Here is a 71,274-nt window from a genome sequence, read left to right on the forward strand (position 1 = left end):
TTGAATGACATAAAGTGAAGGTAGATTTGTATAATTGGCAAAACCAATAGACAAAACCAAATGCAAGAATTCTACTAAAGTTTGTGCCTTAGATAAGGACATTCTTGATTTTAGCTATAGCTAAAACCAACTTTAACGTGTAATGCTAGAAGTGTTGCAGTGGAGGAAGTTGTTGATACTGGAGTATGGCTTTCCCTTTTCTCCCTGACCAAGCAATTATAGATTTTTTGTACAGAGACAGTAAATTAATTTATATTTGTGTTGGCAGTAGTCACATCCACAATAATTCTAATTTATATTTTAATGTCAATCCTCGTCTTCTTTTGCAATATTCATGCTGGCTAGAAATTTAAATCGCTATAAAAAGACTGTTATTTGAACTTATTTTTGGCGTAGTGGATGCATGTAAAGATATTGCAAGGATTTCCTAAAACAATGGCATAGCTTTCAATGTGGCCAGGAGGGAAGAATTTGGTGTTATGCTCCAATCTGTTGCAAAACATTGCTTAGGATTGAAACCACCATCATGCCATTATATTAGGGTCAAGTATTTAAAGCAAGAAGTTCAGGCCACAAATGAGGCATTGGCAGAGTCCACAGAGCTACATGGAAGAAAACAGGCTGCACAATGACAGGTTGGTGGACTGGACCGACAAGAAGAGAAGCAGGACAATACTTAATTTCTTGGTGAATTGTCCAGGGGGGAATATTTCTGAAGTTCATGGATGAAGCAGTTGAAGAAGTTGGTGAAGAGAATGTTGTCTAAGTTGTGACTGATAATGAGGCAAACTACAAAGCTGCCAATGAGATGTTGACGGAAAAAAGGAAGGGGTTGTATTTGACGCCTTGTGCTGCACATTGAGTTTATTTATTAGGCCATGGATGGATCTAAGGAGAATATACAAAGAGTTCAATGGGGTCAAAAATCGGAACCTAAACCATCCATGTTTATAGCATCAATCAAATTTTAACTTTAGTTTTAAATTACACACTAATTCAATTATTCTATACTTAAGTTATTTGACTTTATGGAATAGCATTGATGAAAGGTGAGACAACCAGCTCCATAGGCCCTAATTTTACACAACTGAATCGCATTATGCTCCTAATTTGAAAGTAAAAAAAAATGGGGGTCTATAATGAGTTTATCCACAGCATTTGATATGATAGGATCTGAAGCTGACCTGTCTAGAGTCCGTGGTGATTTCTTGAATGTAGATTTTTCCAATCAATTTAAGACCCTGAAGTTGAGAAATAGTATCACTCAGCATACACTGGTTGTTAAAGTTCAAACTACTAATTAGGAAAGCAGGATTCCCTTAGCATAGAGACAAATGGTTGTTTAAACTTCATATTAAAATGAGATGACAGCCAAATTTGTTGCCGTTAAAAAAACAAAAATAAAGAAGAAAGTACGAGATAGAACAACACACACCTGACCTGGATTATTTGTATATTTAGACAAAAAAATCGATCTCTTAGGCTTGGGTCGCTCCTGCTGAACATTTATTAATTAACATTATACCATTGTCAAAGAAGGAAAATATAGATATAACATCAATAATAACACCACCAGAAGAAGAATGAGGAAAGGTACAGTAATTTTAAGAATCCAACATTTTGGAAACAAAAACATTGAGACATCTATAACCAGTGTGTTACCGTAGCAGAGTTGGCAGTCACTTCAGAAGATAGCAATTGTTTGTTGGACCTCCACTAAAACCAAAACAAAGATAATATAGTAGAAAATAACAGTTAGCTCAGAAAGAAAAATAAAATGGGGGTCTATAATGAGTTTATCCACAGCATTTGATATGATAGGATCTGAAGCTGACCTGTCTAGAGTCCGTGGTGATTTCTTGAATGTAGATTTTTCCAATCAATTTAAGACCCTGAAGTTGAGAAATAGTATCACTCAGCATACACTGGTTGTTAAAGTTCAAACTACTAATTAGGAAAGCAGGATTCCCTTAGCATAGAGACAAATGGTAGTTTAAACTTCATATTAAAATGAGATGACAGCCAAATTTGTTGCCGTTAAAAAACAAAAATAGAGAAGAAAGTACGAGATAGAACAACACACACCTGACCTGGATTATTTGTATATTTAGACAAAAAAATCGATCTCTTAGGCTTGGGTCGCTCCTGTTGAACATTTATTAATTAACATTATACCATTGTGAAAAAAGGAAAATATAGATATAACATCAATAATAACACCACCAGTAGAAGAATGAGGAAAGGTACAGTAATTTTAAGAATCCAACATTTTGGAAACAAAAACATTGAGACATCTATAACCAGTGTGTTACCGTAGCAGAGTTGGCAGTCACTTCAGAAGATAGCAATTGTTTGTTGGACCTCCACTAAAACCAAAACAAAGATAATATAGTAGAAAATAACAGTTAGCTCAGAAAGAAAAATAAAATAAAAATCCCAACATAAAATATAAGATTTGAGTTCAGTTGCTGCAAATTCTAAAAGCAGTTGCTTATAGTCTCTCTCTAACGTTAGAGACTAAAACCAACAAACCCTGTATTTGCAGAGACTAAAATCACATTAAACCAAAGATTTAAAACAGAATGTTGTGAAACCCTAATAATAATAGTAATAATACCTGGTAAATGTTGCGGCCACAACTTATGGAGATCATGCCAACAAAACCTAAAGGAAGAAAAAGTAACTGAATGAGCAACTGGAGTTAGAAAAGTAAGTGTGAGTGAAAATGAGATAGAGAAGTACTACGAACCACAAAGGAAAAAGGTGAAGATAGGAACTCCAACTTCGCGATATAATTGTTGGCCGAAAAGAGTGAAGGAGTCAGATAATCCGAAGAAGAAGGCTTCCGTCAAGCGACAAAACACGGGTTGAAGGAAGGGAACAAGGAGGCTATCTATCTGGGCCTTGGGGAGGCATGATAACGCGGTTTCGGCGAGGCTAGCTATCTTGATTTCGGTTAGGTTAGTGATCAGTTTTGCGATGTGGTTGGCCATATCGCCATCCATCGGTTGAGACAAGTCGTTGTTGTTGTCGTCGAGAGAGATGTCGTCGTAGTCAGGCATTCTGTAGTGTATACTATTGCTAGCTTGCCGGGTAGTAACTTATTCAATCAAATCAATATCCTAGTATTTGTTTCTTTTCAAATAACCTAACTAGTAAGGTACCCGTTTTGGTTGGGGATGATTTTACGTAGTTATATAACTTGTTTTTATAAGTTATCTTAGTGCATCTTCAATCGAGGTTCATTCTCTCTCTGATAAAGACCTCCTACGGGTCTCACGTGTACACATCACTCATTTAATAGTAATAAATAATAAGCACTCAATCACTCCAACTCAGATCTCACACAAAGTTCTTAAATGGGACACACTAATCAACTATCAATAACTTTATATCATTATACTCCCTCCGGTCCTTTATATAAGAAAAGAAACCAAAAATCATCAAAACCAAGACAATCATTAGTTGTTGCAATTTTTTAAATGCTTTTACAAATATGCCCTCATAAAAATTTGTGAAGTATTAAATATACCCATTATTGTTGAAAGGACCAACATTAAATGAGGGCTAGAAAAGTCTTTTAAACAATAAATGTATCTTAAAAGTTGTGACTTTTTCTTATAAATGGGACCAAAAATTTTTTTGAAAATTTTCTTATATATAGGACCGGAGGGAGTATTTCAATTTTTTAATATTAAAAAAGTGTGAGTCCCGCTTAAAAGTGGGGGTCTTAAGTAAGACCCGGGGTCTTAGAAGACCCTAAAAAAGATTCTCCCCATTTGGGGTACCTAATAGGTACCGGGTCTTAAATAGTTAAGACCCTCCCAATGGAGATGGTCCAAGGACTTTTTCTCCTGCACGCTCAATAGTAGTAATAAAATATGTACACCTTGGTCTGACTTTCAAATAAGTAATATTTCATGAAGTAATTTATAGGGTGGGTCTGTTTCAACTTTAAAAAAAATTTGATTTTGAATTAAAAGAATCTAGAGATTTTTTTTTAGTGATTTTTATAAAAAAAATCTAAAGTTGTTTGCTTTGTTTACTAACATAAAAATCATTTTTTTAAGATTTGAAACTCTTTAGAAGAAAAAAAATATTTAAAAAACTACTTTGAATAGCTTTTCATTTTGAGGCTAAAAATGATTTTTTTTTAACAAAATAGATTTTTTAAAAATCTAAAACAAACACTACAAAATAACATAAAAAAAGTGATTTTTAGTTAAAAAAATAGATTTTTTTTTCAAAAAAAAAAAAAAACCCAAACAAACGGGCCCATAATTTAATAAATAAATTACTTTTGTATATTGATGTAAAGTTAGTGAGATCTATTTAATTACTTTTCATTGGAGTCTCTATTATTGTATTGTTATTGGAGTCCTTACCTTGATAGATACTTTTATCAAAAAATTATAAATAAATGATGTGTATATATGAGATTCATTTAAGAAGTCTCTGCCTTGATAGATACTTTTATCAAAAAATTATAAATAAATGATGTGTATAAGTGAGATTCATTTAAGAAGTCTCTATTAGTGGACTACCATTGTGGATGCTTTTAGGCTTTTGTTTCGAATTTTGGGTGATGTGATTTGCAGTGGTTCATGTGTTCTCTCTTACGGTTGTATTGCCTTGGTGGTCACAAGAAAATATACGTGTGGCGTGGCGATCGTTAGGGGCAGCACTTCAGTGACTTAATGTCACCGTGCCATAGCTGCCCAACCCCATCCATACCATCCATTTTCTGACACATGTGCAAGATGCTTTGTTTGTGCGGACAGGATGCAATGTCACGGTGCCATTAATGGCACCGAAGTATTCTCCGATCGTTAGGGGGTTGCAAGGAAGAATGCATCTGGTTAAAAGACTGCGTCCAAATCTTCCTTGCTAAGCTACATTGCCTTTAACATCAAAGGCTTTTTTACGCCATCTATTGCAGAGTTTGCAATCTTTTTTACAATTATAACATGACCTTCAATTTCATTTTTGTCAAGGTTGAACTAGGTTAGCACAAATTTTATATACTAATTATTCGATGTTTTGTCTCCGTTGAATTAAATGCTTCACTAATAGTCCAAAATCAACACACGACAGGTTTGGATCTTAAGACCTAAGACCATGATCTAAAAAACTAATGTTAAAAAAGAGAGAAATGCTACGACACACTTTTCAACACACTCTCTTTGATTTTCAACACACTCTCTTTGATTGGTTAAAATTCACATGGGACCCACCAAAAAGATCATTGCAAAATAACTCGATCAATTTAAATGTTATTCAATGAGAGCAAAATGTGTCAAATTATTTAATCTGTTTTTCATTTTCGTTTCAATGGGATGAGATTATAAATGAGAGAAAGTGAAAAAGAAAAAAATATCCCATCTAAGATCAAGATTATTTGACAGGTTTTGCAATTCCCTTTCATGGGATGAGAATCATGTATGTGCACTTGATCTTCCTTCCAATATTAGTTTCTTACAAGCATCATAGGCTCAAATTCTAGTGTTCTCGTCCCGACAAATAAATAGCACATACTAAATGGTTTCTTAATTTCGATCAAACTGTTATAAGAAAATATGGATTTTTCAGATTAGAATACAAACCAAACAGGGACATAATTTCCAACGAAGGCTAAGCACAAATGTTCCAACAAAATATTGAATATCATAAAAAAAAAATGCAACATATTAACTTGAGTTGCTGCAGTAGCCCCTTGAAATTACAAAGTTGAAAATCTCAGGTCAAAAGTCACAGAAACATTGTTATATTAATGATTAACTTGAGTTGCTGCTGTAGCCCCTAGAATCTTAAGCACAAGAAATAAGATAACTTTGAATAATCATCTTCCCTTCACTAACCTGATGTGCTAAAACGCCTTGGCAATATTCCATGCTGTCATTATAGAACTACAAGTCGAACAAACACCAGTCATTAACAGATTATATATAAAATATAACCAACTACGGTTGGAAAAGATACGAATGTATTAACTAACTATGGTTGGAAAAGCTATGAAGCACTGAAACAAACACATACATCAAACCCGACATTGATATGTCGACACAAGTAAAAAAAATATATATATATATATACACACACACACACACTATCTTCAATCAGGCTAAACGCCACCAACACCAAGTACTACATAGTGTATTAATATAACTCATCCAATCAAACAGTTATGGAAATAACAACCTTAATGAATCTTTCATTTATCAACTTCAGAGCAAACTTCCTTCCACCTAATCTGTTTCTCTTAGCATGCATTATGGGAGGAAAACACTTGTATAATTACACATAATTTTCTATACTCATAAATACACATCTCATGCAAAAAATAGATATAGCTAATAATGTGAAAAATTTATTGTAGTAATGAACCACTTTCCATAACACAATTATAAGGAGCAAGATCAAAGTAGCGTACACAAAATTTCATGATTGACATTTTATGTGAGAATTAAAATATATTCCCATGATAAAAGGGTTTTTGCAAAATTCAAAACGGAAAGAATTATTCTAGCTTGAAATGTGACAAAAGTGTCGCAGTCCAACACTAGTTTCAGGTACCCAACAAAGAATGGCAAATATAGAGCAATGGTTTTTACTAAGTGCAAGAATATCATTTCAATTTCATCTAATAACAAAAGGCAAAAGTGATAAACCATGCACGCACAAGAGAATCAACAACAAATAATTGGTTATTTACTTGTCAATACAAATGAAACCTTTGAGATTAGGGTTTCTGCATCCATACACACTCGTTTAACAGAACGAGGTTTCTCATTGATGCTTCATCAGATTCCCAATCTCATTCGTTCCAAAAATAAAAAAATCAAATGAAACTTTTGCAATGTACTTTATATATGATCTATGATTTATATACATGTATGCTTAATGGACAGAATGTGAAAGACCGCGGGAATCATGCATCTCACAAGTAAATGGCACTAGTAGGAATTATAAAGCTGATGGGAAAGAAGATGAAATATATAAGTAAATAAGCAAAAATACCTCAAAAAAAATATTATAATAATAATAAGCAACAAGAAGAGCTTGATATTGAGGAACTTGTAGACGTAACTTACATGGACTATTAGCTAGCAAGGACAAAGACTCCCATTTATGACAGACTCTTGGGATCATCAACTACAATAGCCATTTTCAATATTAGCATAAATAAAATATATTGGCAGAAAAATTATTGGAGACAACATTATTGATAAACAAACTACATGTAAAAATAGGGCAAGTAAGTAAAAGACTATTCTTTATTAGCTCTTCATTATCTGTCATATGAGGAATATCACAAATAGACTGTTCTAACTTTTGCAAATGATTAGAAAGACCCTACTCTTAACCTTGTGGCAGGGTCATTCTCTGGTTTTTATTGAGCAGCCACCATATTTTCTATTACCTTCCAATTATCGTTGGCTATTTTAGTTCTTAAATCTTAATTCAACAAGCAATGACAAACAAGATAGAAACAAAATTACTTAGTATAGAAAACGGTTTGCTTGAACTGATTCAACATCAGAACATGCTTATGTTTGTATTGAAAGGAAAAATGCATTGGTGTTGATTCCAGAGGCCACAAGATACATTATTCAGCATAAGAAATGTTTTTAGATAATATAATTTAATCACAGTGTAACACTTGTTTAAATCACCATGGCATCAACACTTGTTTGAGTAGATACAATAAGCTAAAGAATGAAATAAATTCCAATTCAAAATGACATTCAATTCCACCGTCTAATCAAGACCTCGTGAATTCTCAAAGGCGTCAACCATATTCCTTCTTCTTTGTCTTGTTGCTGTCTCACATTTTCTCACAGCATATGATGACATTTTCTCTTCACCTCCCAATATACATACTTCCAAGTTATGAACCTCGTTTTCATTCATTCATTTCTATTATACACTCACTCTCTTCACACAACTACAACATAGTAACAACGAGGAGCAGGATACAAAAGATTCATGCTAGCTGACCAAGCAATTAATTTATATTTTAATGAATTGTCCATGAGGGGGATATTTCTGAAGTTCATGGATGAAGCAGTTGAAGAAGTTGGTGAAAAGAATGTTTTCCAAGTTGTGACTGATAATGAGGTAAACTACAAAGCTGTGGTGAGATGTTGACTGCAAAAAGGAAGGGGTTGTATTTGACACCTTGTGCTGCACATTGAGTTTATTTATGAGGCCATGGATGGATCTAATGGGGTCAAAAATAGGAACCTAACTATCCATGTTTATAGCATCAATCAAATTTTAACTTTGGTTTCAAATTACACACTAATTCAATTTATTATATACTTAAGAATAGCATTGATGAAAGGTGGGACAACCAGCTCCGTAGGCCCTAATTTTACGCAAATGAATCGCATTAAGCTCCTACTTTGAAAGTAAAAAAAAAAAAAAAAAAAAAAAAGGTCTAATGAGTTTAACCAAAGCATTTGATATGATAGGATTTGAAGCTGACCTGTCTATAGTCCCTCGCGGTTTGTTGAATGTGGATTTTTCCAATGCATTTAAGACCCTGAAGTTGAGAAATAGTATCATTCAGCATACACAGCTTGTTAAAACTTCATATTAACATGAGATGACAGCCAAAGTTGTTGCCGTTAGAAAAACAAAAATAGAGAACAAAGCACAAGATAGAACAACACACACCTCGCCTGGATTACTTGTATATTTAGACAAAAAAATCTGTCTCTTGGGCTTTGATCGCTCCTGCTGAACATTTATTAATTATCATTAGGCCGTTGTCAAAAAAGGAAAATACTTAAGAGATAACATTAATAATAACACCACCAGTTTGTTACCTTATCAGCATTGGATTGCAATCGTTTGTTGGACCACAGCTAGGAGCAAAACAAAGAAAATAACACACACCGTTAGTTCATATAATAATAATAATAATGATGAGAAAAAAGATTTAAACAATAATAATACCAGGTAAATGCGGATGCCACAAGAGATGGAGATGCCTAAAGAAGAAAAATTCATTGAAAAGTAGTAACTAAGTGTTGGTTGGGTGAAAGTGATTGAGATAGAGAAGTAGTACGAACCACAAGAGAAAAAGGTGAAGGCAGGAACTACGAGATCGCGAAATAGTTGTTGGCAGAGATCATCTATCCCGGTGCTGAGGAGGATGACACATAGAACGTCGGAGTCACGCATTCTGTACCCTAATATTTCAGGCGTCGCTCAACTTTGTTTATTTTCCTCCTTTAGCTCCACTCAGCATCACTAGTTTTTTTTTTATTTTTTGAAGAAATCATTTTGCTTGAGAGATAAATATATTCAATATCCACGTGATTTTTTTTTTTTTAAAAGAAGCTAACAAAAAGAAAATAAACAAAAAACAGCTAAAAACTAATCTATGTGATACATCTCGGGCATCAGCATGCAGCAGCGAAAGTAAACTCTCTGTCGTAAAATGTTTTAACTAGACGTTCCAGTTCCTCTGCAATAAATCCTGCACATTGCTAATAATTGCCGCATAATGATGTCAATGATTCAATATCCACGTGTTAATAAAATAGTATATGAATAATGTTAATTGTATTTATAAAGTGTAAATTTTTGTTGTGCCAAAAAAAGTATATATTTTTTTGAGTAAAAAAGTATATATTCTTGTTGTTTTAACTTAGGAGTTTTCAAAAAAAAAAAACATCCACATGATATTAAATATATCGTGTGAATAACCCACTCGTGTGTATAAGTTTGAAGTTTGGTGGTGTTGGTTTGAGACTTTGAAGTGTGCTCATCTACAAAGTCTCAGATTCAATTTTCCGATACAATTTGGGTGAATCGGGTGAACTAACTTAACTTCATTAAAAAAATATATTTATTTTTATGCACATTTAGTTTTTTATTTTTTATATTAAAGTTTGGTTGTGCAAAATATTTGACTTTCATATAAAGAAATATCTCACGTTCATGCATTGATAAAAGAAAAAAATCATGCATTATTCGGTTTAAAAAATTAAAGGTAAAAAATTTAAAATAAAAAAAAAAACTCATAGGGTTTAATTTTTTTTTTAACCGAAGAATACAGGAATTTTAATGTTGTTGCAAAACATAGACCGTAAATATGGTTTGTGTAATGGGACATAAATTATTATGTTGTGGTTTGTTTATAAATATGTTGGATGTGTAAATTCTATCAAGAAACCAACACAGGAAAAATAGCATTCTTCCTCATAATTAAATTTAAAACAATTGCTAGTTCATGATGTCCTTTTGTGCTTAGTAGTAAATAGTTTTCTGTTAGATTAAGTTTTGCTATTACCATAAATAATTTCTCAGGGAACCATTCCCAATGTTATAATCTATCTTCCACTACATGTTTTCAGTCATGGTCAATTAAATATAGTTTTATCAAGAGAAGTTTCTCAAAATTCAACAACAGTTCTCATTAAAATAAGAAAAAGACAAGGAGAAAAAGGTTTTACAAAAAATGTAGTTTTTAAAGATACTTTTATCGCAATCATATGATTTTTCCTTTACATAACAAGTCATTTATGTTATCATTTTACTAATTATTATTCGAATAAACAATAAATGATCGTTATTTTTTATTTATTTTATATACAGAAAAACCAAAATACGTTGAGTTGATAAATAATTTTGTTATATGCTTTAAAAATAATTTGTAGATAAATCGATGTAGGGATTATTTCCATTAATATTTAAAAATTTAAAAATTATAATCAAAATTATATAAATCCATCTTTTAGCTAGTTAATATATTGTTCTACTATATAGATAAGTGAACTATAGGTGGATGACTTTATCTTCGCAAGACAAGGAGGAAGCATATTTTTAGTTTATTATTTTTTTTTTTGTGGTGTTCGGGGTTCGAACCCCAGACCTTGCATATATTATGCATTGTCCTTACCAACTGAGTTAAGCTCACGGGAACTTTTTTTTTTTTGAAGTGATATATTGTAAGTTTTAAATATAACTAATTTTAACCACATTTAAAATTCTTAAAAAGCAAATTTATTTATGGGTTAATATATATTCTCCCCTTGTAATATTAGAGGTTTATGGTTTACTCCTATAAAGATTAAGTCAAACTTCTATATTTAGATTAAATTTGTTTATCCTCATGGTACGCGTTATAATTTGTTTGTTTTTAGTAAAATCAATCAATGTTAGTCCTTAACTCGGCTAGATATAAAATTATCATCACCAAGATAGGAGATTAAAAATTACAAAATTTAAAAGAAATAAAAGTTATATAAATTTCAATTCATTTGGCATAAGATTGAATTTTAGTTTTAACAATATATACTCCCAATTTGTCTTATATTATATGAAATACTTAACTACAAATTCTAATATTGTGTACACATAATTATTAACTAATTCTATATAACTACCAACATAATTCTAATATTATATGAAATACTAGTATGGACACCCGTGCCAAGCACGGGCTAGAATTTCGTCATACTTTGTGATGTATCAAATGTCATTTTAAGCTCAACATTGGATAAAAGAGTGCACATTGAACACCAAATAAGTGACCAAATACATACTTCTTAAAATTTTGGATGAAGATGTGATATCTCTCTTACTTGTGTGGTTGGTATTTCTCAAATGTGTCAATCCACACCAGTGTTGGCTCCTTATAAGGCCCAATAGTTGTATAATGTCCCGGTTTGATATCGTGGGAAAAAAGGAGTGGTTCTTGGTGATGGATCACGAACACGAAGACTCTGACACTTAGTGGAGAGATGTTAATGTGTCAAGTGAGTTAAAATTATAGTGTAAGAAAGAGTAAATGTTGAACAACATATAAGTGAGTTGACTCATATACTTAGTGTCTTAAGATTTTGGAGGAAGATGTGATGTTAATCTCACTTGTGTGGTTGCTCTTAGCTTAGTATGACTATACAACCCAATGTAGTCTCCCATGAATATCCAAACATTATGATATTTGTGTGGTTGCTCTTAGCCTAATATCACTATGCAACCCAATGTAGTCAGTCTCCCATGAAAATCCAAACATTATGATATTTGTGTGGTTGCTCTTAGCCTAATGTGATAATACAATTCATTGTAAGCTCCCTCGTAACTAAACGTTATGATGTATTATTTGGTTAGTTTTTAGATGTCATTTGTTTAATTTTTGTATTCAATTTAATCTTTTGGATTTGAATCATTTTCATGCAACATTTTTTTAATCAATCTCTATTAGTATAAATTCCTTCATTTTTGGTCTTTGTTAGAATTTGGCCAAATAAAAACGCTTAATGTATTGTGCCGAGTTGACAAAATTCGTGTTTATTAGACATTTTTAAATGTTGTAGCATTTTTTTTAATTGTATCTAACTTTTTTCTAAATTAATCATAAAAAAATATCCAACTCCTTCAATAAACCCATAAAATTACCGGCAACTCACTCAATCTCTCAATTTAAAGTTTCTTTTTCATTAGACATATATATTTCTCAATCTCGAGTTTCTTTTTCAACTTCTTTATTTTTCTAGTTTTCATTTTATTTTCTCATGAAAGAAAAGAACATAAACCTCCTATTTTAAATTACAATCAAATCACTATTTTGACCATGTTGTGCTTCGTTTGACCTTATTTGACTATGTCACATAATCACAGATACGGAGAGTCGCGTACTCGAGGGAGAGATGTTAATGTGTCAAATTTGAGTTAAATTTCTACAAAGGATGCAATAATAGATATTGAATATCTTATAAGTAAGATGATCATATACACAAACCTAAAGAATTTAAATGAAAATGTGGCGTCAATTTGAAATTTGACAAAATATGTGTTATGTTAAGTCAACAAAATGCGTGCTTATTAGACATTTGAAATTGATGTTGAATTTGTTTAATGAGTTTAATATTTTGGTATCATAATTACTTAACAATATCCAACTCTTTCAACAAACCCATAAAATTACCAGTAACTCGTTATTTTCCCTTATCATTTCTTTCATATTCAAATTATTTTTTCATCGTATTTCCTTTTCTAATTTACTTTCTCTTTTCTCATGAAAGAAAGTAGCAAAAACACCCCTATGTGAAACCACCACCAACCCACATTTTTTTACCATTTGTACCTATGACACCTTATTAAGCTATTTCACCAAATCATAGACATTGAGAGTCTCACATTTAAGGAAGAGGTGTTAATGTCTCATGTGTATTCAAATTTCTCTATTAGATGCAATAGTAGATATTGAGCAACATATAAGTTAAGTTTTCGGATGAAAATTTGGTGTTAGTCTCATTTGCGGGGTTTCTCTTAGCTATATAAAATGATCCGACCAATTGTAGACTTCCTCAGAACTCGGAACTTTATGATGGTAGGTTTGTTAGTTTTTGGATTCCATTTGCTTAATTTTTTTGGTCAAATAAGTAAATGGTCCCCCTAAATATACAAACATTTGATTTTAGTTCCCCTAAAAGATTCTTTAGGTTTTTGGTCCCTCCAAAATTTTCCATCCATAAAATTAGTCCCTACTTTTCAGTCAACTCATGTCTAACCTTCATATTTTGTAATAAATTTTTTCAGAAATTGGTAGAATATTATGACAAAAATAGGTACATAAACCTCCGTATTCTTTTTTATTTATAATTTTTTCTCTCTTCTCATGAAAGAAGAGTACATAAATCTTCCTTCATGAAACCACTACGTACCAACCCACCTTTTTTTACACATGTTGTGCCTCTCTTTGACCTTATTTGAATATGTCAAATAATTAAGGACCCAGATAATCGTACACTTAATTAAGAGATCTTAATGTATCAATTGTCGGTTAATATTCAACATTGAATGAAAGAGTAGATTTTGAACAACATATAAATGAGATGACTCATTTACCTAATGTCTTAAGATTTTGTGTGATGATTTGGCGTCAATCTCACTTGTATGGTACATTGCGATAAATTCATTTTTAATTTTTACATGTCATTTATTTAATTTATTTATCTTAAGCTTTTGTTATGCCTTTATCTTATCTTATTTGGTTACGTTATCAGATCACAGATACAAAGAGTCTCACATTTAAAGAGGGATATGTTAATATGTCATATGTCATATGTGAGTTAAAGTTTCACATTAGATGTAAGAGTAGACGATAAGAACCATATAAGTGAGACGATCCTTATACCTAACTAATATATATCTTAAAGATTTGAATACAAATGTGGTGTCAATATCACTTGTGTGGTTGCTCTTAGTCTAACGCGATTATCAAACTTAGTATAGACTCCCTTGAAAGTCCCAACATTGTGATGAATTGTTTTGTTCATTTTTGGATGTCATATGCTAAATCATTTTATCTTAAATTTTAGTTCTTGTATGTCATTCAATTTGATGCAATTTTTTTCTTGAACCCTTGTTATTTAAAATTCCTCCACTTTTGTTCTTTGGTGGGATCAGACAATAGAAAAATGTATATGATAAAGGTTCAACAAAATAGATGCTTATTGGACATTTGAAGCGAGAATGTGATATCAATCTCACTTATATGGTTACTTAGTCTAATATGATGATTCATCCTAGTGTAGATTCCCCGAAGTTCAAACATTATGATGAATTATTTTGTTTGTGTTTGAATGTCATTTTTATCCTAAAAATTAGTTTTGAGAAGTCATTTGATTGCATACTATTTTTTTTATTGAACCTTTATTATTAAAAATTCCTTCATATTTGCTCTTTGGTGGAGTTTTTTTTTTAATTAAGTCTAATTTCTTGGTAATATAATTACCAAAAAATCTTCAATTCTTTCAAAAAACTCATTAGATTACCAGCAAATCACTTTATTCCTTATACTCTCACAATTAAACCATACACCTTATTTTTTCCTTATCATTATTTTTATATCCTTTTGCTCTTCTCATGAATTTTTTATGGTGTTTGTTTTATTCCATAAAAACATCAAATGTTATACCTCAATAGTCATTAATTCATTATCATGCAATGATCATTAAAGAATTATCCAATATACCTTTTTCTTTATTAAATTAGTCATAAACTAGCTTGGAAACCCGTGCCAAGCACGGGCTAGAATTACGACTATTTTTTTTTTATAAAATCTAATTAAATAGCAAATTCATTATTTTATACACAATATATAAATAGAACGCATTGTTATCGGATTTTCGATTGCTTATATATGCAAATATCAACGTGTATATAGTTATTTGGATTTTCGTATCGTTAAACAGGAATGATTTAACGGATGTAACGTCGAAACATTAGTATTTAATGCCGGAATATTTTACATGGATGGCTAAGATGGCTAAAATTTATTACGGAGACGTGAGTCTTTTTATTTTTATTTTTTATGTTCTGCATATAACTGTGGGTGTTGGAGTCTCGAGGCCTACCGCTGCATATACAATTAATTGTCCCTACCTAACCAATCGTCTCTACCAGATGCCCTTATATATAGTTTCTTTCAAATTCCATGATTTCTATAGCGTATACCCTTATATATACAAAGTTAATATCGTGCATACACTTGATTCATCTTAACACCCAACACGAATTTGTAATTATTTAATCGTGTAACAAATAAGTATAACAAACAACGACAAAGACACCAACCATCTATCACATTTTTTAACTAAGCATGTTATAAAAACACAACAGAAAAGGCTTGAAAAAGGACTACAAAATTGTCCTGTGCATGCACATAGACATAGGCGCTCCAAAGAACAAAGAAAAAAAAAGACGGATATATAGCAAATTGTATAAAAATTGATCACTCGGCCTGTTCTTTGCACAACAATAAATGTCATTGGATTTTATACAATGAAATAAGAAGTGTGATCTTAATTGTTAGTTCCAGAATTGTAGTTTATCTACATGACCAATCCATTACTCTTTATTTATGCAACTATTAGAATGGTTGCAAGTAGAAACAACCAATTCATATCCAAATAAAATATATATATTACAACGAAGTTTAAAAGAGAAAAAAAAAACTCATACCCACCTGCGTCATCAGGAACGACCGGTTAAACAATCCAAAAAACATCACGGTACACAACATTAGTGGTCTCAGTACACACGCGATTTTCTTCATCCAGTATAAGCATTTTCAATCCCTTTTTGGAAGTGACCCTCAACACAGCGACATACAAATGTCCATGAGTAAAAACCGGTTTGGAAAGATAGATTTCAACATGAGACAACGACTAACCCTGACTTTTATTTATTGTCATTGCAAAACACACAGCCAGCGGGAACTGTCTCGTAGTAAATTTGAAAGGCAGTTCAGGATCACCTGGAACTAAGTTTAGTACTGGAATAATTACTTTTTCACCAACATTTTTTTTGGTAATAACAGTTACACCGACAAAGTTCTTCCCAAGATTGTCTACAATTAACCTAGTTACATTGCACAATTCAGTTGCTTGGTCAATGTTCTTCAACAACATAACTCGACATTCAACTTTAAATCTCAACTTGTGGTTTGGAATACCGGAAAACTTGATATTGTTTAAGAATTTGGTGGTAAACCATTCGCTTTGTACCTCACTATTCTCGTCTGATTTGCAAACTGAATCAGAACTGGTATATTCCTTTTTGTCTCCTGGAACCAATGATAGAATGAATTTGTTTACGTGATCAACTGCATCCAGCGTGGGAGCAAGTATCCCTCGCGTTTGGAAAAAAATCCGAGATCTTCATGTTTTGCGAAAAAATCCGGATATACAAAATCAACCAGAGAACGCAACAAATCAGAGGAATCTTTTATCAGCAACTCATCAGGAATGGGTACCTTAATTTATCTACTCTCGTTGGTGGATCCTATTCCATCTCCAATTGAAAGCATCCAATCGACAAACTTTCTTATCTCATCTTGCTCGACACGAACGGTTGAAGCACGTAAACACATATTTGTTGTAAGTGTGAGAACCTTACAGTGACTCCACAACTTTGATGAGTTGATGGATGAAGCAAGTATGTCTTTTCTGCATCCTTTTCTTATCACTGGAAAAATTTGTCTGAAATCACCGCCGAAAACCACAGAAAGACCCCAAATGGTTTGTCTGTATTATCGACACCATCATAAGACATTATATCGCGCATGGTTCGGTCAAACGCCTCAAAACAATAACGATGCATTATCAAGTGTCAAACGCCCCAAATGGACATCCGTGTCAAGCACGAGATATAATTTCGTCATATTTGAGGGAGAAAATGCTCTGATGTATCAAGTGTCGGTTAAAGTTCAATATTAAATAAAAAAGTGGAGGTTGAACAACAAATAAATTAATGAAACTCATATTTTAGTCTTCAATTTTTCGATGAAGATGTGGTATCGTTCTCACTTGTGTGGTTTCTCTTTCTGTAATGTGTCGAATCACATCAATGTTGACTCCCCTATAAAGCCCAGAGGTGGTATCATATCCCGGTTCAACATTGTGGACGGCGGATGGAGTGCTTCTTGGTGGTCTGTCACATACACGAAGAGTCTCTTAATGGAGATATGTTAATATGTCAATTATGAGTTAAAATTTGACATTGGATGCAAGAGTAGATGTTGAAAAACATATGAGGGAGATTATCCATATACCTAATGCTATATGACTTTGGGTGAAGAAGTGATGTCGATCTCACTTGTGTTGTTGCTCTTTGACTAATATGATGATACAATCCAATGTAGGTTCCAATGGAAGTCGCAACATTATAATGATTTGTTTTGTTAGTTTTTGGGTGTCATTTGATTAATTTTTATTTAAATTTTAGTTTTAGGATGTCATTCGCTTTCAAGCAATTTTTTATTCAACCTCTATTACTTTAAATTCCTTCACTTTTGGTCTTTGGTATGATTTGACAATGGAAAAATGTAGACGTGTTATGCTACGTTGACAAAATACATATTTAATAGACATTTTAAATTGATACGACATTTTTAATGAATCTATTATTTTGGTAGCATAATTACCCAGTAATTTCCAATTCCTTAAATAAATTCATAAAATTACCAACAATTGATTCTATTAATTATATTGTCATAGATAAAACACACTCTCCTTAGTTTTACTTCTTATCATTCCTCTCTTGTTCAAATTCCTTTTTCTTCTTTCTTTTTCTAATTTACTTTCTATCTCCACATTAAAGAAAGGAACAAAGACACCCGTCTATGAAATAGCCACCAACTCACATTTTTTTACCATATTGGTCCTCTTATCTTATTTTGCTATCTCACCATATCATAGACACAAAGAATCTCACACTTAAGGGAGGGATGGTAATGTGTCATTTGCAAGTAAAATTTCTACATTGGATGCAAGAGTATATATTGAGCAACAAATAAGTTAAATGACAAATATACCTAATGTCTTAACGTTTTGGATGAAAATGTGGTGTCAATCTCACTTATGGGGTTTCTCTTAGCCAAATGTGATGATCCAAGTGATTATAGGTTCCCTCGGAGCTCCATACATTATGATAAATTGTTATCTTAGTTTTCGGATGTTCTTTACTTAATTTTTTATATTAAAGAAAAGTTTTTGGATGACGCTCACTTTCATGCAATTGCTTTTATTCAACCTATGTTCTTTCAAATACATCCACTTTTGAACTTTAATCTTGTTTATGGTAGCCTTGGTCCCAATCCCAAATATAAAAAAAGAGGGTTGTGTTAGCATCTACAACAAACATAAAAAAAAAATTACAAAATTGAATCTATATAGCCAACTCCACTTGGTGGGGATAAGACTTGGTTGTTGTTGGTTGTTATTGAACCTTCACTTTTAGTATTTGGTGGAATTTGACAATGAAAAACACAAATGTTTTATGTTGAGTTGACAAAGAGACATTTTAAAATGATGTGGGACTTTTTTAATTGAATCTATTTTTTTGGTAAAATACTACTCATAAATCTCCAATTTCTTCAACTAACCCATAAAATTACCATTAACTCATTCTATTCCTAATACCTCCACAGACAAAATACAAACTTTTTTTTTCCTTATCATTTCTCTCATGTTCAAATTGCTTTTTCATATTCTTTCCTTTTCTAATTTCCTTTCTCTCTTTTCATTAAATATGGGAACATAAACCTACATAAACCACCATCAATCCACCTTTTTTACCATGTTGTGCCTATGTCACCAAATCACAAATGCATCAAGTCTCACACATAAGGGAAATATGTTGATGTGTCAATTTTGACTTAAAGTTCCATAGTTGATTCAAGAGTAGATGTTGACAAACATATAAGTGAGATGACCAATAAAGTTTCATAGTTGATGCATCAAGTCTCTTTTTGTATTTTTTTTCTCTTTTCTTAATGAAGCTTAGAGGTTATCGGTCATCTTGCTACCTCTTTATGCTAAAAAAAAAAAAAAAAAGATGACCAATATAAGAGTAGATGTTTAAGTTTTATATTAAATTTAAGGTTTAAGATGTTTCACCTTCATGCAATATTTTTTAATTAATCTCTAGTAATTTAAATCCCTTCACTTTTGGTTTTTATGGATTTAATCATGGATAAACTCTTATGTGATTTGTTGAGTTAACAAAATACGTGTTTATTAGACACATTTAAATGTTGTTTTTTTTTAATCGAGCCTAAATTTTAGGTAAGTTAAATGTTTATTCTTTAGTATCAACACCTGCACCAAGCATAGTCTAGTGTCATTTTCATTTGTGTGGTTGATCTTTGTTCAATGGATAAATGCACACCAGTGTTGACTACCCCATAAGGTTCAACGATGGCATCATATCTCGATTGGACTGTGAGGAAGCAGAAGAGGTTCCTAGTGGTAGATCCCTGCAGTGGATAGTCTCATACTTGAGGGATAGAAGTTAATGTGTCAAGTCTGAGTTAAAGTTTCATATTGGAGGTAAGAGTGTATGTTGAGCGACACATAAGTGATGTGATCTATATACCTAATGTCTTAAGGTTTAGGATGAAGATATGGTGTCAAACTCACTTAAGTGGGTTTTCTTAGTCTAATGTAATGATCAAATTCAATGTAGCATCCCTCGAAAGTCTCAACATTACGATGAGCAATATTTTATTTTTTATTTTTATATGTCATTTGTTTTTTTTTTTTAAATTTAGTTTTTTGATGTCTTCCTCTTTCATGTGAATTTTTTTATTCAACCTCTATTATTTCAAATTCATTCAATTTTTGTCTTTGGTGGCAAATGAGAGTGGAAAATTGCAGACGTGTTATGCTGAGTTGACAATATATGCTTATTAGACATTAAAAATAATGTGAGGTTTTTTTAATTAGATCTAATTTTTTGATAAAATAATTACCTATATGTAGTGGGATCTGACAATGGCAAAATGTAGTTGTGTTGTGCTGAATTCATAAATACATGTTTATAAGACATTTTAGGTGAAATGAGGTATTAATCTCACTTGTGTGATTGCTCTTAGCCTAATATGATGATCGAGGCTCCCCCTGAAGCTCCAACATTATGACTTCTTAGTGAGATTGTATATCATTTGTTTAATTCATTGATCTTAAAATCAAGTCTTTCAGTGTCATTCATTTTTATGCTATTTTTTCTATTTAACCTCCATTAGTTCAAATTCTTACACATTTTGTCTTTGGTGAATGTGAAAACGGAAAGAGGCATATATATGATGTTGATTTGACGAAATACATGCTCATTAGATATTTCAAAATGATGTCGCATTTTCTAAATGAGTCTAATTTTTTTATTAAAATAATTACTCATAAATCTCCAGCTTATTCAACAAACTCATAAAATTTCCAGCAACTCACGCTATTTCATATACTCTTAAGAACATATCACACACTTCTTTTTTTTTCCTTTATCATTTTTCTTAGGTGTAAATTCATTTGTCATTTTGTTATATTTTCTAAGTTTATTTCCCTCTTCTCATGAAAGAAAGGAATGAAAATCTTCTTGCATGAAAACACAACTAACCCACCTTTTTTAGCATGTTGTGTCTCTGTCTGATCTTATTTGTTTATATCTTTATAGCACATACATCAAGAGTCTCACACTGAAGGGAAAGATGTTCACGTGTCAAGTATGAGTTAAAGTTCAACATTAAATTCAAAAGTATATTTTGAGCAACATATAAGTGAGGTGACCAATATAACTTATGTCTTTTATGGTTTTGGTAGAAAGAAATTCATTGTGGTTTTTGATTTTATTTAAATAACGACATTAAATGTTAAACCTCAAAAATTATTACGGTGCAATGATAATTAAGGTGTTATTCCATTTATATTTTTCTTTATAAAATTAACCATAAATGTATTATTATTTTTTTGTATTATAAAAGACTTTTATGTGCACTATGCTACTAAAAGGGAATTGGATTATCTCCATTGAAAATTTTCTCAATTTTTATCTATTTTCAATCTACACGATTAAAATACAAAAACCATTTTTTTATAATTTAATTCTCAACTTCTCTCTCATGTTTAATTGTTGAGATTACACTGAAGAAGATTTGAGAGAATTTTCAATGTAGAGAATCCAAATCCTACTAAAAGACATATGTACTTCAATTTTTTTTTTCAAGAATTTTTTAGAAAAAAATCAATTTAATTTAGTTGCTGATATATCAAAATCAATTTATTCTATATTACTTATTTTTATGAGTTTAATCAATATTGATAGCAATACAATTTGTTGTTTATCATATGTTTTAATATCCTTTTAAGGTTGATTTCGTGGTTGCGGGGTCAGGTTTATATACTCTCAGCTTTTATACTTGCCTTTATTTAATATTTATTTCTTTGCTTAAAAAAAAAATAATACAATTACTTCATTAATACAAATTTCCTTCTCTAAAAAAAATAGTGCACATTAATGAAAAGATATACATTAATAAATGTAAATCAATCAATATCAAAATAATTTAATACCTTAATAAACAATAATTACAATTATTTACTTTAATATAGTTAAGGCAAGGTAGTTAACGTAGTAAATAGGTTTTATTTTGATGATGAATTTAAGTGCAAAATCAATTGTCATATTAATGTGTGATCAATTACAATAATAGTATTGTCTTCTATCGTCTTGTTCCTGCCCTTGCCAGATACATCCTTAAGACAATTTCCTAAAAATATAGAATATTGATTCAATTTATAACGTCACCACCTATTATAATTATAATTAACATCTATATTCCAACTGAAATGGTAGTATAACTACTATCATAATTATCACTTTCATGCCAAATAAAAAGTTCCAATTAAAAGAATAAAGAAGCACGTTTGTCTTTTGTTCCCTTTGGATCTCAACTATACTTTTTTTTTCCTTTCCATAGTTCATTTTTCCTTTCCATAATTCAATCTTCATGAATATCGTCTATTCATGAATAATTTCTGCAAATTAAAAAGTCAAAACACACAAAAAAAGTTATAAAATATTCAACAACACAACTTTATACCGAAGAAGAAAAACTACATTGTATTTGTTAAAAAAAGAAAAATATACTTAGAAAAGGCTTTCAATAATATGAATTACCAAAACTTGTGATTCTCTTACATATATCAAAGAAATCAAATAAGTTGTTACAACACATGCGTCATGTACATTAATAAGAGAAATGTGTAAAAAATTGTTATTGTAACAAAGAGAGAAAATAAAGGTTCATAGAAAACTTTCAATAATATGAATTGTGAATAGAGAGTTGTGTGAAAAGTGTGAGAGTCAAAACGGATATTTATAGTCAAAGACATAAAGTAACCAAAATAATCAAGTGCTTGATTCGTGCATATTGTAACGGAAAAAAAAATTGTACATTAATATTCATCAATTGGTGCATTTGATCTTAGAAACAAAATCGTAATAATTCAAACCAAATGATTTTATTTTATTGATAATTTTTTTTTTTGACAATTTTGTTTTGTTGATAACCATATATTTGACATCTACTGACGCACACTATTTTTTGACCAAATATATTTTTATTTAATTTTAATGTGTAACAAAAAAAACTAAAAATGTGTATAAACATATTATGTACCATATCATTCCTTTCATGCTGCATAAACTATGGAAGGCGTTACTAAAATTTAGAGAGCTGTCTCTTCATATTTAAAAAGAATTGTTGTGATAAAAAGACAAAAAATAAAGGAAACGAAAACAAATAAAATTATAAACATATGAGAGAGAGAGAGAGAGAGAGAGAGAGAGAGAGAGAGAGAGAGAGAGAGAGAGAGAGAGAGAGAGAAGGTGTGTGTCACAATGAAGATAGAGAGAAAGGATGTGTGCTACGATGAAGATGAAAATGATGACAGACATATTGACTATATAGAGGCGGAAAAAACCTAAGTAAAAGTTAAAAGGATGACATGTATGCTCAAATTTGATTGGTTGGTAATTTTAATCATGAATCATGATTGGTTGATCATGAATCATGGTCAATTTTTATTGGTTGATAATACAAAACATATTCATGATAGGCTATTAAAATTAAAATGTTTATAATTTCCATTTTGCTTTTTAGTAAATTAATTGAAATAAATTAAATTTGTGTGAGTGATGCAAATGACATAAATAGCATGTGAGTAAATATATGGTAATTTGAATCTTTGATCAAGCAATTAATGAGATGAAGCAAGAAGGAGTTCCAAGTGTACTTTTCAAAAAAAAAAAACGGCAAATGTTTATAATAAAGATTATTAGTATTTGGTTTAAAAATAAGTACCAAAACTTATGGTTAAATGTTGCAATTGAAATGTTTGACCGATCGATAAAGCTAATCGTTTTTTTTTTAACAAATCGGCTGATTGTTATATGCTTTGAATGATCCATCCTGGACATTATTGATATTGCGTATATTGAAAAATAATAAGCATCATCAATGTCATGTATTGTAAAAAAATAAGCCTTAATCATCGTTGGTAAATTAAATACTCTTATAAAATAGATATAACATTTTAAGATAATTCATCAAATTATGATTTTTGTTTCTATTACAAACTTTTTCATATTTACTATGTAAATAAAAGAAAACATTGGTGCATTAAACAACAATTTCAAATTCTGACTATTTGCACAACATTTTCGGTTACCATACTTGGATTTCAATTTTGTTTGTTTTTTTCCTATTATAAACTCCATCATACCTTGTGTGTACATGAGAAAAATCATTAAATGAACCTTTTCACTAATAGGATGCCAAGTGTACTTTTAAAAAAAAATAGTGCAAATATATATAATAGAGATATATAAAAAAATTACCTTAAAAGGCATTTACGTGCTATGAAAAAACATGACATGCTCTTTTTTTTAAATCAAATTTTATAGAAAATCAGTAAAATTGGAATTTAATAAATCATTGGGTATCATTCAGTTCTCCTTCAAAATGTTGTTGTTATTCTTATTACTAGTATGGACACCCGTGCCAAGCACGGGTTAGAATATCGTCATACTTAATGGAGATAATATTAAGATGAAGAAAATGTCAGTTAAAGTTTAACATTGGATAAAAGAGTTCAGGTTGAACAACAAATAAGTAAAAAAAAAAAAAAAAAAATCATACTTAAGCCTTTCGGATGAAGATGTATCATTCTCACTTATCTGATTTCTATTTTTTAAAACGTGTGGATCCACATCAGTGTTGGCTCGCTCAAAATGCACAACAGTTGCATTATATCCTATTTCAACATTTTGGTGGAGTAGGAGTGGTATCATTCTCACTTATTTTGGGGGAGTGGTATCATTCTCACCTATTTCGGTGATCGATCACGGGCACATAGAGTCTGACACTTAATGGAGAGATGTTAATATGTCAAATTCGAGTTAAAGTTTCACATTTTATGTAAGAGTAGATGTTGAGAGAGATGTTAATGTGTCATGTGTGAGTGAAACTTCTACTTTTGATATTGAACAACATATATGTGAGATGGCCAATATACCTAATGTCTTTAGGTTTCGGATGGAGATGTGGTTTTCATCTTACATATGAGGTTTCTCATATTCAAATGTGACAATCCAATCCATTGTAGGATTTATCTGAAATCCAAAAACTATAACGATATTTTCTTGTTTTGGGATGTCATTTGCTTAATTTTATTATATTAAATTTAAGTTTTTTGATGTCATTCACCTTAATGCAATGTCTTTGTCTAACTTTAATTATTTTAAATTCTTTCATTTTGGTCTTCGGTGGCTCACAGTATAAACAATTGTAGAAGCATTATGTTGAGTCGACAAAATACATACTTATTAGACAATTTGAGTGAACACGCGGTGTCAATATCACCTGTGTGGTTGCTCTTAGTCTAATACAGTGATCCAACCTAATTTAGGCTCTATCTATCATTCTAACATTAAGATGAATTACTTTGCTGGTGTTTGAATGTCATTTATTAATTATTTTATCTAAAAAATTAGTATTTAGATGTCATTCGCTTTCATGCTATTTTTATTCAACCTCTATCATTTCAAACTCATTCACGCCTGGTCTTTTGAATGATTTGAAAATAGAAGAATCTTTATAACGATTGTGATTTGACAAAATACATGTTTACTAAACTCATTTTAAAATGCTAATTTTTTACCCAAAAACCTTCAACTCCTTCAAGAAACCACTTCCAGCCCACGTTTTTGAACATGTTGTGTCTCTGTTTGACATTAATTGACTATGTCACATAATTACATGCACGGATGGTCGCACACTTGATTAAGATATGTTAATATGTCAAGTGTGATTGTACATTCTACATTGGATGAAAGAGTAAATTTTCAACAACATATAAGTGAGATGCTCCATGTACCTAATGCCTTATGGTTTTGTGTTAAAATGTGGTATCAATCTCACTTGTATGGTTGATATTGGCCTAATATAAATATTCATATCAGTGTAGGTAGGCTTACCAGGAATCTCAATATTATCCCAACATTATGATAAACATTTTTGTTAGTTTTTGGATGTCATTTGCTTGATTTTTTTTATCTCAAATTTTATTTATTGGAAGTCATTCGCTTTCAGGTTATATTTTTTATTCCACTTCTATTATTTTAAAATCCTTCACTTTTGGTCTTTGGTGAGATTACAAAGAAAAACTGGATACTGTTCTGCTGAGTTGACAAAATACACGCTTGTTAGAGTTTTTAAAATAATGTAATTTTTTATTTTAATTTTTTGTTAAAAAATTTGTCCAAAAATATACAACTCCTTCAACAAACACGTCCAACAACTACTTTATTCTCTATATTCACTGACAACGCATAAACCCCTTTTTTCTTATTATTTCTTTCATTTCAAATTCCTTTTATGTCTTCTCAATTTTTCTAGTTTATTTTTTCTCTTCTTTTCTCCATTTTCAGGAAAGGAACAAAAATCTTCCTTCATTAAATCACCACCAACCCACTTTTTTTTTTACTATGTTACACCTTCTCTAGTCTTATTTAGCTGTGCTACCAGATCATATGCAGAGAGTCTCAAACTTAAGGGATAATTATTATTTTTTAAATAAGCTAAATTAGCCCAGCCAATTTAGCATTGGGTCCCAAGTCAATACCACCAGACTTACCCAAGTTGGTTAAATGATAGATATTAATATGTCATATCTAAGTTAAAGTTGCACATTAGATTGAAGAGCATAAGGTGATGAACATATAAGTAAGATGACCCCATATACTTAATACCTTGAGAATTTGGATGCGGTGTCAATCTTACTTTTGTGGTTGCTCTTAGCATAATGTGATTATCCTATCCTGTTTAGGCCCATACATACGTCCCAACATTATAATGATCTTTTTTTTTTTTGTCATTTTCTTGATTCTTTTATTTTAAAATTTAGTTTTTTTTATATCATTTGCTTTAATTCTATTTTTTTAATCCAACCTTCATTATATCCATTTCCTTCACTTATGGTCTTTGATGAGATCTGACAATAGCAAAACATAGATGTGTTATGTGAAGTTAACAAAATACATGCTTATTATACATTTTAAGTAAAGATGTGTTATCAACCTTAATTGTGTGGTTGCTCTTATACTAATTTAATGATTAAATCCAGTATAGACTCCTCCTTGGAGTATCAACATTATGATTAACTATTTTGAAAGTATTTGGATGTCGTTTTTTAAAAAAAAATATCTTAAAATTTAGTTTTTTGATTTTATTCGCTTTCATAATATTTTTTAGGCTTAATTGCAATTTAACCCCCTAACTTTTATAAAATTGCAATTTTGGCCCCCTAATAAAAAAAACTACAAAACAGCCCCCTAAGTTCTGCATCTGTAGCAGTTTTTGCCCCCCAAGACAAAAAAAATAAAAAAAATAACACGGGGCACCTCACTTAGGGTGCCACGTCAGCGTAGACCGAGTCAAAGTTGGCATTGGGGGCTAAAACTGCCACAGATGCAAAACTTAGGGGGCCGTTTTGTAGTTTTTTTCTTTTTAGGGGGCAAAAATCGTAACTTTGTGAAAGTTAGGGAGTTAAAACTGCAATTAAGCCGATTTTTTATTCAACCTTTGTCATTTCAAAATCCTGCATATTTGGTCTTTGGTTGAAATGCAGATGTGTTATTCTAACTTGACAAAATACATTCTTATAATGATAGTAATGTTTGAAAATATATATATTCGTTACTATAATTATATACAATACATGTCAGTTTTACAATATTTAATTAATTGTGAGATTAATTTTTTTTATATAATTATAATGATATTTTGTTATCATGTACGCATCAAACACATAAGATTTTTGTTATCATGTCTATATCATATCATGTCTCTATCGAATTTCATATTCTATCATATCTCTATCCTATACCGACCATCAAAGAGGGTTTAGTCTAGCAGTGTAAAGACATACTTTAAATTTAAAGGTTACAGGTTTTGAGCCCTTCTAGTATCTTTGGAGGTATGCAAATGTAAATACTAAATAACTTAGTGAGTGCTCTTTTATCTCAAAGATTTTTTCTACCTTATACAAAATTAACATTCATTCACCATTAAAAAAATTTACCAACAAAAAATTCACTATGACTTTTATTTTTTTTTAATAATGGCATTAAATGTCATACCCAAGAATCATTATGGTCCATTGATCATTATGAAGTTTTTTGTGTTAAAAGATATTTATGATCATTATTATTATACTATTAAAAGACGTTCTTATGTCAAGCACGTGAGAATTTTCTTCTTTTTAATTATTATTTATTTGTTTATTTTTTATTAGTGAATGAAATGTTTTTTTTTTGGAAATTATGAGATTAAATGATATACACTATCAATGTTTGTTTTACACTAACATCCAGTCACACAATCAATTATCAGACACAATAAAAATAAATTTAATATAATTTTCGTTATAGACTTAAAATTATTAGCCTTTAAGTTTTTTATTTTTCAAAATATTTATTATATTAATTAGTTTGATTTTATTGGGGTATATTTTAGGCTTTCATCAAATATATATGTTGTTTTTATTGTAATTGGATTATTTTTTAAAAAACCTGTTTTAAAATACTTAAAATTTTCCTTAAAAAAATACTTAAAATTTACTGAAAATGAATTTAATAATGTTAAAAGTAATGCGGTAATTTATGGAATTGTGATTCAATTTGATTGTCTCTAAGAATAAAAAGACTCATCATTTGATCAGATTAATTATCCATTTTATGATCAATTTGGCTTCACCAAAATAAAGGGAGGTGGTTAATAATGTTAAAATAATCTTATGGGCATGGTTTGATTTGATGAAGGATAAAAAAACGGTTATATAATTTTTTATTTAAAAAATGGATGAATTGGTATAATAAGGGTTGGAGTACTTATTGTAGTCTCTAATTATATATCATTTTCCTTATTAAAATTCAAACATTTAAATATCTAATTGTCATTCATTTTTATTTTGATAAAACATCTTCTTTAATTTTGATTTAATGCACATGATGATTATAAAAATCGATTAATTTTTTTAGATGATTTCCTTAATAAAATAATCCATGATAAAAATACCAAAAATAGAATCTCATACAAATAAAAATATATAATAATCATTTCTTAAAAAGATAATACACCAAAAATGGAAATTCTAGTAAATAAAAGTATGTAATAATCATTTATAATTATAATACAAATTCCCACAACGATTCTTTAGAAAAAAGAAATTTTCACGACGATCAGCTTGTCATTAATTTCCACTTATAATTGGAGGTTCACCATAAATTTTATTTATTTTTTGTTCAATTTTAAATTAGTAACCACATAACATAAAAAAGTGAAAATTACCTTTAATTCCCAAATTTTCTATAAAGATGAAGTCCATACTTTGATTGATTCTATTCTAAAATTTTTGGTTGAGATACTTTGTTGCAAGTTTTGCTAAAAAGAACAACAATGAAATTAGGTCATGTTTCGACATCTTATTGGATAAAGTCAACCCAAAATTGCAACTTTAAAAAAATCATGAAAGAAACATGAGTAGAAGAGCAAAGATTGATATATCAAACATAATAGAAAGTCAATCCCATGATTTTTATAGGATTAATTCCCTATATGAAGTTAAAAACCGTTAATTTAGCGTCGGTATTTCCAAAAGTTTAATGCATTTCTTTTTGACCAAAGGGTGTGTACGCTTGTGCGAAGTTTTACGTTAAGCAAACAATTTTTTTCTAGAGATATCATCTCTCAGTTGTGTGCTTGACGATACTTAATTTGAAAAACATCCACAAATATATTTTTTTAAACCTTTGTTGCACTAAATATCCATAACTTTATTTTGACACAGATGCAGAAAGTCATTGAAGAAACATGGAACAATGTTACAAATAATGAGAGAACTAACAGAACAAAAATCATTGGGTTATTCAACATCATAAAATATACTCCATTCATTTACTATTATAAGAGGAAGACGAAAACCAAAGGATCGTATCATATAAGAAAAGAAAAAAAAAATAGTGGCTCGTCATTCTAGGGTTTGCCGTGCGGTTTCAATCAATTTGAGGTAAAAAAAATCGAATAATCAAATCAAAGTATGATCTAATGCGAAAGGTTTTCACAAAGGACATTCAAACATATGCAACGATATTAGATTTTGTGATTTTCAGTTTTTGTACCAATTTATGATTTTCTTTTGAATCGGTTTATATTCGAACACTCATAACTCGTCATTAGTGTGATTAGTTAGACGCTTGCAAAAATATCAATATTACTGCTAGCATTTTTACAATCTCAATGCAAATAAAACTACTTAAAATTCATTTAACATCAGACACTTTAATCAAATTTGTAATATATACAACTCTTAAAATATAAAGCTTGATTAAAATATTCTACTCTCTCCAAATTCTTTCTTTTGTTGAGAGGAACTCTACAAATCCATGTAGTCAAACTTCAATTATTGCATCTTTGCGCTTCATCTTTAATTGTATCTACATAACTAGAAAAATAGAACAAATCAATAAAATCCCGTTAAAACCAAAGAACAATTGGTCGAAGAGTTAAAGAAGAAAAGTTGAACAAAAAATTAGGTAAAAAAACTATAAAAATATAGAGAGATAGAAAGAGGATTAAAATATAAAATAATAGATTTAAATAAATTGCAAACCCAAAGTAGTCAAGAACCAAAAACAAATATGTAATATTTAGAGAATAAGGATGAAACACTATTTATGGGCACTATGAAGAAAAATAATACAATTTTTTTTAATAAAAAATGGATACAAACTATAAATGGACAAACATGATTTTGAAATAATTTTAAATTCTATAACTGAATGTTAAAATGATGTGAGGAATGGTGATGGTTGAAGTAATATTTATAAGGAAAAATTCAAAGCATGGTGAGATCCGAGAAGTAATGTTGAAATTATAAACAAATATCTATTAAATAGTGGTTAAAAGTATGATTGAACTTTTTGTACACAAATACTAATGGAAGAACGATTAGCACACATCTATGAACATTAGACAAATACAGGCATCAAACCAGCACTAACATGTCGACATCGTCAATAATCTAAGAAAATAAAATATTTGAATCCACTTACCTTGTTACACTTGAGACTATGATTTTCATCTAATTGATTTTTACTATATCATATCTTCGTGATTGAAAATATGATCGTGATTTAAAATATGCTACCTAACAACCGGAAGAGGAAAAAAAATGGTGTTAAAGCTTGGAAGAAACGTATGGAAAAGAAGAAGGATAAAAAAATATGTTCATTTTTTCAGGTTTGACTATGAAACAAATTAAAAAAATGTAATGAAAGTTAATAGCATTTACACGCCATTAAATCATCCATTTTTTAGTCAACATTTACGTTTTAATCACATAAAAATAAGAAGGAATATTCTTTGATGAGAGAGATGAAAAATGCTAGATGAATAACATTAAATGCTAGATGAAAAATATGATGCCAAGTGTACTATGGCTCATAGATGTATCCTTTTGTATTATATAGAGATTATATGATTTTTTCCATGATTATACTCTTGTATATTGTTGTGGGTGTATTTGGTCTGATTAATGAATACAACTCATTTGATTAATTACTGACAAATAAAAAATGTATAAACGGAGATAATTCAAAATGCAATAATATTGTCAAATGAAATTCAACATGACAATAAAAACAATTCAGTCAAGGAAAATAACTGAAATTATTGGGAAAAAAAATTCTTGAAGGGGGAATTAATGGAAAAGATCTCCTTACCTCTTTTACTTGATTACATTTATGCTTGAAATAACCGTTATCTTTTAAATCATCATCCTTTAGAAAATTTTGATTACACACGAAGAGAGAATATGTGAATCATCATCCTAAAAATTGTCACAAAATTGATTGCGCAAATATCACTATTTTTTTTATTACCACTCCAAAGTTAAAATCCACTTCGAGTTTGATCTCGACTCAACAGTGATGCATTTCTTCTTGTCTACCGATTTATTTCCCTCTCAAGTATAAATAGGAAAAATAAAGAATAAATCAAATATAAGCACCAAAAGAAAATATAAGAGAGAAAAATATTTAAAAGTAAAATAGCAACATTAGAAATAAAAAAACAAAAAGAAATGTTAAACAAAGAACATATGAATGTATCAAGAGATAGAAAAAGTAGTGAGTATTAAGGTATTAAAATAAATGAAATAGAAGGGGGCTGAAAGCGGTTATATTTGAACGTAGTAATAGCAATCTTTCATATACATTTTAATTGATACATGATGCATTTCTTCTTTTCTCTTGATTGACTTCCACATGTCTAAGATAAAAATCCGGTTGAAAACGAAAAACATATAAGCACCGGAAAAAAAATACGAATAAGAAAATTGCAAGATAAGAAATCACAATAAAAAGCTAATTAAGAATAAGAAATAAAAATTAGCAATACATAGAATGAGTATTGAGAGATAAAAGAAAAGAGAATAAGGTTGAAAATAGTGATTTCGAATGTGGCAGTTCTTGAATATAGCAATGCTTCCTTTATATACTAATTGTGGGTAGAATGAATCTTTGCATAAACTGTGAGATTGATTTCTTTGAAATCAAGGGTATTATTGATTCTACACTAATAGCATTGAAGACATTGATTATTTTTCTATAATAATTTAGCATGGAACATGGGATTGTGGCGATATATGAGGAGGAAAGTTGAAGAATGAATATATGAAATTTTTCTATAATAATTTAGCATAGAACATTGAATTGTGAGAATGAATATTTGAAATTTTTCTATAATAATTTTTTGAAATTAGAGTCGAAAAAGAAAAAAAAAATATTTAGTTTGGTCTGATCATACATAAAAGTGGTTTATGTTTTTTTTCTTCTAATCTTTATATAATTTAGTTTACGGTGATAAGGCAATATGGTTCTATTTAAATGTACATAATACATATAATTATTTCATTTTTAATAAATGGAATGAATGTAATATACACAAAACGTAATTAAGGAAACTTTCTTGATCAAATGTACAATGCATTGCAACATTTTTGTTAGAGGAGCAATAAATGCTTGAGAGAAACTTGAGACGCCACGTGTACTTTTGCCCAAAGATGTAAGCTTTTGTATTATATAAAGATTTATTGATCACATAATGAATTAAATTTCATTTCTTTCTTATAATCTTATGTGTATTTGTATAAATAAACTACCAACATAATAAGACCAACATCTATTGATCCATTGTTTATCAAGATTGAAGCTTCAAATTTTGGTGTCTACAATGGCAATGTTACTCCAAATATAGTTGGACTTTTATAAAGCTTAGTATCGATCCAAATATGGTTATATCATCAAGGTCAAATGCAGCTTTAAAATTAAAATTCACTAGAACTTATTCATGGTTGGTAAAGTCATTGGGTATGGAAATCATTGTCATAAACACTCAACTGCAAAAATTTAAACAAATATATAGATGTTACTATAACATAACATTAACATATTGCTTATTTGAAATAGAATCAACCTTAACTTAAATTGTTAGTATGAAGACCAAAATTGAACTTCAAAATTTAGATTAAACTTGTTTATCTTGATGGTAACACATACTATGTTTCTTTATAGTAAAATCAAGTAAAGTTAATCATAATCCTTTATTTTGCATTCACGTTATATAATAGTTATCACTGCAAATTTGATTATAAATTACAAATTTAAAAAAGTATAAGTTGTATAACTTACTATTCCATAAGATCTTTGAACACGAAATTAAAAAAATTCAAAGTCAATCTCCTTGGTTAATTTATCCAAAAATTATGTTCATCAAAATTTAAAACACACATTTAAGCATTTATACAAGTCTATAATATACTTTAAACAATAAATTGAATGAATATCTTTGATATAAAGTTGAACTTTTGTTTTAGGAAGAATATATACTCATAATTCAGAGTCCAACGATTCTTCATATGTCTAATCTCTAATAAAATAATTGACCACAACATTTACTATATCGAACCTGTAGTTGTCGACTGGTTATGGTAAACTAACATTTGATTGGTTATTGAAAATCAAATCACATTTTAGTTGTTTCTTAAGCATAAGTTTTTCAATATCATAGTTTAGCATTGCAGCCATTTCTTATGATCTATCAAATGTAAATGGACGAAAAATTAAAAGATAACTATATTAAATTAAATATGTGTTAATCTAATCAAAGATGCAATGTCACGATAAATACTAACCAACCAACCATAAAGTGGAGAAAAATATAAACCACTAAAAAAACCAATACAAAACCGCAAACAATAAATAGTTAAACCTAAAACCCTTACTTTTTCTATATTGGAGACCACAAATTTTTATTTCATGTAGTTTTCTTTTATTATTCAATGTAGGTTCAAGCTCATTATTAATTTAATCATCATGAAAACAAACCCAAAACACACATGCACACATGTGTCGGTAAGCAATTTTTTAAATATAATCACAACTCCCAGAAATAATATCAACAAAACTACTTAGCTACTTGCATAATACATGAACAAACACACTAAAATCACAATTTCTCAAACAAAATCACACATGCACAAGCACATTATGAAGCAATTAGATTCATATGATTGCATAATTAATTTCTATAACATTTAGCTTCTTGACCGCACATAGACATTAGTAAGCAATTTTCAAACAAAATAAATCAACAATATTAATTAATTAGTTGCAAAATATACGAACAAACACACTAAAATCTCAAACACAATCAATTATAATTATACAAACTAAAAAATATTGTTGCATGCAAATGTATGAAGTTAAATAAATTAATATTATCAACAATCTTAAAATAAAAGTTTATTTCAACATGGAAAGGTCAAAACTTTAAGTTTATATTGTACTTTTAATAAACAAAATAAATAAACCAACAAATCTTATATCAAAGCTTCTTGCTTCAAATATAGAGTCTGAAAAGTTAATTTAGTTGTTAGAGTACAGAAAGTCTAAAATGTTATGCAAGAAAGAAAAACTTCAAACTAGTTTACAAAGAAAATAACACTAGTTATTATCTATACACACACACGAAGGCTACGAAAGAAATGTTCAAAATGGCAAAATACCGATGTTTTTTTTACGGGATGTTTCAAACTTCATTTTTTATTAACAAAGTCATCCCAATATCTCGTCCACAAAAAAAAAGAACAAAAAATCCACAATAACAAATTAACTGAGATCATTCACAGCTTATAATATGTAAATTGATAAACTTATCAATTACAAATTAATAGAACAAGTATAGATGATGTTAAAATTATCTCATAAAAAAAGAGTTATGGAATATGTAACAAAATTATAATACTAAAATTTATTTACAATTTTTCATTTTAATCTCAATTTCTTTCCTCTCATAACATCATATGACATTTCAATTCACCATACATTTTGAAATTGGCTCTTATGTCATATCTTCCAAGGTTATGACTCCACGAGTGTTAACAGATTTTTTTCCTTTCACCACCGTCTGGTTCGATTAACGTGGTTTTCCCTTCTCCACACTGCTAGCATCTTTAGTGTGATTGAACACAACATAGAATCCAACTTCGGGTATTTTCTTTCAATTTCCTCCAAACTTGAGTCCTTACTTTTCATATAAAATAAATTTCTTTGACATAAATCTTGTCTTTTTTTATTGATATAAATTAACTACTAACATTGTAATACCAACATCTATAAACCCTAATGTTGACCAAGAGCAAGACTTCAAGTTTGGGTGTCCACGATGGCAGTGCCACCCAAAATGTAGTCGTGCTTTTTAAAGAACTTTCTTAAATTCAGTAATAACGATGCAGCTATAGATTTGTCATCAAGGTCAAATGTAGCTTTCACCTTCAAATCTATAGAAACTTCATCCAAAGAGAACTAACTTCATTATTGGTATAGACACGAGGTATGTAAATTGTTGGCATATATACTCAAGTTCAAGAATCTAAACAAATATATAGATGTTGTTACTTTAATTTAACATTAAACATATTTGAAAAACCTATGAAATAAAATTGAATTCATCTTACCTTTTTAATATGAAGAACATACTGGATTTCAACATTTGGATTGAATTTGTTAATCTTCGGTAACACTTATGTTTTGTTTCTTTTTGGAAAAATGAAGTAGTGTTAATCCTCGACTTTGTACATAAAGTTTATAATTGTTAACACAAATATATGAGATTCAAAATTTAAAATTAAAAAAAAGTATAAAATTTATAACTTACTGCACTATGATTTCTTTGAAGACTAAATATAAAATTTCCACTGCTTCCTTTGTTAGTTTTCTCAAAAAAATTGTTTGTCAAAATTTAAAACAAACATTAAGGATACCATGCAAATATATTTGAAATATGATTGAACTTTTATCAAGAATACTTTTGATATATGGTTGTACTAATGTTTCAACAACATGTACTCTCACTTTAGATTTTAAACGTTCTTCATTTCCCTGATTTTAGAAGAAACACTTGGTTACAACTTTCGCCAGTTTTTAGTTTATCAGAATCGATCAATAGTTATTGATCGATTCTGATAAACTAAAGTTGGATTGGTTGTTGAAAACCATCTCAGATTTTATATATTTGTTAAGCATGACTTTTCCGAAATCAGTGTTCAGAATTGTAGTCATTTTTTTCTGTAAAATGTAAATGGTAAAACAGAGAGTAAATGTATAAATGTTAAGAGTGACACATAACAAAGAGTAAATAAAAGTGTATTCTTAATGAACATGAAAGTGTACTTAACTCAAGTGTACATCATATAGGAACTTTTTTCAATATCTTTTTCCATGACCATATCTATCTTCAATTCATATCTAAACTTTATTTTATCTTTATGGAAGTGAAATTGCCTAACAAAAAATCATACAATTTATGCAATGAGATTAACGAGGAATTATGCCACTCAAAACTACATGAAAATGGGCAATACTCAATAATGGATGAAATTTACTGAACCTTCATTAACTGAAAACAGATAATACTCACAACTACAAGAAACAAAAGCACAAACTCGATATATTTGAAAAAGGTAATACTCACAAAATATACTCAAGTTCAAGAATCTAAACAAATATATATATATATATATATATATATATATATATATATATATATATATATATGTTGTTACTTTAATTTAACATTAAACATATTTGAAAAACATATATGAAATAAAATTAAATTCATCTCATCTTTTTAGTATGAAGAAGAAACTAAATTTCAACATTTGGATTGAATTTATTAATCCTCATGGCAGCACTTATGCTATATTTCTTTTTGGAAAAACAAAGTAATGTTAATTATCAACTTTGCACATATAGTTTATAATTGTTAACACCAATACATGAGGTTGAAAATTAAAAATAAAAATAAAAAGTAAAAAAATTATAATTTATTACACTATAAGTTCCTCGAAGACTAAATAGAAAAATTCCGCTGTCAGCTTCCTTTGTTAGTTTTCTCAAAAAATTTGTTTGTCAAAATTTAAAACAAACATTAAGGATACTATACAAATATATTTGAAATATGATTGAACTTCAAGAATACCTTTGACATATGGTTGAACTAATGTTTCAACAACTTGTCCTCCCACTTCAGAGTTTAAGAGTTTTTCATTTGTCTTATCGTGCAAGAAATACTTTGTTGTAACTTTTGCCATTTTAAACCCATAGTTATTGATTGATTATGATAAACTAAAGTTGGATTGGTTGTTGAAAACCATAACAGATTTTAGATATTTGTTAAGTATCACTTTTCCGAAATTAGTGTTAACAATTGTAGCCATTTTTTCATATCTGTAAAATGTAAATGGAAGAAAAAAAATGAAAGGTAAAATATATTAAACTCCATGAAGCACAAGATGGATTAATCTGATAAAAAATAACAACGTATAATAAATGCAAACAAACCAACTAAAATAGATTGTAAATGTACAAACAATATGTGTGACACATAAAAAAAAGTCAATAAAAGTGTATTCTCAATGAACACGAAAGTGTACTTAACTCAAGTGTACATCATATAGAAACTTTTTTCAATCCATACATTATTTGTTTATTTTCATGTTAAATACTATATTGTGTTTGTTTTTAGTAAAATTAATAAATGTTAAATATTGACTTATCCATACACTGTATAATTGTTACCACCATAAAATGAGATTAAAATTAGAAGAAAAAAAAAATGAGAGTTGTATAACTTACAATTACTGAGATAGATGTTTTGCATGTGTACATTTAAAACAAATATTTAAACAATTATACAAATATAAATATATTTAAATAATAAATCAAAGGAATACATTTGACATGGATTTAACTTTAGCTTTAACAAGATAAACTTTCAATTTGGAGTTTAACAATTCTTTATATGTCTTATCTTCGATAAAATACTTAGCTACAACTTCAGTATTTTTGAACACACATAGTTTTTGCCTGATTATGGTGAATTAGGATTAGACCAATTGTTGAATATCAAATAGTATTTGACATGTTTGTTAAACGTAAATTTTTCAATATCAAAATTTGGAAATGCAGCTATTTTGATATGTGAATGAAAGAAAAAATCAAAGGAGAAATACATTAAACTCAAAATTAAGAACAATATATTCTAATTCGATAAAAAAAATACAAAGTCGGGATAAATACAAAACAACTGACTAAAATAAAGAGAAAACAATAAAATCCACTACAAAAACATATTCACACAAGTTGAAAATAACATAAGAAAACACTGATGAATTACAATACAAAAAACTTTGCAACCACAAATATTTTCCATTTAAAAGTTCCTTTCTACCAATTATTTTATGCTTAATTTTGATTCCTTTGGTTAAAAATGTTAAATAATTTGATCAATTCTACCAATTTTGCAAGTGAATATATCAAGTTTCGTGCATGCATTATATTTTGGTGATTAGGTACCATGATTCGTTAAAAAGGAAGAAGGAACATGTGACATACTCAAGTAGAAAAATGATAAACATTTGTAATCGAGGGACTAACCTGAAACATAGAAGTTTAAGTGTTCGGTTACAAAAGAGAATTAAAATCAACAACTGCTACACTTTCTATGTTGATGATGACAAACTTTTATTACATATAGTTTCAATCTCTTATTCAATGTTGGTTTCAAACTCATTCTAAAGAAAATCATGATGAAAACAAAGAACACTGTTAAAACTAAAGTAAAGGAAAAGTCGAGTCATAATAAGATCAATCGTAACTAAAAAGGGTGGAAATCATGTTTGATTGGTCATTGTTTTGTACCAAAATAGTTTATGTCAAAATCAAAATGTACATATAATAACGCATAAAAGAGAATTAATAGCAAAAACTCTCAACAACACAACACACATACATACATACAAATGTTAATATACAATTTCTCAAACACAATCGAAACTACCCAAAAAAAAAGATTGTAAAGTTTCTCAATTACTTGCAAAACACTAAAATATAAACACACAATCACAACTACACCACAAAGCTTCATCTAAGCTATTAACATAAACCAAATCAAACATACACAAACACACACACACTAAATTTTGCACAGACAACAAACTATAAAGAGACAACAATCTCATTTTCCACCAAGTTTTGCCACTCGCTCCTACACACTCCAGCAAATGTGACGACGACTGATTTAAAGAGAAACTAAAACATTTATTACATGCAGTTTCCCTTTTCTGATCTATGTTGGTTTTGGACTCATTCTAAAGCAAATTTTCATGATAACAAACTCCCAACACACACACACACACACACACACACACACACACACACACACACCCCACACACACACACACACACACACACACACGCACGCATACATACATATATATGTCAGCAAGCAAATTACCATGAAAACAAACCCCCCAACACACAATCACACACCCTAACCCGCTCTAAAACACAAAACTTCTCAATTACTTGACTTGATGTAGTTTAGCAAATATGTGTTGTCATTTATTCATTATAATATATTTTATAAATCAATTATAAAAACAAATTTTGTTAAGAAACAATAAATTTAGAGTGAAGATCCAAGTAAATGATGTTAAATACAACTCACTAACATTCCTCTTTGATTTTTGCATACTTCACCATTATTGTAATAGGACCCCAATCTTTCCTATCTTTGTTGAACATTGCAGCATATTTTTCTCTCAAAGTGTAGTTTACAGAAATGTTCCTCAACAAAGAAACTTTTAATTAATTAGACTATCAATTACCAATATGTTACTTAATAGTGGAGGAAAAATGTGATGGTGTTTGTCATATTCCATATTCTTCATTGTAAAGTTAACTTTCAATTTTTTCAATCCTGCATTCAAGTAAGTGTATCCCATTTTATATACCATTCTTGTAACATTTGAATTTTTTTGAGTATATATCAAAAAAAAAAAAAAATATGTGTCTATCTACATAGTCACATTCAATTATTTAATCACGAATAATAAAAAAATTTAACGCCTACCATTTCTTCATGATAAGTTCGGGATGGATTTTTTCGGGACAAACAACATCATTCTTCACAAAGGATATTGTTAGATATAGCGAACGGTTTTGTGCGGAGAAAATTATGATAGTTAAAAGTGTATCATTAATAGGACTTTTATCATTTCCATCAACACATGTATTCCAAATAATACAAGATCTAATGCTCTTCGTGAAAAGTTCGAGGTGGATTTTTTCCGGACAAATAGCGTCACTCTTCACAAAGAATATTGCTAGTTATTGTGAACGGTTTTGTCCTGAGAAAATTATGATAGTTAAAATTGCATCACTAATAGGACTTTTATCATTTCCATCAACACATGTATTCCAAATAATACAAGATCTAACGACTATCATTCCTTCGTGATAAGTTTGGAGTGGTTTTTTTTGGGACAAAGAGCATAAACTCTTTCACGCAAAGTGTTCATAGTGTAATAGTTCACAATATCGTAATGTTAATTCACATAATCTTTCCATTATTGTCCCTTTTCTTTTTGAAAACTTCTTTCCATTATTGTCCCCAATGCTCCTTTAGAACCTTTTGTGGTTGCAGATCATAGTCATCATTATCCTCTATGCAACTGTATGCCAGCTCTTTTTTGTATTAATAATATGTCGGAGTCCTCTTCCTACTAAGAGGTTGTTCTTCATTCTTTTTTGACTATAACTTAAGGAAAAAGAACATTCTACTTTGTACAAACAAGAAAATGTGCAATTGGCCCTCACTGGTTGTATAAGATCGATACCAAGTCTTCTAGGTCACCTGAACGCTATAAAGTATGTCTCGTGATTCTCTTGACAAGGATATGAAGTGTGAAGAAGTTTTTAGTTACGTTGCCAAATTGATCACTATTACACTCTTCTCATCGTTGCATTTGGTCACCACTAACATATTTTTTAAATGGATGTTAAAAATGTTTTCTTGAATGGTGATTTTAAAGAGAAAGTGTAATCATGATCAAAGAAAATGTTGTATGAAAAAAAAATAATTTGTGAGCTCGAACAAGCTCCTAGTTTAGTTAATTCTCTATTATAATTGCATCTATCGGCTTTCATTCTATCTTCATCAGTATGCCTTGTTTCTCAAGTTTACTTTTTCTCGTAATTGTAATATAATTACTTGAGACGATGTTGATGTATTTACAGAGTTGAAAGGAGATGAAGAGCTTGTGTATTTTTCACCATTTCTAATTCTTGAGTTAAATGTGTTTACTATCCTTGAGATTATCTTTTTTTCTTAACCGTAGTGTATTGCCATTAGAAAGTTACTAAAAAATTATGTTTCATTTTCTTCAGGTTATAAAAATAAGCGCTTTGTGGAACAAAATCAAAATCTTGCTCTTTCTTTTATCTTCTAACGTAATTTTAGAATTATTTAGAATGGATTTTGGTGCTAAATTGTCAATTGTTGAAGCTAAGAGCAACGGCAAATTCAATGTGGTTGATGACATGCACATTTTTTTGTGGTTTAGGATTTCATTTTGTACCAATTTTCTGGGTTATTCTTGAAAAAAATCTTATGGAGCTCAAACATTGAACATCTAGAAATTTTAGATGGTAAGTTTTCAGTTTTAAAGTGTTGATTATAAACTTTCGCTGAGTTTGATGAAAGTTTGGAAGAGGAAAGTAGAGGAAGAAAAGAATATGGTGCAGAATAGCCACTAATGTTTGTGAATCACTGAGGTTACTGGGTTGCCAATTTTCTTGAGGTGCCATTTAGCCTTGGAAACGTTAGTTTTTTCCCACCATAGAAAAGCTTTTTCTGACCATTAGATTATGTAAAGAATGCATCTTTATCATGGTCTCTCAGTTCTCCTTGCCCCTCCACTCATTCTTCCACCACCATCTCTCTCCTTCATACCAACCAACCCACCACCAACAACACCATCTTAACCACCGTCCCAACTCTCCTTCCCTTGTCTATGATTTTATAGTTAGTTTAATTTCCTTGAGATAAAAGAAAAACGTGATCTGATCTCCACTCTTTTCCACAACAAAATCAAATCCAAACTCAATTAAAACCATGTTATGACAACCATATCTCTCTAATTTCTTTCTCCCTAATTGACAGATGAAAATATCAAACTTTTTTCTTCAATTCTTAATTCATCAATCTTCTTATTCCTCATTCACTTCTTTCTCCTTAATTGACAAATGAAATTTTGAAGAAATTGAATGTGCGAGAAATTTGGAGTGATGAGTTTGAAAAGATTTTTGAGGGAAATGTTTATGTGACGATGAATGTTGTTGTTGTTGTTATTTCCTGAATGAAAACTTATCGTTATTTGTTCTCTTTGATCTATTTTCAATTTCCAGATTTAAAATATATAGTCGATCTCATAGACTAGTTCAAACCTAAAAAATTATCACATTTGATTTTCTAGACATGTTTTATTTTTTGGGATCTGATTTTGTTTGTGTTGTTTGATTTTCATTTGATTTCCAGTAAGTTGAAAAAATGGATATAACATTGAAAGATTTGAACAGAAATTGAATATAACAAAGAAAAATATTACAGATCTGAACAAGACCAAAAAGAGTGTAAAAGAGAAGGAAACAAATATGATGAAGGCAGTCCATGATAAAACTTCTCGATGGTGGGAAACAACTATCCTTTCCCACGCTAAACCCCACCTTTTCTTGAAAAGGATAGATCTACCAAGTGTTTCAGAGATAGATTTCCATCAGAGAGAGAGAGAAGAGGGAGAGAAAGACACTGTACACACGCTTACAAACATCTTCAAAAAGTTTTCTAGTCCACAACTTATCCTACGCTGCTAAACCCAGGCATAACATAATTCATTCAATCTGACCATGACGTGACCAATGTTATCATCATCAGTTTTTATAATCAGATCACATGACCTGCTCTTCTAACCTCTTTTGTTCCACAAAATTAATTAAATTACAGAATTTTTCATCAATTTGACACAATATATTTACGATGTCACGTCCTCTTCTCGTTCACTAAAAATCAACCACCAAGAAATATCTATTTAATGATTTTATCACGGTTTTTGTAAACTCCGGTGAATCATGTTTGACAATTGAATAAAAAGTTAACTTTTGAATAAAAAAGTTAACTTTCCAAATTCAGTATAAAATAGAACATAGTTTTGGAATATCTCTTAAATAGAATCAGAAAAATAAACATAACAAAACTGTGACAAGACCTAAGAGTACAAGGCAGCAATAAAAATTCCTAGAGTTTAAGCCCTCTTCTTGCTTGCTGCCAACTGGGACTCCGGCTGGAAAAAATATCAGAATAAAAATTTAATTTAAATAACCAAAATCTTGCCGAAACAATTAAATAAGCAATAAATATAAAGAGAAACAAAAACACCAATACCTCTTTCTGAACCGCCTCTTCCTTTTCAGATAAAATCAACTCAATGTGGCAAGGAGATGACATGTAAGCTGCAAAAAAAAAAAACAAAGACATCAATAAAACCACACTTTCAAAAAAAAAACACAACAAATATAATCAATTAAAACGAATCATAAGATTTGAAACATACGGTTGATTCTTCCATGGGCTCTGTATGTTCTGCGTCTTTGCTTCTGTGCTTGATTGACTTGGATATGTGAAACATATAGAGCATCAACATCCAAACCTTTGACCTAGAAAGTAGTAATTAACGTTCAAATGAGCATTAAAAAAGAGCTAATAAATTTCAATTTAAAAAAGCAAATAAAAGATAAAAGATTCAGAACTTACTTCAGCATTACTCTCTGCATTCTTCAGCAAATCCAGGATAAACTTCGCTGACTTGACTGGCCACCTTCCTTGTCCATTAGAGTGTCTATTCTTGGCCTGGGCTGTCCTCCCAACACCACGACAGAAACGTCTGAATGGAATGGCCTGTTTGTGTGCAAGAACGTCTTCCAAGTACCTTTTAGCCTTGGTCAAGGGCAACTTCCTGATGGCAAAGGCAGTTTCCCTAGTGTTCTGCAAGTACAATTTAAAATGTTTAATCTCACATTCATAAAAAAATCATATAAAGGTTAAAAGTAGCAGTAGCTTAATTGTAGGTTTCAATCATTAATAAAACATAATTGGGAAAACACAAACATTTAAAGTAACCAAACAATAATTGTTTAGAGAGTTATAAACAATGAAACTATGTCAATCAATGATTGTGATATCCTTTAATTAAAAATACAAGTTGCAGATAGAAGTTGATCATGCTTCTTGAATGCATACATACAAATGAAAAACATGTCTCATCATTTAATGAAAAACATATCACAGACATTTCCGAGAGGACTGCTCGATATAGACAACAGACACCTGTTTTCTTTTTACATCAGGATTTTCTATGACCTATACGTCTTTTCCATGTAATATTGAACTGGAAAAGGCAAACTCAAAATTTTCCTATGTCTTATATAATCAAGTAATAATGAGGCAAATCAAGCAACTAGGCCATTAAGAAGGTGGCTAAATCAATACAGACATTAAAAAACATAAGAGCAGACTAAACCAATACATGTCAACACATATCAAAATGAATCAAATTTAAAATTAGAAATCTAAAATCTAAAAAATTATAACAAATGAACTAAATATTCCATCGTTTACTGAACCTTCAATCACGTATCACAAAGACAAGACATAGGTTCACCCAATAACAATGAGTTTTATATCCCTGAATGTTACGGGTGGACGGCTCATATAGGAACCAGACCACTGCTTTTTTCAATCAGGTTGTTGCATGACTATAGGGTTAGTAAAATTTATTTTAAAATGAATGAAGAAACATATGTACAAAATTATCAATCGATTACAGAACCTTAAATCATAAAAAGGGAGAGGTTCACCTTAAAAAAATCATGGTTATTATCTCCCTGAGTTTAACAAGAGGGTCCATTCACAAGACAACAAACCACTGCCTTTTTCATCTATAAACTAAATTTAAAAATAAGAAATCCATAATCTATAATAATAAAACAAATGAACTGAATATTTCATCGTTTACTGAACCTTCAGTCACGTATCACAAAGACAAGACAGAGGTTCACCCAATAACAATGGGTTATATATCCCTGAAGGTTACGGGTGGACTGTTCATATAGGAACCAAACCACTGCTTTTTTTTCAATCAGGTTGTTGCATGACACCAAATATATCAATTATTAATTAAACTTAATGATATATTAATTGAAATGAAAAAAGAGAAAACCAAACAATCTAAGTAATGAGGTTAGCCAGGAACTATGCCACCAGGAGGCTACTTGAAACACTCAATAATTAGTAAATTAATTGAAATGAAAAAAGAGAAAACCAAACAATCTAAGTAATGAGGTTAGCCAGGAACTATGCCACTAGGAGGCTACTTGAAACACTCAATAATTAGTAAAACTTAAAATTAATGAAGAAACATATATATACACACACATACACACACACACACACACACACACACAAAATATTCCATTTATGAAACCTATAATCATAAAAAGGGAACTATCTCCCTGAATTTAACGAGGTACATTCACAAGACAACAAACAACAGCTTTTTTCATCTATAATCTATAAATTAAAAAATTAGAAATCTATAATAATAAAACAAATGAACTGAATATTCCATCGTTTACTGAACCTTCAGTCACGTATCACAAAGACAAGACATAGGTTCACCCAATAACAATGGGATTTATATCCCTGAAGGTTACGGGTGGACTGCTCATATAGGAACCAGACCACTGCTTTTTTCAATCAGGTTACAAGAGGCATGTTCCCTTGGTACCATACCCCAGCTTTTTTCCTTCCAGATTTTCAAACTACATTTCTTAATAACAGTAGATAAGCACAAAAGACAATTTAATTTCAAGCAAAAATAACATCTAAAGCCCAACAAATTTGACAATGACTAGGGCCGTTTGGATTACCTTATCTATTACCTTATAAAAAAATAAAAAAAATATAAACTTATGCAAGTAAATAAGCATTTATGTTAACTTTCGAAAATTGTATAGAAGTTTTTTTTATACACTACCTTACAAGCTTGTTTTTAGCTTAAATACAGTTCGTACTATCAGAGAAATACATAAGTTCAATGAGAATTACAATGCATGAAAAATACAACAAAAAATGAGTATTAGGTAACACAAATTGAACTGGATCAACAAACAGCTAATTGATCAAATTAAAAAAAGTAATCTAAAAATAACAAAAGTAATTTGTTACCTTGAAATGAACTCTGAGGTCAGCACCACGAGCCTTGGTGGCTGCATGTAAAAAATCATTTGAAAAAGTAAGAATAAGATCTCAACTAATTCATCCCAAAAAACCAATTATGCTCAAAACACAAAATAAAATTACAGAAGTTGCTTACACTTGGTAGGGTTATCAGGCTCTCTTGAGTACTTAACCTAAAAATTCGAAAAACAAACAACAAAGAAGAGAGTTAGAGAAATGAATCATAGATCTGAAACAATGCAATGAGAATCGAAAATGAGATAGATTCTATTCAATACTTACCATGACGACGGCGTTTGATGGAACCTGCAAATAAACGATAGAGGGCTGAGAGCAGGAATGAAGTGAGGTATGGTCGAGTTTATATAGCGGGTGAATTATAAAAACCCTAATCTCTGTGTTCGGACATTATGACATGGGCTAATAGACCCGACTTGTTTATCAACCAATTGGCCCAATTTATTATCAACTAAAATCTCTTCATATACCCCTCTTACCTACAGTTCCTATCCCACAAACTATATGAATAATTTTTGAATAATTATATTATACTAATTTAATTTGGTACCATAAGAAAAATTTCATGAATTTTCTTTAAATAAGTATATGAATAATAATTTATTTAGTAACTAGCAAACTGAAACTATATTATTAGTTGAATTTAGTGGGTTAAATCATTATGATTGTCGTAACACTCATTATAACATTTTTCTTCAATGTTCACTCTAATATTAGACGAAACTCATGTGGGCTATAACTTTGTTGAAATGGGTTCTATAAAAATTGGTATGACTCAATAAGATGATGGGATTGAATGAGCGTGTTAAAGTAAGTGTTGCTAATGAGATTGCAAATGAGGCAAAAAAGATGAAAAAATAACTCATATTTTTTTAAGATAGACTTTGAGCATGCTTACAATTTGGTGGGTTGAAAATATTTGGATGGAGTTATGGCAAAAATGAGATTCCCTTTAATGTGGAGGTGGTGGATACTGGAGTGTCTCAACTCTGCTACAGTCTATGCTTGTTAATGAGCAATTCAGCAAAGGAAATTAAATTGAATAGAGCTTTGAGGCAAGGTGATCCCTTGTTGTCGTTCTTATTCACTAGCTATCTTATTGGGATGAGTTCTTCATTCAAGCTAACTTGTCTTCGGTTTGTAGACCATATTTTGATTTTGGACGAAAAAAGTTGGGCAAATATCAGAGGGATTGAAACAAATTTGTTTCTTCTTCAGTTAAAGTATGGTTTGGAGGTGAATTTTCACAAAAGTCTTCTTGTCGAAAATAACGTTTCGCATTCTTGGATGGTGAATGCTTCTCGTCTTTTTCATTGTAGAATTAGTTAGACACCTTTCAACTATTTGGGTCTTTCAATAGGAGAATAATCTGATAAAGTTATCATTTTGAAAAACTGTCATTGAAAGGATCATAAATATACTCCCAGGCCTAAAAAGTCGCAACCTTCCCATGGGAGGTTGTCATGTCTTGCTTAAATATGATTGTTTACTTTCATTTTTAAAAGCTCTAACATGTATGTATAAATTTACTTATTGAGTCGTTTTTTAAAATGTTTTCAATGGGGAGGGAGTGAGGAGACTTGTAGGATTCATTGGATACATTTTGATAAAGTTTGTTTACCTAAGGATAAAGATGGTCTCGTTTAAAGAATTTTATTCTATATTTTTTAGGTCAATGGTGTTGGAAGATGAGGGTTGATTGTGAGAGGTTGTGGTCTAAAGTCCTAACTCATAAATATGGTATAGTGCATGGTATAGTGACAGGTGGGAGAGTGAAAGGGTTTGCTTGGTGGAAGGATATTCATAATATTAGCGATAGGCAATTTATAAGAACTAGTTTGGTTCAAATACAATATCTTGCAATTATTGTTTTGATGATAACAAAGCAAATGAATAATTTGTCTACTAACCGTGTGTTCAAGTGTGATTGTTATTGGCACCAACTAGATAAAGTCAACAAATATCCTTATGAAGATGTTGGAACACAATAAGAAGCAAGAGACAAAGTGCAATCAAGTTTTTTGGCTAGATGTGAAATGCAAGTGATAAAAGTCTTGTTGGACACTAGTTGGCATGATAAAAGTGCATTTCATCTGGCCATTTGGTCATATCATTGGTTTGGTCGAAGTGTTCATGTGATCTTTTGTTTGATTGGAGCAGTGGCTATGGATATCATAGTGAGAAAGAACATTGCCTGAAGTTCTTATTCTTACTATCGCAAGTTAAGTATTTAAAGCATTGATGATGGGTGTCTGCCTCTGAAATATCAGAGCATCTGGTGAATTAAGTGTTCAATATACAATTATTTAAGTACCAGATATTGCATCGACAGGCAGGACAAAATTTATGAATGCATCCCTCCTTTCACTTGGCTTCATTTCTTTCTGTTACGTCAATCATTATATATATATATTATCATTTCTTAAACCACATGCGGTTATTATTTGATTTCTGCTCCCGAGTACAGCAAACAAAAGATCCAAACTCCATAATTTTTTTTAAAGAGGATCCAAACACCATACATAGTTTGTACCAATAACCTCCCATACATAAAACTATCTGCGCGACATATTTTTTTGAACGGGCGCACCATTTAAAAATTGGCGCGTTGTAAGTATCGCGTCAATACAATCATCAGATTTCCGCAGATATTTGTGTTATTCCATAACATCGAATTTCGGTTAGAGTTCTGCATCTATAAATACTAACTCACTTTCATCAAAAAATCTGAACATAAGACATCAAAATCCTAATCCTGTGTTTGAAATAGGTTAGGGATATAAGCTAACTAAATTATTCTACCAATTCCTATGCCTATCCTATACAAATTTGATCACAGAAAACAATTAGCTTTTTAAAATGTATAAGTGGAAAGAAAATTAGAATAGCCAACTACATCAACCCAGTTGGGGAAAGCATTCTTCAATGTCTTTGCTGGACCAACCAACTTTTGGTCCAAAACTGAAAGGTCCACTCTCAATGCCTCAGAGCTGCTAGCCTGAAATATTATCAACCAAAATAGAAGTTCAGCTTTTATTGTAAAAGAAAATAAATTTAATGCAGCATCAAACTTTACCTCTAACCAGAAGGACCAGTTCCCTTCACTCGGTCCACTAAGTCGCAGTATATATGATTGTGGACCGCCGCCATAAGTTTCAGTTCCTGTGCACATTCAAACAACATTATGAAGTGAATAAATATTATAAGCCCAAAAGAAAAATTAAGTCGATGAAACGATTTTAGTACCTGGAAGCATGTTATCGGCAAATGACCAACTGGATAACGGACCAGTGATGTTAAGAACAGCAACCCAAATCTCTTCTAAGGAACTAAAAGGAATAGAATTCAAGTTATGCATGAAAACAAGGTTGAAAGGAATAGAAATGACCAACTGTATTTTTGTGCTCGGAGAAATTACCATTACCCACTCACCCTAAATAAAGCTCTAAGTGAACTCTTCTCTGCCCCTTTTCAGAATTCGAAGATGTATTTTGAACTGTCAGTGTAGGAAAGAATTCATACTGCTTCAAAATTTCATCCTCTTTTGCGGGGAACTTCAAACTATTCGAGAAGAGGGAAGAAACTGGAAAAATTACCTGCATAGAGAAATTCCTTCACATTAATTTCCAAAATTCACAAGCCCTGAGAATATAAACTACTGCATTATAAAAAAAATAGCAGTTACTTTTGTACTAAAAAATATACATGATATAAAAGATTCACAGGATATTGGCACAAAACTTACCATCCAATCGTGGCGTTCAGACAATGGTGCAGATTCAAACGAAAACTCTGGAGTAATATTCAATATCTTTGCTACTTCAGGGGAGTGTTTGAAAATGAATAGTAAAGAGTTAGAATCTAGTACAGACAAATCATAAGTGGATTCCGTTATCTGACTTGAGCCTGCCAAACCACACGGAAATTGTTAGAAATTTGAAAACGGAATATAAAAATAGGACATTTGAGTACTAAAATGATAATGGAAGAGAACATATTGTACACCCTAGATTCAGTCGCGAAAATAATAGTTCACGACACTTTCATTTCTGATAAAATTAACGGGTATCAATACCTGCAGTTCGGAAAGTATGCTGGAAAACAACTCTTTTAGGTGCAGACATGGAGTAAGGAAAGAACTGAGAAGATATCGCCAAACCAAGCACACTGAGATGCAGCAGAAATCGCACAATAGATGACCTTGCTAACCAATGACCACAAATGGGCATAATAGGGCCCACAGACCAACCGGTTACAAGTCCAATAACTGCAGCCACGATAATATCCGGAACATAGTGCCCTGCAATGAGTTATGTTCAGCAGATAGCAAGCATTTACTAATGTATGAGCATGAAGCCTAGTGATTAAAAAAAAGAAGAAAAACTAACCATATGGCAGAGGAAGAGAACCCATCATGCCCATCTTCTCTATCAGAAATTGAGCAAGAAAGCCACCAAAATAAACAGCGTATGCGAGGCATGGAACCAGAGGTAATAGGTAAAATATTGTTGACCTAGAAACAAAAAAAATAAGTGACAAAGGATGCTTGAAAGACCAAAGATGAAGACATTAAAAAAAAATAAGTGACAAAGGATGCTTGAAAGACCAAAGATGAAGACATTAAAATCTGTTTATGCAAAAAAGAAAAAAGTAAACATAGTATTGCAAATTACAATTATTTATGACCAACCTGAACGAACGTCGTCCGAAGGATTTGACTGATAAGCAGTAGGATATCCATGAAGGAAGCATGCAAGCAGATGCAACAAAAGTCACAAAACCACCACTCAACCCGGCTACAAGATAAGCCTGATTTTTACTAGATTTGTTAGCAAAAAAACAATAGAATACCAGCATGCTGAAAAAAGATCAAATTGTCCAACTACATATTAAATCTGCGCACCAAAGTTAAAACGGCATAGAATGCAAATGCTCCCCAGAACCTCGCTTCATCAGATAGTGCCTGAAATTTATGTGTCAAATCAAATTTTAGGCGGCTTGGACTTAGAAGCGTCTCTCTCTCCCCGACAGTAAATTTCGCACAATAATTAACAGATCCAACATACAGAAATACCAAGAAACTTTTGACACTGGAATTATTAAACATGTTTCAATGTACTGGAATACCTCTTTTGATCTCTTGACAATTGCAGCATCTTGAGAAAGAGGAAAGCATTTCCAGATAATTCTTGGAATTATAAGACCGACAAGTGCGCAGGGTATAAACATAATGAAAGCCAAGAATGGATGAGCAAACCTGTGTGTTTCGTTCATTATGTTAACATAGGAACAAAAAAAATTACACTTTCGATACAGATTTAAATGAAGTACCAATTCATTGTCTGAGAAGAGAACGGTAATCTCAGCAAAGAAAATGCAACAGGCACAATAACTGCCAATATAATCCCAACTGCATGGAACAGAAATCCTGTAAACCCAATAAATTTAAAAATGTTATTCACGTGTGAAACATATAATCATTTAAATTTACTTAGAATAGAGATAACATTTTTTAAAGTGATCAGCAGGGGGGACCAATTAGAATACATCTTATAAGAAGTAATGAGCAATAATAACCATTTACTGATTTACCTTTCACAAAATCACACAAAGTTGCCACACAAGAATTCGACCAGCCACGAGTAAAAGACATAACAAAGAATAAGAAGATAGGAACGCTGTGAAGAATTCTAGCTACCCTTTTGGAATAAAATATCTGAAAATCCACAAAAAAAAAAAGTCAGAGAACAAAAGAGCAAGATGGACCAATTATAAAACCGTATTGCGGTGAGTATCAGTGCATCATAAACAAATGTTGGAATACACAACTTCACTGCATACCATAAACCACGAGAGATAATCAAAGAATATAGCCCGCTCTTCGTTGAATAGGCTAGCTCTAGCTTCACTAAAATTTGTTTGGTATCTGTTTTGTAACTTAGAAGAATCAGTAAATGCCTTGATTATGCTGAACAAATTTTCTCCACGCGCTTGGATGCTTCCAGGCCTGGAGACATAGAAACACATCAAAATGATCAGATACATGCTTGACGGAAAAATAATATAAAAAATGGCAACCTAGTACTATAAAAATCCTGTCTTTGGAGGGTCAAGAGAAAGACTGAAATCATTGTGCAGAAACCATTACCTTGTATTTTTAAGAGAATGAAAAAGTAATATAAAATTAAAATATAATATTCGTACCAAATAAAGTAGGTAAGATACATACAATAGTTGCTCCACTGTATCATAGGAGGTATGGTAAAAATAACCACCAAGGAGGAAGATAATATCAAGCCCGGGAATACTGCCGTAGTCTTCGGAAAATATCCGGTAATCTGTATCTCCAGGAATAATAGGAAAAACATCCTGCATATTGAAATAGAAAACTCAGGTTTGTATTGGGAGATACGAAAAAGGAAAATAACCGCTACACAACATAATAGAGTACAAAACAGGTATAGAAAAATTACAAGAGAAAGGGAAAACCTGAGCTGCACTAGTAGCCATAGGGTATATTGCTGCTTCTGCATAGATATTAGAAGGCCACGAACTTGGTCCAGATTGGCATACTAAATCTGTTAATTAACAACTTTATTCGGTGAAACTTCGTACATGGAACCAGTGTTGTTGATAGTGGTTATAGCAGCTCTATAGCGCAGCAGAATATGACAAGTTTCTATTGTTGTGCGAGACACTATTTATTTAGCACAAAAATGTGGTCAAATAGCGTTAAAGAAACCGCTATTTTCCGCAATTGACAACATTGCACTGAACATATTTCATAAGTTGGTGGACAAGGATTGTGAAAGATGCAGCTATATCATACTATTCATAACAGAAATTTAACATCACATTTACCAGGCCCTCCAGTCCCAGATGCCTCCACATTTATAAAAGCTCCTATCGTGTCGTGCCATTTATGTGTCTTCATGAACCCATGTGAACCCTTAAGCATCAAAAGTTCAAAAGTAAATAACACTGTATTAGCAAAGATCCCAATACATTTAAATTTTTTGATCACAGCATCATCATTTCTTCAAGATGAAGCTTTAACTACAAAGTCATGTTATGAAGTCGGTAGCATTATTAAATGAAATATACAAGGTTCTACATCTCTAGAGCACAACACAAAATTAACATATAATAATATCTCAAAATATAAAAAGAATAATGGTCATAAATGTAATTTCAACTCGACATTTATAGATAAGAAATCCTACCAACATGAAAAGTTCCTCAGCACCGTTAAAAAGGAAAATAACAGGGTGGTGCGGAACCCAGCTGGAGTCCACGATTAGTCTTGCAATTTCCAGCATTGACGCTGAAAAAACGAACAAAATAGTAAGACTTAGTATGATCAAGGGTGGTGAGGTAAAGATTTTCCAAATACAATGAAGACTTCAAATACAGTCGCTACCAACCAACACATGAACCGCAATCGCCAGCACCGGGGGAACCAAGGGGACCATCAAAATGGCCATTCACTAAAACCGATGGATCAGTATCTTTGGAATCTATAGACGATATCCTACAGTAAAATAGACATGAAATCCAAGTCAACATTTAGATACAGAAAAAAACTTTGTTGTATTCTATGATATGCCAAAACGTGTATTGTCACTCGTGGTTTGGAAGTTGATAAGGATTCATCACAGTCTCAATGCCACGACTATCATAGATGAACTGTTCTGTAACCGGCAAACTAGAATGTTTAGCCTTGCTAAGGGACCTTAACCATTAAAATCCACAGTTATGGTCTTCTGCATGTTACTGTGTAAGTAAAGATAGAAAAAAACATCGTTGGCCAAACATGGTTTTAGTAATGAAAATGCTTGGTCGTTTAGAACCAAAATTGATTGTGCCTCCAAACTAGAAATGATAAAAATTGGTTTCTGCACAAGGTTGAAAAATTTACATATATCAAACTTGTTATTTCTGGAGTAAGAACATCCAAACAGAAATCATCAGTTATAGCAAAATCATTCAAAATTGTACTTCTCAGACACTAACATTTTACTCAGTTCAGTAGTTGAATCATAGCAGTTATTCATAATTTTGTCTAACTTAGTTAATCAGGAATTTTAAATTTTGTAGGTTAATTTCGACAACAAACTGGTGACTTGTAAAGCTAAATTTACTCAAAAAAATGCATGTGAAATTGCTTGAAGTAGAATCAGCAATAATCTATTAATATGTATATAACTGAATCCTACAAGTAACAATTCACCACTACAAATGTACCTCATAACAATATTAGTATGATTTCTGTATCCCAAAGCTATATTGTGACGCAAAAAGTTCATATTGAAGGAGCCACTAACTGTACTCTCTTCAATCTCAATTCTGCAACAAAAATTGGTTCCAATAAAACCTATCAGTCAAATAACAATAATAAATAAAATAAAAGATAAAAAGGCAAAATCAGCACATTAATTAATTAAATAATTAAAAAGGAATTAAAGTCACAAACCTGACATTAGAGGTAGCTCTCTCCTTTATTAATTCCAACTCACTCTTTATGTATTCTGCAGCTTTTCTCAGACCAGGACGTCCTTCCTATCAATAATCAATAAATAAATTATTTAATACAAAGTCAACATCTACTAAATCATAGTACCACAAATGCGAGGCCGAGGGTTTGAACCCGGAATAACACACATATCTGACCTAACAATTTCGACATTTGCTTGAGCTAGGACTTATTGATAATTATAATACTAAATTAACATCACTAATAAATATGTAATGATGAAACCTTTTTAAAACAAATCTTTTAAAATACTACATTGTTTTGAACCGAACCATTTAAAAATAATTCATATCATTATTCAAATCATAAAACAGAATAAAATAAAAAACACTAATGACTTTGAAAAATCCGCCAGAACATTGTGAAAACTCACATGACGACCATCGATCTCATGAGACAAAACACGAACATGTTGAATGGCTCTGCCTTCAGAGAATCGATCGAGAGGAGCATCGTTGTGAAGAGGAACAATGAACTTCATGTGGATAACGGAGTATGTCAACATCGACATGAGACCGTACCCGACCGCCATGATGAACAAGAATTTGAAAGCGGTAACATCCTCTGACGACCCGAACCCGAAAGCCATGTCAGGCGGAGAAGAATTTAGAGAGAGTAAATGAAAATGAGATTAATTGTGTGTTTTGTTTGTGAACGGAGCGCGTTGTTGAAGTTTTTTTGTGTGTACTAAGGTTTCTGCGAAAAACAGTGCACTTTTATACTTTGAAGACAAAACAGCAGCTAAGTTGGAACATTCCAAATTTGTTGTTGTGCTTACGTATAATTTAAGGAGTTCTGAGCTTGACTGATACTACGTTTCTTTCGTTAGAATAGGTTAATTGGATCTCAACTTTTTTTTTTTTTTTTCAAACGGTTAGTCTTATTAGTAGTTTTTTTCATTTTTTTCTCCTTAGTCTTTTCAGATTTTAAATCTTTAGTTGAACTATCCAACCTTTATTTTATTTTATTTTATTTTTGAAGGAAACTATCCAACCTTTATTAGATCTCAAATATTGATCCTGTTTATTATAGATTTATTTGAAGGAAAAAAAAAGAATCTTTTTTTAAATAAAATAAATTTTGAGAGTTATGCATCTTTTGGTGTAGTTTAAAAAAAAAAATCTAGAATCTTAAAAAAAAAGAAAACAACAAACATTTTTTTTTTTGACAAGAGAAAACAACAAACATGTAGTTGTTACGAGTAACTTCTTTAAAAACTATATATTTTTTTTTTTGAGCAACTTCTTTAAAAACTATATTTTTTTATCAAAAATCAGATTAGGAAAAATAGGACATAAACACCTTCTAATGAAGATATCTTGAAAAAAACTAACATTTAATCTTATCCTTGTGTCTCTATATTTTTAGTGTCACTCGTTGTAATTTTGTAATAAAAAAATTTATTTTTATATAGTTGTGTCCTAACAAGTTGAAAAATCAAATTTTATTTAAAAATGATTTTTATTATAATAAACAAAAATATAATATCATTTGTTTTTATATAAAATCTCTAAAAAAATGATCTCTAAATTATATATAAAAAAAAAACAAAATCACATAATTTTTAATCCATTAAAGATAAGCTATTTACTTAATAAACTTTTTTTTCATTCTCGTGAGAAATTACTATTTTTATCTAACAATAAATGTGTTTGAAATTGTTTAATTTAGTGTGTAATAATATCATGTAAAAGTCGGCCTTGGTTTTTTAGTGAGAGAAATTTCACATTCTCTCTAAGTTTTTTTCTCTTTCACTCATCGAGGAGTGGTGGTTTTAGGTATTTCTCTGACCTAGAATCACCCTTTTGCATCATTTTTCCTTTTCTTTCAATCAAATAAGTGATTTTCATATAGGCTTAATAGCAGTTTTAGCCCCCTAAGAAAAAAAACTAAAAATGTGTCCCCTAAGTTTGGCCCCTGTGGCAGTTTTGGTCCCCTAGGCCAATTTTGACTCAGTCAACGCACACGTGGACGCTACGTGTGTATTTTTTTAAAAAAATTTAATTAAAAAATAATATTTTAATAATAATATTTTAAAAAATATATATTTTTTAAATATTTTTAAAAACATTAATAAAATAATATTTTTTAAATATGTAAAAAAATATAAAAATGATTTTTTTTTAAAATTACAAAAATAAAAAAATATTTTTTAGATAATAAAAAATACACGTGTGCGTTGACCGAGTCAAAATTGGCCTAGGGGGCCAAAACTGCCACAGGGGCAAAACTTAGGGGGCGGTATTGTAGCTTTTTTCCTTAGGGGGCCTAAATCGCAACTTTGGGAAAGTTAGGGGGCGAAAACTGCTATTATGCCTTTCATATATAATGTTTTTTTTCTGTAATTTCGTCGTCTAAGTGCGGTGTTGTTTGATTTCGCGTCTTGTTGCGATGTTCGTTTGTTTCCATTGAAAGATCAATTTCAGTCAATCAGTTACAAATTCAATCAATGATTTGGGTGTGAACGTTGCAGATCCGGAAGCATGAGTATTCAAGTGATTTAGATTTGATCATATTATTTGTATGCATTTTGTTGTTGTATGCTATTAACTTGGATGTTGTAAGTTTGTTCGCAGTTTCACCCCTTACGTTTTTAGCGATGTTGATGATGTTATTGTGTCTGATGTATTCCATCAATTTGAATGAATGAATATCGTTTTGCTTATATATATCATGTATGACAATGAAAATTGGTTAAGTTGGTAGGAAGTTTATTCATCTAAAGTTGCAAATTCAACTCTCCCTGTCCAATTTGGTGATCTCTCTGGTTAATGAATTATAAGTATGTGTGCAAATGTTATGAATCTTGAGGTCTATTTTGACTCTGATGAGCCTCTCAAGCCAAACTTTTTTTTCTTTTAAAAAATAACAATAGCTTGTGTATGTGTTTGACTAAAATTTATTATGAAAAACAGTTTCTATATTAATTTAGTTTTTCATTCGTCCTTTTCTATATTCATGTTTTGTCATGAAATTTGTGATAAATTCATGCATGTCCTTTTCTCTATAGGCATGTTTTGTCATTCTCATGTGTACACTACGAAAAGTAAACGATGTGTATATTTTTTAGTGGCAACTACACTATCCATCAATGAAAGACGAATAAAGGTTTTCATCTCAGTTAACATCGATCAAAATTATCGATTTTTATTTTTTATTACACTATTTATTAACATAAATAGGTGAATGATGAATCATTTTGTAAAAGACACGTCTTTCATTATTTTGATTGTTAACATGTAGCTCAACCCAGGTTTTGTTGATGGATAAATAAGAATTTGCCTTGATATATAAACTAGAAGGAAGACGTACATGGATGTATTTGATTTTTTTTTATTGTGTTATGTATTTTATATTATTTCAGTTTTATAATAAAATTTAATTAATATATTTTGTTGGTGTACTTTGTTTTACTCAAAACATGGCATGATACGTTGTCACATCAATAAACAACTAATTGATATAAAAACTCATGAGTTATCATATTTATTAATCAGCGTAACAACACATAATTTCTGTATATTTATAGAGTGTACCAATTAAACTTTTTATAATTAATGTTATTTAAATTTATCTGACTTTTTGTGTCAATATTTATACTATATGCATTTAAATGCAAAATTTAAAAAGATTATGTCGTTAAAGGCAAATTGTATTGAAAAATGTCCGACTAAAATTAGTACTCTCTTTTTTTTTTTGAAGGAAAAATTAGTACTCTCTTATAAGTCGTTCTGATATTTTTACACAAAAAGATATGATAAAAAAGAAACACTAATAATGTGCCTGGTATTGTAAAATTACACATAATACTCTGAAGAAAGAAAAAAAAAAAACAAATACTTTTCCCACACTAGTAGTATAAATAAGCGGGCTTAGACACTCTTTTGTAAAGAAAACATACGGAGGAAGAAATTAGATGCCGAGTACCACTTATTTATGATGTTGTTATCGTCATTACTAATAGGAATATACTCCTATCAACAACATCAATAAATACTCCATTCGTCTTACAATATTAGTCGTTTAAGGTTTGTGCACGATTATTAAGGAAATGATTACTTGTGTTGATTTCAATGGTAAAATTAGTAACATTAAAATATCCTTATTAATTGTAGTTAGTGTGGTAGTTAAGTTGGATGAAATTCAATAAATAAGGGTATAATAGTGAAAAAAGTAATAAATGTTACATCGATATTGTAAATTGACAATTATTTTAAGAAAAAGAAAAAATGTTAAAGTGACAATTATTGTGAGACGGAGGGAGTAAATTTGTGTGTGACATTCTTGAACAAATTAAAACTAAGTTTCAATATATTTAATGCATATGCAGACAATTCAAGAGTGGTTGAGCAATTTACATTAAATATTTTTATGTGTCGATGCACTGTGCACATGCATAAGATACACAGGTGTAATAGATATGAACGGCCTACTTCTTTAATTAAAGTAAAACAAAAACCGAGATTTTTCAATGTAAAAATATTTTAAATGTAAATGAACAAGAAAATTAAATGTTTAAATATGATCTCTATAAGTATTCCGGTAAAGTACACCTTCCGGTCACAAATATAAGCAAAAATTCATATTTTAGGTTCATTCATTAAAAGATGTATATTGTCTACAATAAAGACCACATACATCATTTATTGAATGAATCTAAAACTTGAATTTTTGCTTATATTTGTGATCGGAGGATGTACGCAATTTTTTTTTATAGTGGTCGGGGTTTGAACTCATACCTTGTATATATTATACAGTGTCTATATCAATTGAGTTAAACCAAGCATGTGGTTTTTAACCACGTGGTCGTGCTGACGACGTCAAATGACAATTCTTTTTTATATTTACCAAAAAAAAATCCTTTAATTGAAATTCAAACTATTTAATTGAAAAACATTCATATTATATAATATATTGCCAAGGGTAGGTGAGTTAAGGCGGCTAAACATTTTTAACTAATATGCATTTAGGTATTTTTATCTATATTTGAGTCAGAAAGATGATGAGGTCTAGGAATTTTACTTTACATGTGACAATCAATTTTTTTTTTTTTTTAAAGAACATGTGACAATCAATTGTCTAAGGCCTTGTTGGATGTATTTTGCTGGAAAGAACATGGAGACCAACTTGTAATCTGTTTTTTTTTATATAGTTTACCAACAATTGCAGAGCCAAAAGAAAATGTATGGGTGGGTGGTCCACTCAAACAAATTATAATGTATAAACACAAAATTATAGTGGAGCTTGACTAAAAAGCTTGGGTGGACATGCATTATTATATGCAGGGGTCGGGATTCAAACCCCGAACATCCCACTTATTCACCTTGAAAAAGATGAATTCTAGTCATGATACTATTTGACCCAAAAAAAAAAGTTTGGGTGGACGTTTTAAAAAAATGAATTACATATTTTATCAATACTATAAATCACGAAACTGTTTTTTTTTCTTTCAAGTACAACCTTTAATCAAGGGATTTTCCAGTTGATAGGACAATACGAGGAGGCTTGAAACCCCCGCAAATTAGAATGTAGGTAAGCCTTTGTTAACCAGTCAAGCATAAACATAACAAGAATCACGTATGTCACTTTTTGAACTGTCGAGTTCTCAAACCATTGAAAAATTGTTTAAAATCTAGCAAAATGAAACTACGACTTAATTTTTTAATTTTTCCTAGTGGACCGCCACACTACTTTATGGGGACTTAGATCTGTCAAAAACTAAAATTGTTTAAAATATCACAAAATAAACCTAAGTTATTTTTTTTTTGAATCGGCAAATATTATTAAACGTCATCCCCGCAAGACGCAAGGTAATGACAAAACAAGATACAAATGGTGCCGCATATAGACGGTACACCATAACCACCTACAAACACCCCTGAAGAAAAACCCACCAAAACACATCACCACCTAAAACAGACTCCTTCACAAAAACAAGCAGTGTAAACACGATATCCACCGCAGCTCATCGTCACTACTCACCCCCAAAGAACATCCTCAAAATAAAACTCCCATACCCCAACACCCAAGCTGAGGCACACGTCAAAGAGCACCTGACCAAAGGATCATGCAGCTTCCATAACCTTACGACCTCTGGTCCACCGAAAGAGCACAAAACAAAAGCCCAAAAACCAACTTGACTCAAAGAACTGACTCTCGATCTCAAATCAAAAGTGATCAGCCCACCAGATTAGTACCAAATTAGCAGGGCACCCCTCGCCCCTGGTACACCAGAGAAAAACCATATCAAGTCAAACAAAGATTGTAGCTAGACCCCGAATCCCGATCTAGAAGCAAAAGCAATCGGCCCACCGAAAATCATCACACAATATGTAAGATGAAAGACATGACATGCGAAGTTTAAACAACAAACAAATCAAAAGGAAAAGGTTCAACGACACGCACCCTCCACACACAATAAACACCTAAACCACCCAAAAAGCACAAACAAGAGCTAGTGACGATGAACATGGACCCGTGTAACAGAGTTTGCCTCCAAAGGAAATCACCCCAACAAACACCCCCCTCCTCACTTAAAACATCAACCACCACCACACATCATCACCCCCACCACACTTCACCACCACGCATCACCACCTCCACCACCACTACATCACCACCACCATCATTGCATCACTATGCCGCCAAACATCCTCACCAAGAAACAAGCAACAACACAAACATAAATCTAGAGGAAGACGAAATCCAACAACAAAACACGGGCAGCGACGCCGGTTTGAAGCTGAATCACAACCCAGATCATAAAAAGGTGGCCCCCTGTGACAAGGAAAAGGCATCCGACACCGGAGTAAACAACAATCAAGCCAAAAAGCGGCAAGAGCCCACCAACACGACCCAAAAGGACCCAAAAAAAATCTGAAAGGTACATGAATGACTACTACCGCCATCACGGAGCGTCTACGCACCAAACCCTTTCGAGTAACATCTGACGACTCAAGATCACACAGATGAAACAGAACTTTTAAGGAACCACAACCAAGTTGCCTCCAAGTTGCACCAGACACACAAACAACCAGTAAAAAAAAATTAGTCGAACAACACAACACGACATGAACGACATACCAACACGAACAAATCAACACCAAACCCAACCACACCTCCGGCGAGGTACAAGCACCTACGCTGAAGGTAGAAGTTTTAGACACTCCTTTAGCAGTGATTAGCAGTTTCTATGAAACCATAAAACTCTAGTTATGGACAACAAACAATTTGTTGAAACTCCATTGCAATCAAAGAAAGAAATCAACACAATGGACTCACAAAAGAAGAAAACATCACAAAAGGGAGAACAACAACAAAACCAAAAGAAAAACTTAAAAAAAGAAAAAGAAAAGTTCGGCCACCAAAACTGGGGTGGCGCGAACAAAAAAACTAACCCCAAACTCCGGCGAGCGGCCGACCACTGACTTTCATGTTATATTTTAAGCACTTTTTGTTGCTTGCTTTGCAAGTAATTGAAGGAAAAGCCGAGAAATAAGCGTTAAATGCCTTATTATGCTTTACTTATCATTACTCTATCCTTTTGTGCAGGAATTAGCCTCAAGACATTGATTAAAGACCAAAATCATGAAAATGTACTATTTGGGCAGGAGCTGATCCAGGAGGCATGCAACTCGCACTCAAACTCGCATCTGCGAGTGCCAATGCGAGTAACTCGCAACTGCGAGCTCCCTTACTCGCAACTGCGAGTTAGGGCGGTTTGACCTCCTCATTTATGACGTGGCATCTTATCATTGGTCCAGAGAAGCAACTCGCATCTGCGAGTGATGTAGCTCGCATCTGCGAGTTCAGGCAGGGCAGAGGCTATAAAATACCCACTTGTTATTCCTTGAAGATTATTATGTTGGGATCTTCTTAGATATTTTTAGGATCCTTTTCTCTTAGTTTTTCATAGCTTTTAACTTGTAATTTTATAGAGAGAAGTAAGGTAGATCATATAGAGTGAGAGTGGTTTTGGAAGTTGGATCTTTATTCCTTTGTTGAGACATCACAAGTGTAATGGTTCCTTCCTTTTCAATCCATCCTTGCAAGGCTTCCATGATGATGTGTAGCTAAATACTCTTTGTTGGGATGAGAGGTACTTGATCCTTGCTAAACATGTAATCTTTTGATCTTACAATATATGGTTCTAGCAATTTATATTCAATATTGTTGTTATTCTTGTGTTAATGCTTTCAATGAGATTCAAGATGTTTTGGACACAAACTCTTGAATCTAGAGCTAGAGTAGCAATATATCTTAGGTTAACTTACTTGACATCTTTGTTAATCTTGTGATAATCACCATAATCAAGAGTTAAATGCTTTCGGATACTTAATCAGGCTGGACACGGTCGATTAGGTTATTTGATCGACTTTGTTATCGTTTAAGGGATTTGGACACGAATGTTTAAACGATACCTTAGAGTTAATTATATCACTTTGGACACGAAGGATAGTTTAGAATTGATTGTGATAATGTTGTTTACAAAGCTAGAATTCGTATGGATCATTAGGTTACGTGTGACGCTTGGTTAAGGAACTCTACTCCTAACAAGTTTCAATCCTTATTTATCTCAACTTTTACTTTTTGCAATTAGTTTAGCTAGTTACATTTCAATTCAAACAAACAAGTACTCTTAATACTTGGAATGATAATTGATGTTAAACTGTCCTTGATAACGCACTATTCCCTGTGGAGACGATACACAAATACTTATCTTGTTTGATGCTAAAAACGACTTTCATCAAAATGGCGCCGTTGCCGGGGAATGGTGTTTAGTTATCATAGATAGAACGATTGATTTATCATTTTAAGCATTCGTACATAATCCGTAAATAGTTTTCATTTCTTGATAGTTGTTTGTACTAACCCCTTGTTGGTAAACAAAGAAAAGTTTCTTGTTAGTTGTTTCCGTTTTAGGATCATCACCTAGCCACAATCATGGTTGATCATGGTTATAACAACTTCTATACTCCACCCGAGTATGAATCCTATCAACAATATCCTCAACATTCTTATGAAGATGAAAGATATTCGGTGATAGAAAATACTTTGAATATCTTCATGCAACAATCCATGATAAACATGCAAGATACCAACCAAAGATTGAAGACTTTATCACTTCAAATTGGGTTGATTCAAGCACAAATCATGGATAACCAAGCCAACAATCAATCCACTCTTAAAGAACAATAAAATAATCCAAACATGTTTGAGAGAGTTGGAGAGATTGTTGAAGAAGTTGATGTTCAAAATGAGGAAGTTACAAATGTTGATATTAAAGAAGTCATGGTGGTTGAGAAAAAGGAACGGTTACTAATCAAGGAAGATTTAATGGAAGCAAGAGGGAAGAAAGTGAACAAGGTAGAAATCGATCGGGTAATTGATGAAATTTGTACCTTGTTCAATAAACCAAATCTAGGGAGGTCATGGACTCCAAGTCATTTGTTCCTAAAGTTCATGGAATTCCTACCAAAACGTAGGGTTTCGAAAGATGATGTGCTATCCGTTTCATTTTTGCCACCCTAACGGAAAAGGCGTCGAGCTAACGACGTAAAACAAGCGCTTGTTGGGAGGCAACCCAATTTAGTGAGTCTATTTATTGTTTTAATGCATAATTAGATATTAGAGTCATGTGCATGCATCCAAACATCCAAAAACAGAATCCAAACAGAGAGCAAAAGTCTGAACCATAAGTACTCGCAACTGCGAGTAAAACAGGTCGCAACTGCAAGCTGAATGGGTTTTGACTGTGTTGACTACCAAAACACTCGCATCTGCGAGTGAAGCTGCTCGCACCTGCGAGTAGCTGCAGTTTTGGGCAGTTACGAAACCCAAGGCCACCAACTCCCATTTACTCTCATTATTCACCCATCATCATCATTTTTATATCATTTTCGGTTGTGCTTTCTCTCTCATCAAACAAATCAAAAAATTTTCTCCCTTCCTTTGGTGTGCCTCACGTATAACGCAAACCTCAAGCTTCAAAGATTCATTCAAGTCAATCCAAGTCAATTTCATTGCATTTTTTTTTATCTCTGCATTTAGATTGCTACTCTAACAGGTTTGTGTGTGATTCCTTGCCTCTGTCTTTCTTTTAATTGCATGTTTCAAACCCTAGGGTAGAAGAGTTCTGTTGATTCTTAATCTGCGAAAATGATACCCATTTGTTTGAGATGAGCATAAATCATGCAAATATTCATTTTCATTGCACTTGCATCCACATTTTTTGATTACCCTTTTGTAAAAAGAAATTTTCAAATAAAATTAGGGTTTATGTGGATCAATTCGAATTTCAAGCTTAATGCATGATTGTTCTCATCTCTTTATCAATACTAGGGTCAAAAATGCTTGACTTAGGGTTAGAGAACCAGGCCACTGAGAAAAATTTGAGAAAGATGCGTTTTGGCCAAATTCTGGGCAACTCGCAATTGCGAGTGAATCAACTCGCATCTGCGAGTATCTTCATAAACTCGCAACTGCGAGTGCATCTGCTCGCAACTGCGAGTTGCAGCAGAACTGGCTGCATGTTTCTGTGATTTTCAACTTTTTTGATCCTGCAACTGTTTTATTATGTTCCATACTGGTATTAATTGTATATTCTATGTTGTATGGTATTTTTCTGGTTGTTTTGCAGGCATGGCACCTAAAAGAATTAACACCGGTAAGAGAAAGCAAGGCGAGTCATCCGTACCTCAGCCCCCAACCCAAAACCAGTCCTATGATCAGGAGAGATTTAAGACTAGGTACCATCATAACAGGTACAACGCCTTGCTTAAACAGTCATTGTGGATGGAGAGAGTTGTTGACATTAAACCCGAGGGACCTTATGGCCACTTTCACAAACTTTTCCTTGACCAAGGGTGGGCCAGACTCCTAAGCCCCATAACCAAAATCAACCAAGAGTTGGTGCGTGAGTTTTATGCCAATGCCCTTCCTCAAAACCCCCAAACCGATCCATTCACCTTTGAAACTTTTGTGAGGGGTAGGACAATTAAGTTTGATCGTGATGCCATAAATACTTTCCTAGGAAATCCTTTCGACCTAGATGTTGAAGCTGAAAATGGAATTGATGATTTCCATAAGAAACAAAACCTAGGTCACTTTCTCCTTGATAATATCCACGATGAGATAAAAAAATTCATAATGCTAGAGGGGGAAACCTATGACAAAAGTGATGCGGGTAGAGAACACATTGCCCAATATAAACTGATGAAACCACCAGCCAAACTGATGTTTCGATTCATCCTCCACAATGTGAAACCTAATAGTCATATGCTCGATTGTACCGTTGATGTATGCCCATTAATTCTTTACATCCTCAAAGGCATCAAGGTAGATATAGCCCGAACCATTGCTTGGCAACTAAAAAAGGTTGTGCTTCAAGGCCATGGTGAGCCAAAAACTCGCCTATCTTTTCCTGGTTTGATCATGGGTTTGATCAAAGACACCCATATGAGGATGCCCGCTGATTATCATGAAATAATCAAAAACCCCATTGATGATGCCTTCATTAACCGTTACATCATGGGTCAATCTAAAAAGGGTAAGGATAATCAAGCTTCATCTTCTAGGGCACCTCCCTCACAATCCGAGCCTCAAGATGCACCTTTTCCATTCCCACCAGCAGCTGGTTTTGATTTTGCTAGCTATGTTCAATGGCAACATGAGAATAATGTGCACAATTACAATATGTTGTCAGCCATTCATCGGGAAAACATGTACTTTCAGCAATCTCAATACATTATGCAGCAGCAGCATGGATACCCTCCAGAGATCATGGACCAGTTCATGGCACCTCCAGCTTTTCAAGAGTATGTGAATTGGCCTGAGGACACGCCAAAACCCTATGGAGGGGGTAATTTCTTTGCAGGTCAGGAGGATGCAAACATGGAGGAGGATATTGGTGGTGTAGGTTGATGAAAGTCGTTTCTTAGCATCAAACAAGATAAGTATTTTTTTGTATCGTCTCCACAGGGAATAGTGCGTTATCAATGACAGTTTAACATCGACTATCATTCTAAGTATTAAGAGTACTTGTTTGTTTGAATTGAAATGTAACTAACTAAACTAATTGCAAAAAGTAAAAGATGAGATAAATAAGGATTGAAACTTGTTAGGAGTAGCGTTCCTTAACCAAGCTTCACACGTAACCTAATGATCCATACGAATTCTAGCTTTGTAAACAACATTATCACAATCAATTCTAAACTACCCTTCGTGTCCAAAGTGATATAATTATTTCTAAGTTATCGTTTAAACATTCGTGTCCAAATCCCTTAAACGATAACAAAGTCGATCGGATAACTTAATCGACCGTGTCCAGCCTGATTAAGCATCCGAAAGCATTGAACTCTTGATTATGGTGATTATCACAAGATTAACAAAGTTGTCAAAGAAGTTAATCTAAGATATGTTGCTACTCTAGCTCTAGATTCAAGAGTTTGTGTCCAAATCATCTTGAATCTTATTGAAAGCATTAACACAAGAATAACAACAATATTGAATATAAATTGCTAGAATCATATATTGCAAGATCAAAAGGATTACATGTTTAGCAAGATCAAGTACCTCTCATCCTAACAAAGAGTGTTTAGCTACACATCATCATGGAAGCCTTGCAAGGATGGATTGAAAAGGAAGGATTCATTACACTTGTGATGTCTCAACAAAGAAATAAAGATCCAACTTCCAAAACCAAAATCACTCTATGAAGAACTACCCTATTTTCTCTCTAAAAATATCTAAAGATGAAAAACTAAGAAGAAAATAGAAACCCTAGATATTTCCTAAGATATTTACAAAGAATAGCAAGTGGGCTATTTATAGAATTCCCACTATGCTTGAACTCGCCTCGCGAGCAGCCTTACTCGCCATGGCGAGTACTGTTTCCTTCCCCATTAAGCTTCTGCCACGTCACCCTGGGAGGGTCAAACCGCCCTTACTCGCAACGGCGAGTAGCTCTGCTCGCCTCGCGAGCAAGGGGGTGCTCACGGCTTTGTGGCTTGAATTGAAGCTCGCCACTGCGAGCTGCTGTGCTCGCCTCGCGAGCAGTGTAGTACTTGCGGCCTTTTGCACTTTTCTTGGCTTTTTCATGCTTGCTTAGTGTCTTGAGGTCAAATCCTGCACAATTGGGTAAAGTAAGGCAATTAAAGCGTAATAAGGCAATTATCACTTTTATCTCGGCTTTTCCTTAAATTACTTGCAAAACAAGTAACAAAAGTGCTTAAAATATAACATGAAAATATCACTTCCTAGCACTTATCATAGGTGATGATGATCCGGCAAATGTTCCAAGTGCCACTTCAACCCCCCATGGGTCAGATGACGATGATATGCAAATTTGAGGAGGAGGAAAAGACTTGAAAGCTAGTTCTTCAAAGAGTGATATTATCAAGCTTTCAGTCATTTCTTGCTGTCTTCCTTATTTGTTATCTGCTTTCTCTTTTGCTTCTTTTTGAACAATATTCTGTTGGTTATTATTTTTTTTTTAGCACATGAACTCATATTTTATTTTATGTTATCAGCACTTTGTTTAAGTATTTTGGATATTGATGTATGGTAACTTTTATTTCGTTTTAATTAGTATTGTGATGTTCGTATTTATTTTAGTTTGATTTAATTTTATTTTGTAGTATAATAATGTGTTAGCATTTTTCAAGTACTTCATTTGGTTGTAATTTAAAAATTGTGGAAGTTTCTTGCGTATCACTCTTGCTTAATTTCAAATCTCAGATGATTGATAACAATTCATAGTTGTGATTAAAGCGCAAAGTCAAGGTACAAGTTTCCAGTTTTTCTAGGTTTTTACTTGAATATGGAACGAGTACTTTGTGCAAATTTCATTTCATTTAGTTCTTTACAATAATTTATTTGTTTGTGAACCACGTAGTACTAGCCTAAAAGTGAGGAAACCCCAAGTGTTTGTACATATGCAAGGAGATCGGTATTCATTGTTTAACTCGGTTGTTTTATGTTAAATCCAATATTTGTTTTAAATTGTGTGAAGGCATGGAAGTGGTCAAGGCATATTTTTGTTTATGAGTGAAGCTTACTTGACCACAAATAGCCTACCTTGTGAGTTGAGCGAGTACTTGCTAACCCATTTGAGCCAAATAAATTGGAGTCATCAATTATGAACTGTCAATTCATAAGCACAATGCTTGATGAAGTTGCCTTTAATTTTTTCAAAATTCAGTTCATCTTTGACGCACTTTAGGACTCTGATATGTTTTTAATTGTTGAACCCTAAAATTTCATTGTTTAATTTTCCCTTTTGCCTTAGAGTAAGGGAACATTCAAATAAGGTGTATTTTGATTCAAGTTGGGGAGAGAAGGTAGATGTAAATCTTATGTCAAGTATAATGGTGTAATTTTATCTTTGATCAAGACAACATGTTGTTGTAAATACAAAAGAAAAGAAAAACAATGTGTACATGAAAAGAAAAAGAAAAAGAGAAAAATCCAAAAATAGAATAAGTTGTCAAGATCAAAGTTTGTCACGATTAAGCACCAAGGGTTTGTAATGATTGGTAGATAAGATTGTGAATTTTAATGGTTGATACAAGGAATGTTCCTCTTTGATAGGCTTTTTGATTTCAATTGCCCCACATATGACATTTCTTTTGTAGCCAAGCCAAGTTATAACCCTCAAAGACCTTTTGATCCATGTTTTTATGCCTTTTGAAACGATATTTGGATGGACACATAACTTGATTGGAATGTTAACTTGATTGCCGGATGTGTGTTCATAACCCTCATTTATATGTTTTCAATTGTTTATCTACTTTCAAAGAAGTGTGTTAGGTGTGGTTCGTAAATAAATGTATTATTGTTTTGAAATATTTGACATGAACTTGTACTTAGGACTCATCTCATGTTAGTAGTAGAATTTTAGATTAGTTGGAAACTTAGACTTGCCCGCGCATTCACTTTTAAATCATTCATCTGAAGATATTTTCAAAAGCCTTTTGTATTTGTGTCTTGTCCTGTTAAATTGTTTGATTTTCAATCTTTTGTTTGAGGACAAACAAAGAGTTAAGTTGGGGAGAGTTTGATAAATGCCAAGAAGTGTTAAATTCATGTTATATTTTAAGCACTTTTTGTTGCTTGCTTTGCAAGTAATTGAAGGAAAAGCCGAGAAATAAGCGTTAAATGCCTTATTACGCTTTACTTATCATTACTCTATCCTTTTGTGCAGGAATTAGCCTCAAGACATTGATTAAAGACCAAAATCATGAAAATGTACTATTTGGGCAGGAGCTGATCCAGGAGGCATGCAACTCGCACTCAAACTCGCATCTGCGAGTGCCAATGCGAGTAACTCGCAACTGCGAGCTCCCTTACTCGCAACTGCGAGTTAGGGCGGTTTGACCTCCTCATTTATGACGTGGCAGCTTATCATTGGTCCAGAGAAGCGACTTGCATCTGCGAGTGATGTAGCTCGCATCTGCGAGTTCAGGCTGGGCAGAGGCTATAAAATACCCACTTGCTATTCCTTGAAGATTATTATGTTGGGATCTTCTTAGATATTTTTAGGATCCTTTTCTCTTAGTTTTTCATAGCTTTTAACTTGTAATTTTATAGAGAGAAGTAAGGTAGATCATATAGAGTGAGAGTGGTTTTGGATGTTGGATCTTTATTCCTTTGTTGAGACATCACAAGTGTAATGGTTCCTTCCTTTTCAATCCATCCTTGCAAGGCTTCCATGATGATGTGTAGCTAAATACTCTTTGTTGGGATGAGAGGTACTTGATCCTTGCTAAACATGTAATCTTTTGATCTTGCAATATATGGTTCTAGCAATTTATATTCAATATTGTTGTTATTCTTGTGTTAATGCTTTCAATGAGATTCAAGATGCTTTCGATACTTAATCAGGCTGGACACGGTCGATTAGGTTATTTGATCGACTTTGTTATCGTTTAAGGGATTTGGACACGAATGTTTAAACGATACCTTAGAGTTAATTATATCACTTTGGACACAAAGGATAGTTTAGAATTGATTGTGATAATGTTGTTTACAAAGCTAGAATTCGTATGGATCATTAGGTTACGTGTGACGCTTGGTTAAGGAACTCTACTCCTAACAAGTTTCAATCCTT

The 71,274-nt window shown here is 31.6% G+C and overlaps 4 protein-coding genes, 1 long non-coding RNA gene and 4 other non-coding genes across 15 annotated transcripts in view; all 9 read right to left on the reverse strand.

Moving 5' to 3' along the window:
• Positions 1-3,161, reverse strand: part of LOC146933141 (uncharacterized) — a 6,126-nt gene extending 2,965 nt beyond the window's left edge. For 2 of the 4 annotated variants that reach the window (XR_015007383.1, XM_085704867.1), the window contains exons 1-8: positions 2,750-3,161; positions 2,618-2,664; positions 2,313-2,366; positions 2,086-2,148; positions 1,836-1,892; positions 1,663-1,716; positions 1,436-1,498; positions 1,185-1,241 (exon numbers count right to left, since the gene is read on the reverse strand). Coding sequence is in view for 3 of the 4 variants with exons in the window: in XM_085704867.1 (XP_085560993.1) it covers positions 1,185-1,241; positions 1,436-1,498; positions 1,663-1,716; positions 1,836-1,892; positions 2,086-2,148; positions 2,313-2,366; positions 2,618-2,664; positions 2,750-3,062 (708 nt within the window). In the remaining variant the exon portion in view is untranslated. The remainder of the gene's footprint in view (positions 1-1,184; positions 1,242-1,435; positions 1,499-1,662; positions 1,717-1,835; positions 1,893-2,085; positions 2,149-2,312; positions 2,367-2,617; positions 2,665-2,749) is intronic. The other 2 variants (XM_085704868.1, XM_085704869.1) reach the window with 2 other exon arrangements.
• Positions 3,162-5,505: 2,344 nt separating this feature from the next.
• LOC146933142 (uncharacterized) lies at positions 5,506-9,263 on the reverse strand. 2 transcript variants are annotated; one of them, XM_085704871.1, is made up of 7 exons: positions 9,078-9,263; positions 8,962-8,996; positions 8,832-8,870; positions 8,680-8,739; positions 8,489-8,545; positions 7,092-7,152; positions 5,506-5,906 (listed from the first exon to the last, which is right to left on the reverse strand). In XM_085704871.1, exons 1-7 carry the CDS (start codon positions 9,187-9,189, stop codon positions 5,899-5,901), a joined length of 372 nt encoding a protein of 123 aa, XP_085560997.1. In that variant the 5' UTR covers positions 9,190-9,263; the 3' UTR covers positions 5,506-5,898. The 2 variants fall into 2 exon arrangements, with proteins under 2 accessions (XP_085560997.1, XP_085560996.1); XM_085704870.1 differs by having other exon boundaries at positions 8,680-8,742.
• A 20,895-nt stretch (positions 9,264-30,158) lies between these two features.
• LOC146933143 (uncharacterized) lies at positions 30,159-31,091 on the reverse strand. Its single transcript, XR_015008419.1, has 2 exons — positions 30,973-31,091; positions 30,159-30,362 (listed from the first exon to the last, which is right to left on the reverse strand). It is a non-coding gene; the product is annotated as an uncharacterized LOC146933143 (long non-coding RNA).
• Positions 31,092-43,427: 12,336 nt separating this feature from the next.
• Positions 43,428-46,950, reverse strand: LOC146933144 (Ribosomal protein L22p/L17e family protein). The gene is made up of 7 exons (XM_085704872.1): positions 46,898-46,950; positions 46,752-46,788; positions 46,604-46,644; positions 44,132-44,362; positions 43,932-44,034; positions 43,763-43,830; positions 43,428-43,661 (listed from the first exon to the last, which is right to left on the reverse strand). Exons 1-7 carry the CDS (start codon positions 46,898-46,900, stop codon positions 43,623-43,625), a joined length of 522 nt encoding a protein of 173 aa, XP_085560998.1. The 5' UTR covers positions 46,901-46,950; the 3' UTR covers positions 43,428-43,622.
• LOC146933145 (small nucleolar RNA snoR74) lies at positions 44,978-45,113 on the reverse strand. The gene has a single exon (XR_015009021.1). It is a non-coding gene; the product is annotated as a small nucleolar RNA snoR74 (small nucleolar RNA).
• On the reverse strand, positions 45,184-45,312 carry LOC146933146 (small nucleolar RNA snoR74). The gene has a single exon (XR_015009238.1). It is a non-coding gene; the product is annotated as a small nucleolar RNA snoR74 (small nucleolar RNA).
• Positions 45,375-45,510, reverse strand: LOC146933147 (small nucleolar RNA snoR74). The gene has a single exon (XR_015008979.1). It is a non-coding gene; the product is annotated as a small nucleolar RNA snoR74 (small nucleolar RNA).
• On the reverse strand, positions 45,994-46,129 carry LOC146933148 (small nucleolar RNA snoR74). The gene has a single exon (XR_015008865.1). It is a non-coding gene; the product is annotated as a small nucleolar RNA snoR74 (small nucleolar RNA).
• A 2,322-nt stretch (positions 46,951-49,272) lies between the features above and the next one.
• LOC146933149 (Zn-dependent exopeptidases superfamily protein) lies at positions 49,273-55,924 on the reverse strand. 3 transcript variants are annotated; one of them, XM_085704874.1, is made up of 21 exons: positions 55,540-55,924; positions 55,107-55,192; positions 54,878-54,979; positions 54,058-54,164; positions 53,857-53,957; positions 53,495-53,582; positions 53,123-53,211; positions 52,863-53,002; positions 52,475-52,640; positions 52,226-52,349; positions 51,965-52,061; positions 51,761-51,890; positions 51,537-51,596; positions 51,324-51,442; positions 51,022-51,146; positions 50,709-50,933; positions 50,379-50,539; positions 50,066-50,229; positions 49,880-49,962; positions 49,710-49,795; positions 49,273-49,631 (listed from the first exon to the last, which is right to left on the reverse strand). In XM_085704874.1, the coding sequence occupies exons 1-21, from the start codon at positions 55,753-55,755 to the stop codon at positions 49,488-49,490; spliced, it is 2,613 nt and encodes an 870-aa protein (XP_085561000.1). In that variant the 5' UTR covers positions 55,756-55,924; the 3' UTR covers positions 49,273-49,487. The 3 variants fall into 3 exon arrangements, 2 of the variants coding, with proteins under 2 accessions (XP_085561000.1, XP_085561001.1); XM_085704875.1 differs by having other exon boundaries at positions 54,054-54,164; XR_015007384.1 differs by lacking the exon at positions 49,273-49,631 and having other exon boundaries at positions 49,764-49,795; positions 50,066-50,291.
• Positions 55,925-71,274: the final 15,350 nt, after the last annotated feature.

The sequence above is a fragment of the Medicago sativa genome, chromosome 4 (genome assembly GCF_051527215.1).
Source record: "Medicago sativa cultivar Bolivia chromosome 4, Bolivia_mono, whole genome shotgun sequence".
In the NCBI taxonomy this organism is placed as follows: domain Eukaryota; kingdom Viridiplantae; phylum Streptophyta; class Magnoliopsida; order Fabales; family Fabaceae; genus Medicago; species Medicago sativa.

Bases quoted from the DNA above. Each gene is read 5' to 3' on its own strand.
- LOC146933142 (XM_085704870.1), bottom strand. From the start codon at position 9,189: ATGCGTGACTCCGACGTTCTATGTGTCATCCTCCTCAGCACCGGGATA. The intron at 8,743-8,831 runs GTAACAAACTGG...ATAAATGTTCAG, and splicing joins TGCAATCCAATGCTGATAAG to CAGGAGCGATCAAAGCCCAA. The intron at 8,546-8,679 runs GTGTGTGTTGTT...TCTCAACTTCAG, and splicing joins ATACAAGTAATCCAGGCGAG to GGTCTTAAATGCATTGGAAA.
- LOC146933144 (XM_085704872.1), bottom strand. The intron at 46,645-46,751 runs GTAAGCAACTTC...TTTTACATGCAG, and splicing joins GCCTGATAACCCTACCAAGT to CCACCAAGGCTCGTGGTGCT. The intron at 43,662-43,762 runs GTATTGGTGTTT...TATTTTTTCCAG, and splicing joins AAGAGGCGGTTCAGAAAGAG to CCGGAGTCCCAGTTGGCAGC.
- LOC146933149 (XM_085704874.1), bottom strand. From the start codon at position 55,755: ATGGCTTTCGGGTTCGGGTCGTCAGAGGATGTTACCGCTTTCAAATTC. The intron at 53,958-54,057 runs GTTGGTAGCGAC...TCGTTTTTTCAG, and splicing joins CGATTGCGGTTCATGTGTTG to CGTCAATGCTGGAAATTGCA. The intron at 51,597-51,760 runs GTATTCCAGTAC...CATAAATTTCAG, and splicing joins TTGTCAAGAGATCAAAAGAG to GCACTATCTGATGAAGCGAG.